This window comes from Ambystoma mexicanum, chromosome 11, assembly GCF_040938575.1.
Source record: "Ambystoma mexicanum isolate Mex_15411 chromosome 11, UKY_AmexF1_1, whole genome shotgun sequence".
NCBI classification, from domain to species: domain Eukaryota; kingdom Metazoa; phylum Chordata; class Amphibia; order Caudata; family Ambystomatidae; genus Ambystoma; species Ambystoma mexicanum.
The window spans coordinates 1308849748-1308921836 of NC_090934.1; positions in this window are offsets into that span (position 1 = coordinate 1308849748).

Genomic DNA, 72089 nt, shown 5'->3' on the forward strand with positions numbered 1-72089 from the left:
GACCAAGCATAATTATGAGATTCTAAATACTTTTCAAAAACATTGGCATATTTTACTATTTGAGGAAGATCTCAGAAAATATCTCACAGAGAAGCCAGACTTTGTTTTCACAAGAACACCCACCCTTAAAATGAAATTAAGTCCAAGCTTCATGCAAAACAGGAAACATCAATTACAAACAGGAATACTAACCGGTTTACCAGTTAAAGGTTTTTTCAAATGTATGAACTGTTCAATGTGCCAGCACGCCTTGAATAATGCCCAAACCTTCAACATTAATGAAAAACAAATATTGTTGAAAAAAGATATGATTAATTGTTGCACAAAATGTGTGGTGTATATATAATCATATGTGCCTGTAACAAGCTGTATGTAGGTTCAACCAATCTAGAACGTAGATTCAGGATCGGGGAGAATTTGTATATTTCAACTACATCAGAAAGACGATCACCATTGCAGGAACTCTGGGCTCAAGAACATCAGATGGACAATTAAGAACTAACTATGTTTTTTTGGTATCAAACATATCCCAAACGTCGACAGACAGGGATATTGTGACTTGATCTTATGACAAGAAGAGGCCAAATTAATGTGCAGTCTGAGAAGCGCGATACATGTTGTTCTCAACAAAGAAAATGAAATGCAAGTCTTTCCCTGATCAACATGACATTTGGACATTAGAGAGTCTAGCACGTTTGCATCAAGTGGACAGATGGTGCGGGCCAGGAGCACAGGAGGCATCTTTCTTTGTCTCTCTATTTGGGCCTTTGTTTTATCAAATATGGAATGACAGAATGGAGTTTTCTGATTCTGCCAATTTATTACAACACCAGGAACTCTGCCTCTAAAAGGATTTGAAGTATGTATGTATATCTTTTAGGATGACTGGGGAGGGGATCTTTTGGATTGCATCAAAAGGTGATAATAAGAAGAGTCTGTACACTGTCCTTCTGTATGAGGCTCTGGGCGGCACATACCCAGTGGGGGAGGTTTAGTTTGCATTAGCCATTTCAAGTTTCAGAAGGGTATCAACATAAATTGGCCAATATTATTCATATATGCTAATAAGAATACCTCAAAGATTTTGTAGTTTGATGGCAATCGATGCACCTAGAGGAAATAAATAACCCCTGGTAGGTGACACTAGACAAGCAATATTATCTTAACAGTTGCTGCAATGCAACATTGCTACTGGATGGAATGACTATTTAAAGGATGAGTCAATGGACAGTTTTAAATGGCTCAAGCAATCATATACTGTTAACGGCAACTTTTGGTCATTATAGTTCCATTCCTCCCAAGTCAAAATACACCTCAGTTACCTTGATTAATCAAGGTGGGAACCAATTGGTCACATTCAGGCGTAGAGGGGAAAATCTTAACTCTAAATTGGAAGAGCTATTGTGTCGCTCCAGGGTACTAAATTATCTACATGACCCCAAATCCTTTGGTGACCTCCTTTGGGGGTACTGACAGGCCGTCACTAAAAGAGGTCCTGCAAGGAATATTGACCGCCATAGTTATGATTCAGATACTATGGAGGGTGAAAAAGCTTTACACAGGAACATTCAGAGGCTTGCAAGGGTGGGTCTAGAACTGGAGGTATTCCATCATGAAAAGAGGTATTTATCTAATAATACAGAAATTGGTAGAGGAACAAAAAGTTTGAGAGAAGCCACTTGGACTGATCGTTTAAGTTAAAAGCAGTGACAAAAGGCAATCCGCATAATTTTTTAGGTTTTATTTTTTAGGTTTTAGGTATTATTGACCAACACCCACAACAGCAAGCTTCAGTGCAGTTGAATTGTATCATGGAATTGACTTGGACAAAATATTTCACTGGGATCCTTGAGGAAAGGAACCCCTATGGTGGTGGCATGACCTCCAAAGTGAAGTGGGAACTCGATTTTGGGGAAAACAAGGTCAAAGGACAAATACTTAGCTCATCAAGATCAAGGGCGGCAGGGCCAAATGGCTTTACTAATGACATGTTATGAAATGTAGTAGGCCTTTGGACCTCCAGCCTCTTTCATTTGTTTAATAACATCATAAAAACACGACAATGCCCAGAGTCATGGAGTTCAGCAATAATAATCCCCATTTATAAGAAAGGTGATCGAGGAAACCCTGCTAACTATCACCCTATTGCTCTCATGGACATAGACAGTCAATTTTGTGCACGTCTCATCTTAAAAGATTTGGAGAAATAGGCAGATCGGGCTCACATCATGCCAAAGTTCCAGACCGGCTCCAGAAGGGACTATCTATGACATTAAACAGCCGGCATCTCCATGGGGCATGGATAGATCTCTCTAGCGCTTTTGATACCATCAACCAAAGGAAATTATGGTGCAAACTAAAAGAATAGGGAATCCCCACAGGTCTCCTGGCCATTCAAATTAATCTACATAATAAAACAGAGATCAAGGTAAGACTGGACCTTGAAGGTCATCTGTCATCACCAATTGCCACTGCTAAAGGTCTAAGACAGGGATGCATTGTGACTCCCTGTCTCTTTAACCTTTTCTTGGCCGATCTTTGGAAGAAACTGGCACCACATTTACTTGCAGCTCCAACAATAGGCAATCTGAAGGTAAATTGCATGGCGTACGCAGATGATGTGGTCTTGCTGGATCGCACTCCAATTGGCCTCCTACGTCTGATTATGGCCTTTGAAAACTGTGCACGTTCGAATGATCTCATCATAAACCCAACTTAAACCTTCATTATGACCTTTAATCACTCAAAGAAGAAAGGAACATGCTGTGTCAAATGGAAGATGGCCAACCAGACCCTACCGGTCGTAAGGGTTTTCAAATATTTGGGATTTATGATACAATCAACACCATCCGTGATAGCGTTAGAGGGTGACATAGGAAAAAAGGTAACCCAACTTGTTTGTCAGATGAAAACAATTCTCTCTACATATCGTAGATTCACTCTTCTCCCACTTATTAAGTTCTATAAGCGCAAGGTGGTTCCTATTCTAATGTATGGAATTGAAATAGAGAAATCAGCCCTCAAGAGTAACTGGGTTCGATTTGGAAACAAGTACTCAATTTTCCGGGATCATTACCTATGGCTAGGCTACCGTATGAACTAGCCCTACAATCCCTAAATCTCACCCAGAATGTAGAAGGATCATGTTATACAGATCAATCATAGGTCCCAAAACAAATGTAAAAAGCACAAACGTGATCTTACATGAACTGAAACATGATGCAACAGCTATACTAATGCAATGTCAGTCCACAGAAAAAGAACTGATGGACAATCCATTGAAGTAAAAAAAAAAAAATGGGTCAAAATGATTGGATTGCTACTAGGGCATCCTTTATAAACATAAAATGCTTTGAGAATTTCTCAGTGAATGACAAACCTCTCGGTTTTGTGTTACCATTTCTAAGAAGGTTCCCGAACCCTAGATGCAGGGCGAACTCCCTAAGGTTTCACGTTAATCTATATATCACAAGACATCTACTGAAATCAGAAATAAGGGTAGACCGATGGATAGCATCTGTAATTTATGTGAAGCGTGTGTGCAACAAAACATGAAACATCTATTCATATCATGTTTAGGGCTCCACAAGCAAAGGATTCATCACTTCTCACGTTTTGTACACAACATTGACAGGTTGCACATGAATTAATTTTGGAATCGAATGCAGGGAAAGAAATTTTCCTATCTTTGGAAGTTCTTAGATTCTTGGAGAATGTTGAGCCAGCAATCAAGATCTGAGGGCCACTTAAAATCGAGGATTGAGTTGGGATATTCAGTTTTAGCTTATCCGGCTGGTTCGAGTGCCTATTTCCCTGTCTTTTCCTTTTCCTTTTTCTTTCTAATTTTCCTTTTTTTTTTCTTTAAAAAATGATTGACGTACCGTGAATGTATATTTTAATTATTTCAAGACTGACTTCATTAAGTGATTGCATTAATTGTGTCTTCTCTTTTTTAATGTTGCCTGTTTTTTGTAATGTTTCCTTTGTCTGTGTATTGTGAAACTTGTATTGTTGACTAACCATAAATAAATAAAAACACATTTTAAAAAGAAAGGCATGAAAAATAGTTGGGTGATAGTATACTTATACACTAATTTGGATACCTCACGCATTTTCCATTTTTTCATTAGCATCCCAGGTGAGACTTCAACAACAATATTGCCACAAGAAAGTGTGGGGATTTTGTATCGCAAGTCATCACGGGATATATATTCTCCACATGTATTTCGAGGCTAACCCACTTTTGGGTAAAAGAGAGGGATAGGATCACCATCCAACTCTCATCTCTTTCCAAATATGTGTTATGGCGCATGAACCCCTTTCGTTAACTTTTTTATTTTGAGGTAAGGAGCGTCAAAGATATTTACAAAAACATTCATATGGCGTTAGACTTTGCAATCCCAATGCAACGATTTGTCATTTAACCATTTAACCTTTTTGTTTGGATTAATAAAGGTCACAGATATAAGCATCCATACGATGCTGGACTTGCAATTCCACTTTTAACCTAATGCGAGGCACTTTATTAACTATGGATGCAGATGTCTTCACGTACTAGTGACATCATTACGTGGTCCCGAGGATCACTGTAACAATATAAATAGTCTTTCAAAATGGCGGCAGCGATCCACCACGTGGAACGCCGCCCCATTTTGAAAGATTAGTGACTTCATTTCTGCACTTGCAGGTAAGCTTAGAGGGCAATACTTTAGAATGAGGGCATACATTATGAATCCTTGGATTCAAAGGAAGAACTTATTAACATTACAGGTTCGAATGGAAGCAGATCTAAATGGACAATAGGATAACAAGCTCACAGCCTGAATGGAACACTATTTCCTAAACAGCAGTGACACTTGCAGGTAAGCACAAATGCCAATGGAACTGAAAGTAACATCTTTAAGCTGACGTGAACACTGTACTAATATTACAGGTTCAGAGGGAAGCAGATTTGAACTTCAATAGAGGATTACGGGCAAGAAAGGAGCAGTCGTGTAAATTGGCAAGGTACATCCGTTTGTACGCTGGCACGTAAGCCTGCTGACCAATAAAATAGAAAGAGCATGTAATGAACAATTCTGGGGCTAATATGAACACTGTATTGACATCCCAGGTTCTAATGGAAGCAATCCCATTTTGAAAAGAAGCGCACCAGCAGCAAGCATTTAAGGCAAATGTTATTGGGTGAATAACCATTGGTCTGTTAATTCACTCACTTACACCAATATCTATGGGTGAGGTTTGGGAGATAAACGTGGAGAACGGTTCTCATGGAAGTACTTCCAATCTGTAAATGCCGGGAGTGAGGAATATGTTAAAATGGGGTGCAAGTCCAGACTTTGGAAAATGGAAAGATTGCAAATAGACAGGACCTCCAATTCAGATGATCTACCCCAAATGGGGGTACCGTCCATAGACATTCTAACATTAAAATCGCACCAGTTCCTATATTTTTTAGCAATCGAAATGCTGCAGCATGGTTTCATTAGCACATTGCCATGACTTTACTGAAGACAACCATTTGAGCATGTTCAATCAGGAACATTGACGATGTAGATTGATTGTTTTGAAATGTCATGAAGCGGCACACAACGGCTGCGCAAATTATGAGGTAGAACATGGCATATAAACTCTCTCATTTGTCATGTTCTCTCTCTTTTTGTTTTCTTGTTTCTCTTGTGCACATTTTTAGGTGCTCTATGTGAAAAGGACTTACTTATACACATAATGGGCCTCATTGCGTCTATGGCGGTAAGGCAACAACGGCATCGGTAGTGCTACCGGCGCCTTTGTTACCATGCCGCTACATTACGAGTTCTGCTCGCGGGTGCCACTCTGAACGCCTGGTCAGACCAGGCATGCAGAGCGGCACCCGCGAGCAGAACAGGATGGTAGCAACAGTACCGTTATGAACGGTACCGCTGCTATCATCCTCCCCATTCCCATTGAGCCCTAGAGGGGCTCAAATGGGAATGGGGATGTACTGGCACCGGGTCCCGCGAAAGGGAAATTACCGGGCCCTCCAAGGTCAGAATAGCCTGGTAATTCCCCTTTCGTGGGACCTGGAGCCGGAGCCGAGTTTGGGGGTAGCCATGCCCTTATTAAGGGCATGGCTACCTCCAATCTCGTAATGAGGCCCAATGTATCTTAAATGTATTGTTTGAGGCTTGACACTTTTGAACAGGGATAGGATTGCTTTGGCCTGAATGAAGCCAATGTTTGGCGAAATATTTTTCCACATGCACCAATGGGTTGAGGCACCCAGGGGAACATGGCCATCTGCCGTTAATTATATGATGCGCTTGAAATGGCATACTGATTCTTTCAGACCTTTGTAATAATCCAAACTGAGCGCACCAACAATGGAGGAATTTTTCGGCTCATGCTCCTTCTCCGATCTTTACTTCCCCGTGCCAGAGCCAGATGATAGATTTTCCATGGACTCAGGATGTCTGACGACCAACTTGTTGGCTGGTGAACCTGGATCCAAGGAGCTTTGTTTCCATAAGCTGCAGATATTCTCTCTGTTTTGGTATGAGTGATAATTCACTATGCTGAAGTACCTCCTCCAGAGGCTGCCAGTTGCCTAATTCCCCTGTTTGCCTTGCTGTGATGATGCAGTGGTGGAAGACGGCCTCTGTGACAGAGATGTATGGGTCATCTGATCCATTCTGAGGATTCAGCTTTCCTTAAGGCTCCTTACCATGCCCTTCTATAGGCTGGGTCTCACCTCCCACTTGTGTCACTTTACCTGCAGTATGACCCTGGTAAAGGGGGGACTTGGCAGGCTTGCTGCTATATTTTCAGCATTCGTTAAGCCTTGTTAGTGACTGCAACCTTGGTCTCCCGGGGAGGGAGATTTTGCTTTGTGTCATGACCCATAGAACACACCCCTTCTGGACTTCCTGGTCCTTATCGCGGCGGGGCATGTATTCATTACTACTCCCAACATGGCCGTGTCACATGACTCGCCTCGCACCGGCCTTACGTCGAACACAGCACGTTCCATAAATATGCCACGCCCCCATGGGCCCACGCATGTCAACACGATCAACAGGTAGTGACTAGACGTGTGTTTGCTGCTCGACGAATTCTCTATTTCCTAGTTCCTGGTCCCTAATTCCTCTCCTTCCACCCTTCCCTTCCAAATTGCTCCTGGAAACCTCGCATATTAGCGACTGTTACCTCCTTCCTGAACATACTGTACCCGCGAGTATCCTGGAACTCTGAACGCACGCTGGAGTCGGACGAGACTTGTGCGAGCCTATACAAGACCCGATCCGCCCGCAAGAAGAATCTTCCCGTGGAACTGAGCAAGAAGCGATCTCAGGTAAGACGGGGGTAGATTTATGACACTTTGTGGTGGTGTGGGTCCTATGCCAGTGCTGGTGAGGACTGTAGGAGGTGGACCCCACCCCATCTTCAGAACTACTTATGCTACCCATGCCTCTGTCTGACCGTGCTTTGCCTGTGCTTCCCCCTAGCCCCTCTATGAAGCAAGTCACAAAATAATAAGTAAGACAAGCCTGGGGGAATAAATATAGAGTAAAGCAATAGAAGGCTACCTCAGTGATGGAGCAATGCATGGGTGTGGATTTAGCAAACCAGACAAGCAAGGAAACTTATTGAGAACAACTGCTTTGTATCATACAAAAACATTGAATGCAAACACTGCGAATCACAAAACATGGGATATTTTTGACCGAATTTTTGCAAATTTCATCGCAAATACAGATGGGGGTTCGGGTTAGGGTATTAAGGTGGAAGGATATGGGGAGGCTGCGGGGGTAACATCCCACACTTATTTTTTATGAAATGTGTTAAACATCGAAAATAAGTTTGATGTTTTCGGATTTACAGTGATTTCTTTGATATATTCACATATATCCAACTGCTGCACGCAACTCCACGGTAATGCAATTGCCGGCCCGACAGTTTGACGACCACTGCCCTAAATGGACCAATGTGACTCCTCTTGTGACAGAACACCTATGTTTAACTGGACCTTGTCTCTAGGAACTTCTACCTCCTCAAAGGAGTGTAGTGGATTAAATATGTGGGCTCCGAGCAAGTTGTTAATGGGAGCCACATGGCAGGGAGGGGAATGACTGGGTAACCTTTGGTGCTGATGTGCAGAACAATAAATAATGTTAAGTAAGACACTGAAGAAAGGTAGGAATTTGGCAAATATATATCATTTACAAATGCTATTACTACACCATTGCAGGTGGACAGGCATACCTAATCACCCCACTATAGTAAGTTGACCCTTAACGGTACCTGCCAGCATGCTAATGTTGGGTTTGCAATTTGGTGTGTGGTTAGCTTTGTCCATTGCTTGTGCATGCGTGTCCCCGACTTCACTGCATGGTTTCTGTAGCCTGAGCAGTAAGATACTGGACTCATTGTTGAGGTTCAACCAAACACTTTACTAATATCAGTACCATAGGCTGCAGTTAATGCCCACCTAGTCTTTTAATGCAAATACTAATGTGTGGGTCAGCATTACTGAAATATGCGTGTCCAATTCCACTTCTCCCACTTGTATCAGGATTCTGTTTTTAAAAGTCTTTGGGCCTCATTACAAGTTTGCCGGTCTGGAAACAAGGGTGCCGGTAAGCTCACCAACACCCTTGTTACCAGACCGGCAAACTACGAGTTTGCCTGATGAGGTTGCTGCACCCGACAGGTCTGACCCTCCCGGGCGCAGCGGCCACGGTAGGCAGACTCTTCATGGAAGCTCTGGCACTGTTAGCAACGGTGCCAGCGCTGCCGAGTCCCCACTACCATAGAGTCCTACTGGACACTATGGGAATGGGGACTAACATTTTCCCAGCACCCGACTTCCCGGGCCGCCAGACTTGTAATGTTTCGGTGGCCCCAGGAAGTTAGGCGCTGCTAAATATTATGAGTCTGGCGGTAACCCACCAGTAGCACCGGCATGTTTACCGCTGGACTCGTAATGAGGCCCTTTGTCTCCTCTGCGGCACCCTACTCTAAAACTAAAAACTCCAAATGATGTCAAACTGTAATCCAACTTACTCTTAAATAGTCTTGAGCCGATCCTCTGCTAATCTAATAAACCAAAGTACCAAGAGTTAAGAACTTTCCAAACAAGTCTTGTAGAAAGGCTCACTGAGCCTTTACTGAGTGTGGCTGTTTCTCAGGCCGCTCTGTTCTCAGCCCTCTCTCAAATCTCTGGGAACGTTCTTCAGTCCTGTGTGATTCCTTTTCAATGTCTTTCTCCGGAGATCCCTGTCTGGACCTGGGTTTCACAGTTCACACTTGCCTTCCCTTATCACGCTGTCTTGGAATATCTGCTGTTATAATAAAGACTTATATGAAACCCAGTTGGACACCCTCAATAGAACCTTCTTATTTAGGTGTAGTTCTCTGCTTGAGTCCCTCCAAGATCACCTTCAGCTGCCAGCAGGTAGTGAGAGGTAGTTCCCAACCCACCTTCTCCAGGTCACTATCAGGACGACAGCATTCTATGGACCCCCTGTCACAGGCCTGCCTCTACCTCTGAGTCACAGGCATGGGAGGGTATGACTTCTCGCCCTCAAGGTCTCTTCCTAGTGAAGCTTTGGGTTCTGCTTCGGGCTTCCAGCCTTTGCCAGGACCCCAACTGAAGCACTTCCTCAGTCTTGAAATTAAAAACTAACCCAACTGCTCAGAGGCCTAGACCAGCCTTCTTGTCACTCGACTAAGGCATCGCCACAGTAGCTCCCTATGCTAAGAGAGTTGGACCTTTCTTTGAAGTGTTTCACCACCACAGCTCCCTCTTCTGCGTTCCTCCTGTTTAGCCTGGAGATCCGAACATCTAGCCCTTTCTCTTTCAGGTTTCCCTATCTGTAGGCAGGGCGGCAATGAGGATGTGTTTCTTCCAAGTGTCCCACATTCACTGGTCTTTCCTCAGCCTTTTTATGGTTGCAGGATGAGCACCTTCTGTTATATCTCATAGCTTTTTTATAGTTTACCTTGACTAATAACATTCTACATCAACGTTCTATACGAAGAGTAGAGATTGGTATCTTGGAATGGTGGAACACAAAATGAAGGACACGTTCAGTTGGAGTTGTGATCTAGCTAGAGGAAGGTTGCACTGCAGTTGCCTTCTACCTGAAGTCTAAATAAAGAAGTGCAGTAACCTTTTTGGAGTAGAATCACTTTATTATACCTCCCCTCCACATTCTCACCTGATTGGTATATTCCTAGCTTGCTTTAATGAATGATTCAGATTGGAGAATTAGAGAACTTGAATGCTTACCTCTTTCTACTCAGAACAGAGTTTCATAAATCAGCATGAGTATCGGCGTCATATAGATTATTCTTAGAACAGCACTGTCCTGCAGCCCACAAACTATGTCTTCCTGCCGAGCTGGGACTAACAGAGTAGTGTTCAGGAGCGGGTCCTTCGCGCTTCTCTCCTCTCTGCTTGGTGAAGCTCCAGTTGAGAGTCATAAGTGGCTTGTGCAGACCACTACTCTGGGGTCTTGTGTTTTCTCTCACCTGCATAGTTCCAGGGTTCAAAAGCACTGCAAGTTCATGGTATAATCTATATTTGTCTATTTCTCCCTGCAGCAGGAAGTTTGTCACAAACCTGGGTTTTTGATGGGTCTCCTTGAGAGACGTAGAGGACCTATGGTTTCCCGCCTCAGCCACCCTCGGGAAGGAGCATTAAGTAAAAGCCAGTGCACCCCATGCAGAGCGGCCCACTTCTCTCATAAGATAAGTCAGATCTTGTAACTTCACCACAAATGCCAGAGGACAGTTTTAAGGGAGTCTCGGGCTGATTGACATCAATTTGAAGTCCCTAAATGTAGGCTCTGCCATAGCTTAGCGTGACCCTGACATAGGGCCTCATTACACGGTAGGCGGTATGGATTTAACGTTACCGGTAATGGAATACCGGTAATTTTAAATCCCCATGCGAATTACGACCCGGCTCACCGCTATTAGCGGCACCGCTAAGTATGGTGCCACTAATAGCGGGCAGTCCGCGTGCGCGCGACCCACCATCCCATAAATTACGCCATGCCGCTATTAGCACAGCATCACAAGGCGAGCGGACATGCCAATAGCGGCATGGTAAAGCCCCTAAAACCCCTTACCGCCATGGCGCAAATACCGGCATCTCGAACCACACGCTAAGAGAACTGAGCACTGTTCCCACCTGCCACAGGTGGACACAATCAGCACAGGTGGAGGCAATGGAGACTGTGGCAGCTCAAAAGGAGCACACCACACCCCTTCCCACACCAAGATGGTTCCAATACTAGCAGCATTACATGGGCTGGAGGACATGATTGCAGCGCAGATGCAACAACAACATGCAGCCCAAAGGAGACGCAGGAGGAGGAGGACGAGGGCAAGACAGGCACAGCAAGCACCACCACGGCACCTAATCATACCACAGAGGCACCCACCAATACCCAGGATCAGAGCCAGTCCATTTAACCTAACCCCTGAGCAGATACACACCCTGTACCGTCTGCACCGGGATACCATCACCAGCATCTTGGACATGATACACGACGACATTGTGAGCCTCATAGACATCAGAACTGCCATCCCCCCTCTACTCAAGGTGGTGACTGTGCTCCACTTCCTGGCCACAAGCACCTACCAGCATACAGTGGGCCAGATGCATGGCATCTCCCAACCAGTATTCTCACGCACGCTGAACCAGGTACTTGATGCCCTCCTGAAGCATGCATCTGAACACATATTCATACCACGGACTGCCCAGGAGATTGCAAACACAAAAGTTGGCTTCTATTTACTGGCAGGCATCCCAAGTTGCATTGGGGCCATCGACTGTACACATGTTGAATTGGTGGTCCCACATAGCAATGAAGTGGTCTACGGAAACAGGAAGCAATTCTACTCCATCAATGTCCAAATGGTATGTGACGCCAACAAGATAATCACACATTGCTGTGCCGATTTCCCGGATCAACCCATGATTCCATGGTCCTGCGGAACTCAACTATCCCACGCTACATGGAGCGACAAACCGCACAACATTTGTGGCTACTTGGTGAGTAGCAGGCACATGGAAGTGTGATTGGGGGGGGAGAGATACATACTCCAAATGGGTGTGATGGGTGGGGAGGTACATACTCCAACTGAGTGTGATGGGGGGGAGAGAGATACATACTCCAACTGGGTGTGATGGGGGGGAAGAGATACATACTCCAACTGGGTGTAGCTTGTCGTCTGTCTGCAAAATGCACAAAAATGAACCGACGTGCAAGTATGAGCTACACAACACAGATAACATTTCAGGTCTAGTAACATCAAACACCCATCCACATACACATTGCACAACATTCCATGCCACAAAATACACAGATTTCATACGTGCCATCAAGATAGTCATCCGGAATCAGTCCAGCACAACATCAATAATGCAATGTGCCCTATGATGCATGCAAAGGGATCAGCCCTAGCCATAGACATAGCATTTCACCACGCACCTTTACCACCACTGAAGTGATGCCTCACTGCATGGCAACATCTATGTTGGAATGGCAGTACAACAGCAGTGAGGAACCAGATCTGCCTGGGCCCAGGGACACCTAAGACCTCGCCTCACCCAGGACATGTCAATTACTGTTGGAGGCATTAATGGGGCATGTCTACTTGCATGGTCGAGCTCACCCTTGAACATTGCTGTCACACAGACCATCTGCATGTATGCTGTTGACTGTGTACTTGAATCACAATGCAATGTCAATTTGTGTGATATGAACAGGCCGCTCTTGAGGTGAACAGTAACAGGACCCCTTTCGTTCCCCCATACAGGTGATGTAGGCTATCCCCTGAAGAGCTGGCTCCTCACACCTGTACGGAACCCACAGAACAGGCACGAAGAGGAATACAATCGTGCACATACCCGTAGCCGCATCGTGATCGAGCAGACTTTTGGTCTTTTGAAGTCACGGTTTCGGTGCATTAGCAGGTCTGGTGGCGCTCTCCTGTATGGCCATGAGAAGGTGGCCAAGATCACCATGGCATGTGTCATGCTGCACAATATGTGTATCAGATGGAATGTGCCACTGCCCCCTGACGTTGAAATAGAAGCACCTGATGAGGATGATGATGGTGATGAGGACGGAGGTGAAGGGGATGCAGGTCTTGCAAGAGGGGATGGGCCGGAGGGACGTGCTGTGAGACAGCATCTGATCAACCAAATATTCTGAGGAACATGTTTCAGTACTGTCACATGGATATGGGTAGTAATGCACTGGTGTATGTTTAGAAGCACGCAATGGACCCTGTTGCCAATAAAGTACACAAACTCAATGAAGATGTCCAAGCCTGTGTTTTGATCAGACACCAGTGTATTAATCCCACCAACCTTCCACCCACCCCCCACAACAGACCCATGACACCCTTCCACCCACCCCCCACAACAGACCCATAACACCCTTCCACCCACCCCCCACAACAGACCCATAACACCCTTCCACCCACCCGCCACAACAGACCCATAACACCCTTCCACCCACCCCCCACAACAGACCCATGACACCCTTCCACCCACCCCCCACAACAGTTCCTCATGTGTCTGCCATGTTTGCGTTGGCCTGTGCGCGCAGAAGAATCACCATTAACCCCCTATTGGCCATTATCTGCAGCAGCATTTGGAGGATGGGCAGACATGCGCCTGGTGGTGCGTGTTGAGCGGCGGAGGGGGCTTGTCTGCGTTGAACCGGCGGATGACGACGTGGCAGACTGTCCTGGTGGCGTGAAGTGGCGGTCCATTGTGTCAGCTATTCGAGTGAGGACCTCCCTAAGTCTGGCTATCTCCTCCCACAGCCTGTCAGTACAGGCCTCCATCCTCTCACTGGAGTGCCTTGCCGTCTCCACAATATCCTCCCTGAGATGGGCAGCCTCCTCAACATGCTGGCCAACCAGCACAGTTAGTTCCTGTTGACGCTGCCGGATGGTGGCCAGCTCGAGGGCAGTGCTGGGTGATGGTGTAGTGGCTGCTGTGCCCTCAGATGCATCCATGACAGCAGGTGAAGCCACCATGGGGGACATTATGGCTGGAATGTTGTCCTCACCAGTAACATCAGACCCAGGTGTCTGGAATGGTGCTGGCTCAGGGGTACTAGGGGGGCTTGGGGTGTGCATCTGCATTGTGCCAACTGTTGTGTCCTCAAGATCAGATAGGGGGGCAGTGGAGGCTGCCTCTCCTGCGGAGCTTGGCGCAGCTGATGGTGGGCCCTCGGTGGCTGGTATTGGTGGTTGTGGGTTCACCTCCGGTGGTGGGGCTGTAGTTGGTGGTGTGTCTACTTAAATCCTGGCAGTGGCACTCCTCTGATGCTTCACACTCATCATGTGGAACCTTCCCCCCTTGCCCCTAGATGTCGTGGGGGTGTCCTCAGAGTCCTGTGCCCTTGGTCTCTTACTTGTAGGCGGTGCCTGGGATGCATTTGCGGCATCCTCACCGTCTGTATGTGAGCCTGTCAGGGACAAGAAGGGGGATGGCATTGGTTACGTTTCTATGTACTTCATGCAGGATACATCAACAATGCAGTTGTGGCCATTGGGACTTAATAGTTGTGGATGCAGGTGATGTGTCAGTTTAGTGCCTCATCCATGCATGGTTGTGTTTGGCACTTGTCTCTGGTGATGTGTGCATGTGTGTGTGTTTGGGTCTGACACTGACATGGGCAGGGATGGATGCATGTGTGGATGTGTGTCCATGCATGAGAAGATTCTGGGCTCACATTTGGGGGGAACAGTACATTCACATAGCATCCTGTCATGTGTACACTCACCTCCATCCGAAGTGGTTCCCACGCCTTGCTCCATAGTGCCTACTCCCTCAATGGATTCCACTGTGATTAGGTTTGCACAGGTCTCCTCCCATTCCTTTAGTCTGATGGGTGAACCGGCTCCACCTGCAGTAGCCATTCGGTGGTTTTCGGCAAGGATGCCCCTCACCCACAGTCTGAGGTCATCCCACCTTTTCCTGCACTCACGCACCATGCGGGTGCTGGTGCCCACTGCACTGACTTTCACCGCAACTTATTCCCAGATGGCCTTTTTTTTAAGTAGTGTCGCCCGCTGCTTGTCGTTGGCATAGACAACCTCAGCATTGTCAGCCAGGGTCTGGGTCAGCATGTTCAACTCCTCTGAGGTAAATCTTTCTTTGCGCTGCCTGTCGGTGCTTTTTTTAAATGCCTTGGGAATGTTGAAGGTGTCCCGGATGATTTGCAACTGCAACCTACTCCAAACAGGTCCAGGGGGCAGTGGATGGCAATGGATTGTGTTTTTAAAGATGGCCGCTGTGCTCTTTCCCGTTCCTGTGCGATGACGCTATTTCGGTTCCGCAATTTAACGGTCACCGCTAATTGGGGTGACCACTTTTTGCATGCAGCATGTGGGCGGAGGTGCAATCTGCACTTTCGTCGAGGGTGGTAAGTGACTTTTTTGGGTCTTTAACGGCATGGCGGTAGGGTCTTTATCGGCATGGCGCTATGCTCGTGTCCGCATACTCGTAATGGTACGCTATTAGCGCCCTCTTGCGAGGGCAGACAAGTTAAGAGCGCCATGCCGGTAATTTGAGGTTTTTACTGCACTCCGTGTAATGAGGCCCATGGTGGGAAAGAGGCTAACATTGCAAAGTATAACCAAATAAGGCTTATTGTTATGTTCTACTAGTGTGTGTTCCAGAACACATGTGGTTCTGGAACACGAGGGCTGTTAGGAAAAAGCTCTGTACAGCTGGCAGAAGTGCCTGCTGCTCTCTGCGCTCTCATAGTTAATAAATAACCTATGTTCCTCACCTGCCTCATGGTGTCATCCCTCAACATATTACTGGCAACGAGGATGGACCACACAACGGGGCAGAGGAGAGTGTAGAGACCCCTCCAAACAGCAGTGGGCACCCAAGAAAGTACCCTCCTCCAAACTCCAGGTGAGCGGGAGAGGGTGTGGTGCTTGTTTCCACCGTGTACCTGCGGCAGAAGAAGAAGAAAAATATTGCTCACTGCTCACAAGGTCAAGGAAAGGCCAAGGAAATTTTGAGTGACTGTGCTGTGGCAACTAAGGTGATTCCCTCAATACAGTGCAAAAGGAAAACAAAATAAAGATTAAACAAGAGAGTAGGAACAGAATGAACCATGGCCACAGCATCTATACCACCCCCTCCCCCATTTTTATCTGAACCTGGAACACAGCCGATAAGGTGGGAAAGGTGTAAGAAAATGTTTGAGACATACATTGTGGCATTGGGTGGGGACAAGTTTAATCCCTCCAGGGAACAGGCCTTATTGCTACATAATTAGAGCCTCTAGGGCAGCATCATGTTTAATGGCCTGCCAGAACCGCAGGGTGAAGGAGCAGACCACCCGGATGACTTTACCCTGGCAGTGAGGAAAATTGAAGTACATTCTGAAACAAAGAACAATGGGACTTTTGAGAAGCACACATATTTTCACAGAATGCAAGATCCAATGGAGCCAGTGGAAGGTATGTTGCTGTGATGAGGACGCTGAGCCACACCTGTGAGTTTGGTGCATTGATGCATTCTCTCATTAGAGATCAACTGGTAAGGTGTGCCAATAATGCCAGGGTGCAAGAAAAGTTGTTGTCAAAAGACTTGACCCAAGAGCAGGCTGTGGAATTTACCTGGAGCATTGAGCAGACAACCCATTACAAGAAGGAGATGAAAATAGAAAAACACGGCCAAGAAGTGTGTGCAGTAAGTCAGAGGAGAAACCCTTGGGCGGGAAAGGAACCTAAATGCTTCAGGTGTGGTAATCCAAGACATGGAGGGACCAGTTTTTTTGTAAAGCAAAGTATGCAGAGTGCATCAGATGCAAGCGCAAGGGTCACTTTGCACGCATGTGTAAGGAGAACATCATCAATGCTGAGGAGTACAGACAACCCCAGTGTGAGCAAGAATTGCACCCATTTCTGAGGGCGGTGAGACTAAACTTTGCAATCAATTTGAGATTTCAGCTGTGTCTGGAGGCATGGAGCCCCTGTAGACACATTCTGCATTGATGGTTCAGACCTCTCAATGAAGGTGGACAGTGCTTCCTCTTGGACTATAATTTCGAAGGATCCGTTCACAGGAACGTTGTCAAGGGAAGTACAAGAGTTGGTACCTCCCCACATCCAGCCGTGTGGCTATGGTGAGACAGAGATTACACTGGCGGGGACATTTCAGGGGGTCATTGGCTACAAGGGCAGGGAATGCACTGTGGATATCCTGGTGGCGAAGAAGGGATTATCCTTGCTGGGATGGGAGGAGCAGAGGAACCTAGGAGTTTGCATCCAAGCTAGTGCATCTGTCCCAGTGACGATAGCAGAGGTGGATGATAGATGGGCCTTGGAATTTCCAATGGTGTTTACGGAAAGTCTAGGAAAGCTAAAGGTCTTTGAACACTGTATCAAGATGGGGGACCAGACTATCTTCAACTTTATCTCACTAAATGCTCTCCCTCCAGACCGCTACGTTCCTCTGGCACCAACTCTTTGTGCGTAAAGCGTTTTGCTAAACCGAGGCCAGGAGGTCAATCGATTTCCTCAGCTGGCTCTGTACTATGGAAGAGTCTCCCCCACCCTCTGCACCTTGAGCAGGACTTTCTTAAATTCCAGAAGCTCCTCAAGACTTTTCTCTTTACCTCCTCCTTCCCATCTTCTCTCCTCTGCTAATCTCACAGTTGCTGTGATTGGTATCTCAGGCCCCTGAACTCTCACACCCAATTGCCCAAGCTTTCGTCTACCCTCAGCACTTCTTTGGAACTCCCTACACCCTGGAGGCTCGCACTTACACCCAACATGGCTACAAGCTGTGTAGCACTTACCACACCATGCACTTCATCTGTTGCTCACCCACGTGCACGGACACTCCAGCACCCACCCCCTCTGCCCTCTTCCTTGCTGCACTTGCACGATCTGAATACTCACAAGCAGTGGTCGAAGTGGGCAGGAGCGGTCTGGAGCTGTGCTCCTCTACTTCTTTTACTTTCGTTTTACAGTTCCTATACTTTTATTTTAAAAAGAAACTGTTCCGGAATTGTTTCATTTTAAAATAAAAGTGTAGGAAGAAGTTGAAACTTGCACTTTTAGTGCACTGCACTGAACGTTCCCCTAAACAGCAGATGCATGTGTTTTGGAGTTTGTATGGTGCATGGGAGAGGAGGTGGCGATGGAGTTTGTGTGGAGTGGTGCAGGTCAGTAGGGAACATAGTCCCACTACTTCTTTTCGTACACTTTGACCACTGCTCACAAGGCATATTAGGTTCATCTTTTTCTTTTCCACTCCACGGTTTTTGTGTATTTATGTGTATCACTCTCTTGTTCCCTCCCTTTGCCCTGTGGGTTATTTGAAACTGTATAAGCACCTAAAAAGCAAACAATAAATAAATAAAACAAATGCACAGCCAGTGGTGCATAAGGTGTGGCCTGTTCCTGACGACATGAAGGAGCTACTACATGGGGAACTTCACAGACTCTTGCAAAGAGGAGTGATAGAACAGGTGCATGTGAGGGATTGGTTGTCCCTGGTGGTCCTAGAAGCAAAAAGCAATGGGAAGATCTGTTTACGTTTCGATTTGAGAGGCCTGAACAATAACATTTTAGTGGAGAGACATCCATTGCTGGTTATATCAGAGGTTCTGGCTGTGTTGGGTGAATCGAGTTGGTTCACAGCTATGGGCTCGTCTGCTGCTTACCACCAGGTGCCATTGTCAGAAGAGTGTCAGGATGTTACAGTGTTCGTCACCACAGAAGGAAGCTTCATGTACCTTAGAATGCCTTTTGGATTGGCTTCAGCTGTGGCTGTCTTTCAACGTGTTATGGAAAAGGTTTTGGAGCATGTTAATAATGTGATTGTTTTTCAGGATGAGATTTAAATTTTTGCTGATTGTATCGAGGAACATGACAAGGTGTTGAGGAGTGTTCTGAAGAGGTTGTGTGAGGCTGATTTAATAGTGCAGCGCAGTAAGTGCAAGATTGGGGTACAGTATCTTGGGCACAGGAATTCAGCTCAAGAAATATCCCCCAAGCACAGTTTGGTAGAAGCAATAAGTAAGGCCCCAGCACAGCAGGATAAGGATCAGTTGAGATTGTTTATGGGCATGGCAGAGTTTTATCACAAGTTTGTTCATAATTTTGCCCTCATCTCAACTCTGTTAAGAGCGTAGCGCGGGTTACATTTGTTTCGCCAGATGAATGTATGTAAGCCTTCCAGGAGATTAAGAGAGTGATCTCTAATGCACCTTCTTTACGGGGGTTTGTGATTGGACAAACAACATTGCTGACTGTGGACGCCAGCTTATTCGGTCTGGGAGCATCTTTGTCGCAACGGGACAGTGGGAAGGAAGAGCATGGGATAGCCTTTGAGTCTAGGCCATTGAGGGTCACAGTAAACAATTATTCAGTTGTGGAGAGAGAAGCTTTGGCAGCGTTTGGGGCCATTATGCATTTTAAGTTCTTCCTGTGGGACCAACGGTTTAAATTAAAAACAGATCACAGACCTTTGGTACAGATGTTGACTTGTGGAAGCTATTTCAAGGGTTCGCTCAGAATATCTTAATGGGTATTAGGATTGTAGAATTATGATTTTCATACATGCTATGTTCACGGTAAGGAGAATGTGGTGACAGATTGTCTCCCTCGCCTAGTGGTGGATTGTGGAAATGAGGGTGAAAAGATGGAAGTAAAGGAGGAAGAAATTATTGTGGCCAGTATTGAGCATGGCGCATTGAATGAAGAAAAATTGAGTTTGGTGGAACGAGATGATGTAGTGCTTAGCAAGGTGGCGGAGTGGACGGTGAAAGGGTGGCCCCGCAGGAATGATGTGGACAGGAAATGTGATTGTTTTATGAAGTGAGGGATGAAATGGCTTTGGTTGAAGGGAAACTCAGGAGGGGTCACAAGGTGATCCCCCCTGAAGGTATTAGGGACAAACTGATAAAAATTGCTCACCAAGGGCTTGTGGTGTCAATAGCACCAAGAGGGTGCTGAGATAGAGTTGCTGGTGGCCAGCAATGGATGGTGGAGTAGATATAAAAATAAGGAATTGTAGAAGCTGTTTAGCAAGTGACAAGAGTAGAGTAGTGCGCAAGACACCACTCCGGCCTGTGCAGGTGCCCAGGGAGCCTTGGCAAAAGGTTGCAGTGGACATAATGGAACACATTCAAGGGCGGCATGAAGGTTTCAAGTTAGATTCTGTTTTAGTGGATTATCACTCGAAGTGGATAGAGTGGAAGGGGGCAAGGGAAGCAACCACGCTGGAGATAGTGGCATTTTTTTAGGATATTTTGTTTGTGAGGTGTTTCCCACGGAAATTTTAAATGATAATGGTGTGCAATTCTGTTTAGAAACAATGAATACATTCTTGCTGCAGTTTGGGATTAAGCACACGTGCACAGCCTTGTACCATCCCAGGGACAATGGGCTGGTGGAGCGTGCCAACAGCTTCCTTAAGGGTGGCATTCAGCTGGCTATGGGGTCAGGTTTGTTGTGGAGTGCAGTTTTAAAACACTTTGTATGGAGTTACTGTATCACACCCCACTCAGTTACTAAGGTGTCCCCTTTTGTTTCATTGAAGGGACGCCAGCCAGGGACAAAACTGTGTCCGGGATGGATGAGGTTGGCGTGCAGTGTGAGTGTAGACCGAGAAGAGGTGGTGAGAATGGTGAAAGAGGCTCAGTGTCAGTATAAGGGCATGCGCAATGAGAATTTCAAGGTTAAGGAACGTGAGTCACTGGTTGGGGATTGGGTTTTGATTAAGAATCCCAGGTATGGTCTAAAATGCTTAGCAAATTCTTGGGGCCATAAAGGATTGCAGCAGTGAGGAACAGTGTGGTAATGGTTGATGGAGGATAAGTGTGGTTGTAGAATAGATGGGCTTTATTTGAGGAGGGGTCGGTTCCCCCTAAGGACTGTGGTGACTGAGTTGTGGTCAGTGAGGGTGGCAGTGAAGTGAGAAGTGCAGATGAGGGAAGTTCAGTGCCGGATGAGGGAAGGTCACTGCTGGATGGAGGTCATGTGAGTGGGAGAGTTAAAAGGTTTCCCACCAAACTTAAGGATTTTGTTTGTGTTTAATTATTCAGTTATTTGGTTTTTCTTTTAGCGCCAGTTTTTTCATTCACTGGTTGTCTATACTATATGCATTGTGTGTTGTTTTTTCAAATGTTGTTGTTCCCCAATTTGCTGTTGTTCTTTCGTAAGGGGAAAGATGTGCTATGTTCTACTAATGTTGTGTTCCAGAACACATTTGGTTCTGGAATATGTGGGCCATTAGCAGAGAGCTTTGTACAGCTGGCAGAGGTGTCTGCTGCTCTCTGCGCTCTCATACTTAATAAATAACCTATGTTCCTCACCTGCCTCACGGTGTCGTCCCTCAACATATTATATATCAATCTAGAGCAATACGTGCCTCCATTCCGATGTTCATCTGTATATTTGTTAATGTGTATTGTATGATGACTCGCTGCACTACGCCTATTAAGTAGATTAACTATGTGCATTACAATGTTCATGTCCCTGGTTTCTGGGTCCCATAACCAATCCTCATCAACTGTCCACTTAGCACCCGATACCCTCAATTTACTGTACCGGTCCCTCACTGTGGGAATGCCTTAGTCTCCTGTACTGTTTCCTATGTATGTAATTTCTGGTTGAAATTACAACCTAAACAGTGAGTTTGGCTGGACAGATAGCACAGCAAGATGAGCTCTCGTTCTGACATCTGTGTGCAGCCTTCTAATACAGGTACGAATCCCGGCTGGGCCAACACAGCCTTTCATCCTTCCGAGGTCGATAAATTGAGTACCATGCAGTGGGATAATGATATCAACTGTTATTTTAGTGCTTAGATGCCTGAGTGTCTGTAGCACTACATAAAACTAGGTATAATTATTATTATCCAATTAATACAATTATACAAAAGATTAGATTTGAAATGATAATGGGGGTGATTCGCAGGCCTGGTGTTTCATCTATTTGTCAAAATGGGAATGTAGCAGATGCTCAATAAACCTATAAATCATTGTCGAGTTGGCCCTATCAAGTATCCTGACCACTGTTTGCAAGATGTAGGATTAAACCTTGCCTGTATTACAGTAAACACATGCTTGCATCATTCAAGTCCTGCTGCATGACTTCTCAGATTGGCTCTTAATATTGACAGGCCCAAGTGATTTAACTCTCACGGTGTCCTATGGTAAGGGACTTTGGTCCCCAGCCAGGTGCTTTGCTTGCACAACTGAAGTGTCATTCTATATTGTCTGGACTGGTAGAAAGTCACATTTTTGGAGCTGCGGGGTGGGGCAAGGGGACCCATGGAGGCTGGGTGCCCCATGCTCTGTGTGATGTAAGGCCCCCATGCTCCACAGCCCATCATCTGCCATGGGAATAATACCTTCATACCCAAGCATAGGGAACCCAGCACAGAGAGATAGGGACCCTGCGATAGGTAGCAACCTGGAAAAGAGAATAGAAATTTGCTAATAATTAATTTAGAAAAGACTAAAGTAATGACATGTAATACGACCACAAAAAACAACTGTAGAAACTGCAAATGGACCATTCAAGGGACGCAGCTGGAATGCATTCAAGAATATACATATCTGGGTGTTGCTATCACTGGCACTACGAATATAGCGCAGATGACAAACTGGAAGACAAAGTTAAGTACAAAGATCTCTCTATCACATATAATCCAGGCGAAATTTGGCAAAATTTCCATTATTCCGATTCTAACTTTCTTTAGACAAAAAACTATACCAATCTTATTGTATGGATCAGAAAGCCTGCCAGTTATATCTGAACTGATATGGGGACAATTTGAAGCTAAATTCTGGAGACATACCCTTGGCCTTGCAGGCTGTACTCCAATTGCGCTTATTCGTAATGAGCTTGGTTTAATATCGCTATATGCTGGATATTTGTGCCAAATAATAAGCATGTTTCAGAAGTGCCTATTAGCATATGATTCAGATATGCTATTGGGGACTTTAGCTCACTATCTTCTGCAATCTAGAGATGCTTTTCTGGAAAATTGGCATCACGAAGTAATAAATGCTCTGGCCTATGCAGATGCTTCAATCGAGGTACTGCTACAATATCCGATATGTGTAAAAACAAAGTTATTCCAATGGGATTGGGCAAGAAATAAATCAACTTGCCAGCAGTACCAGGGCTTCGATGGAAGCGTCTTTACGCATAAGAAATATAGTCTCTCAGAACCGTATATGATCAAATCCCCATCTATGCACCATAGAGTAGACGTCCTGAGAATAAGATTGAATTTATGGCCAACACAAGAAGTTTTAGCAAAACGTAAAATTATTCTACCACAAGAAAACTTTTGCTAACTATGTAAAACTGAAGGACATTTTGAATCATTGAGACATGGGGCCTCATTACACGGATGGCGGTAGGGATTTACCGGTACTGGTAAAATACCGGTACCGGTAAATCCCTACCGCCTTACTAAGAGGTCCCTTAGCGGGTTGGTGCTTTAACGCCTGCTTTTTGCAGGCGTTAAAAACCAACCCACTAAGGGACCTCGGAGCTAATTACGGCACCGCAAAATTGCGGTGCCGTAATTAGCGCCTTCCCCATTCCCATAGAGCCCTACGGGGCAGAAATGGGAATGGGGAAGGGCAATGGCGGAAGGGGGATTTACCGCCCCTCCAACCTTGGAATGGGGCGGTAAATCCCCTTTCCGCCAAGGCGGTACCGGTATTTTACCGGCATGAGCCATGGCGCTAATAGCGCCATGGCTCACCGCCTACCGTGTAATGAGGCCCATGTTCTGGTAGAATGTAAAGCTCTATGCAAAGAAAGACTACTCTATCTAAAAACTCCACTAAAATAATATGGCGATCTAACTACAGATACTTTGTGGATGATGATTATGACCTCATCACGACTTTGGCGGTAACCCTTAAATCCGGCGGTAGCGCTATTACCGCCGGATTTAAGGGTCTGCCAAATCAGGACTTCGGCGGATTTCGCCCCAGCTCTGAGCTGGGAGGAAATCCGCCGAAAATTTGCGCTATTACCACCGGCGGGAAATCCACCGGCGGTAAGAGCGCGAATTTTACCCATTGAGTCCAATCGGGAATGGGGCATTCCCGAATGGGCTCAATGGGGAATGGGGATTTACTTTACCGCTGAACTCGTGATCCGGCGCTATTGGCGCCGGGGAGTTCGGCGGTAGGGCTAATACCGCCGGCGGTAATACCACCGGCATTACCGCCCACGCTGTGATGAGGCCCTATGTCGGGACTGTCCCCACCTTTAAGAATTGGTACTATTCGATTTTTAAGAAGCATACCAGTGTTAAATATCCATAAGGAGGGTAATGAAATGAAGTGAATTGGCAAACCCACAGCGATGGTGTATAAGTTTTATTTTTTACTTATTTTAAGATAAGTGTCAAAAATTGTAACAAATTGTATAATGTTAATGTTGGATTTGTATGTTGGAATTTCATTCTATTTTAAAAATGTTGATTTTTTTCCTTTTACCTTACCCTGTTTTTTTATGACAGTGTTATGTGAATTATAAAAAAAATTGTAAAGATGACTAGTTTCAGCTAAAACAATCAAAAAAAAGAAGTTTCTTATTGTTTTATTGAGCACCCCAAGTGTATTTGGGAGAGGGCACACTTAAGAAAAGAAGGTTACCCCATGCCGATGAGTGAGATTTGTAAAATGTCTGACCCTCCTGTCATTAACAGCTCTAGGGGTTCCCTAAACGAATGAGAAGGCTATCAGGAAGGTGCCCACCCTATTACCCACCCCCCAGCTTAAAGTCACAACAATCCCAAAGCCTAATTGCTCCCCAAGGTCCACAAGAATCACCATAGACACCATGCCATGAAATACCAAAAATGCAATTGACAGCAAGTGAATTTAAAGTATTGTTTTTCAACAGACTTGTAAAGAAAAAATTCAATGGGCCTCATTACAAGTTTGCTGGTCCGGGAACTACGGTAATGATAATGATAATGATGTGTTATTTATATAGCACCTTAATCCAAAGCCCTTTACAGAGCACATATTTACATACAATATCACCCAACTGAAATTGGTACGTAAGCTTGCCGGTACCGTAGTTCCCGGACCGGCAAACTACGACTTGTGCTTACGGGTGCCTTTCTGACCGCCAGGTCTGAGCTGGCGGGCAGAACGGCACCCGCGAGCGCAGCATGTGGGATGCACCGGTACCATTTTGAATGGTGCCGGTGCATCCGACCTCCCCATTCCCATTTAGCCCTATGGGGCTCAAATGGAAATGTGGAGTAATGGATTCTGGCACCTGGCAATGAGTACATGCAGGGTCCGCCAAGGGTGTAAGGGCCCTGTATGTCCCCATTGCCAGAGGCTGGGAAAAAATGCACGTTCGGCGGCAGCCTGCCCGTTTTACTGGCATGGCTACCGGCGAACTTGTAATGAGGCCCACTGTATGACAGCCGGACCAAGACGTCCTTCCTTCTACAATAACCAACTGTTCAACACTGATTTGATGATATAAAAAGCATGCATTACTTCCCTTCTGTGATTGGCCGTGCTGCATGGAGTCAGCAAGTGGGTCATGAAGAATTCTGCCTTGGCCAGCAGCATACTACAGAGAAAGTAAGCAACTGCAGCAGCTGCCGGTGAGGAATGGAGAGCAAGATGGCAGGTGGTCACTTTGACGTCTTGTTCCACAGCAGGAGGCATCTGTGGAAACCAACTCTCATCCTTGAGGGGGTCATCCCATGCATCAATACTGGGGAGAGCTTGATACTCGTGGATTCAAGAGGTAGACCTGGGAAGGTATAAGAACCAGCCACACACAAGCTAGTTGTTGTGTGTGTTGTTGGAGGAACACAAGACATGGGTGCCCAAGCAGGCTCCAGTGAGCAGAACAAGCAGAAGAAAGCTGGAGAAAGCAACACAAGTGGGGAGGATTAGGGTGCAAGAGAATCAGGGAGGTGGAAGAAGAGGTGACGCAGAGCTGGCAAGGAAAAAAAGCGACATAAGTGATGCAGAGCTGGAGTAGTATGAAAAGAGTGAAGGAGGTAGAATAGACCTGGAAAAGAAAGAACAAGAGAGGTGGAATAGACCTGGAAGGGAGGGGGGTACAAAAGATATAGAACAGACTTGGAACAGGGTAACGAGATCCGAAGAGGAGGACTGGAACTGAAGTGAGCAGAAAAGAATATAAATGTAGAACAAACCTAAAAAGGAAGATAGTGAAAATCGGGGCTTTTAGAGTCATGGGGACAAGTGAAGAAAAATAAGAAAAGGGGAAGTGGAAAAGCCTGGACGATAAGAAGTCAAGATCGCAGAGGTGAGAAAAAGACGAGGAGGCTTGGCAGGTTGGGGACAGAGGGCCCTATCAAATGGGGTATTGAGTAGGTGAAGAAGGTAGAAAGTGACATAGACATTGGGTGAACCTGTGACAGTAGGAGGGGCAGAAGGGGGTGCTGCAGAAGGAGCCCTTGCCCATCTTGTACTGTTTACTGTGTCAGATTCAAGCACCAGTATTCCAAGGCATGCACCCATTGTTCCCTGGACCCAGTGAGATGTGGCAAAGTGTGACACAGGCATGGAAAATTGGGGAGGAACAATTAGAGAGACCTCTTCATCCTGATAACAATAACAACAATGCAATAACCATACTAGCCAAAACAGAATTGAAGGAAGAATTGAAGGGGGCACTATAAACCCCACAGACTGTAATTGAGGGCTGGGAGCATAGCCCATGGGCAACGCTTTTGTCTTATAACCAAGACAACGCAGAACAAAAGAAGGTAAAAATCATGGTCCCATGCTTAGAGACTGGTCTCCGGTATTAAGCGCATTATAAAAGATGAATTCATTAATTGACAATGGGCCTCATTACAGGTATGGAGGTAATCATGCCGCTTTTATTGGCATGGCTACCCCCCAACCGAAAATAGAGAATTACCGGGCCATGCCGACTTTAGTGGCCCCGCTAATTCCCATTCTCGGGAACCGGACCCGGTACATCCCCATTCCCATTTGAGCCCCTAAAGGGCTCAATGGAAATGGGGAGGATGCTAGCAATGGGCCAGTTAATGACGGGCCCGTTGTTAGCATCCTGGTCTGCTAGCGGGTCCCGCTAAGGACACCTGGTCTGGCCAAACATCCTTAGCGGGACCCGCTGCAGACTTCGTAATGAGGTGGCCCGGAATGAACGGTGCCGGTCCCTTACCGGCATCGTTCATTCCGTGGCCGCACTCATTGTGATGAGGCCCAATGTGTTTGTTCACAAGGAAGCAAAGCCCGGGGAAGTGATGGATGTACTGATGGGCCCTGCAGGGTTCGAAATAACCAAGAATTGGGAGCTATTTAGCTTCTGGTTATAGCCTAGGGGAGCATGATTAGCTTGAAACCAACAGCTACCAGGATTTATTTTTGAACCCCCAGGCAAATGTTACCATATAAATATAGCTATGTGATATTAAATGTGTAGGTTTGGATTGTGCATAGAAGAGAATAAAGGACATGCCTAAGGGACAATTAAAGCATATTGTCTATTATATAATAGATAAAAAGTACAATTTTGCATTTTGAGCACAAGCTACGTTTGTTACATTCTATGTACTAGCTCCGGTTGCCTTAGGGATGATGACCGATACCCAAGAGCTGCTTTTTGTTCCTGGTCAACAAATCCTAATTTGAAACCCTCCTCTGGACCTCATGAAAGCTGAATTGTTCCCTTTCAATTGAATTAAACGGTTTACCTATCCAGCAAGGCCCTGGGCCTATGCATGGCGTAAAAATAAACCTGTTTAAACCTTGTTCTTGAGTCCTGAGTTGTCTCTTGATCCCCGGACCTAACAGGGTACTAAGAGCCACCTGTTGAGATCAGTTGAATGCATTACGGTCAGATCATGTGTGGTGAACACTTGTTCCGCAAAAAGTATTGCTTTTGTGGTGTATTTTGCATTCTTGGTTCATCTTATCATTTGGCAATCCGTTCTCACCTTTTAAGGGTATATCGCGGTACTGCTATCTTTGGCTTTTTGGATAAATTCTCTGTGTATCTCTAAATTCTATCATTCGATCAGCACCACTTCTTTTGCCCGTTACACGCACACATGAATACAGACATGGCTGACCTCAATACAGCAAGTACTGTATAGCAGAATGTATAGGGGAAGACTGCGTAGCCATGTACATGGCATCCCTACTTCATTTATTTGGAGCAGGACTAGTTGTCACAACTCTTCGTTCTTATGAGAACATTGTGCGTCAACGCTAAAAAAAAGAAAATACCCTGAAATAACGACCTCACTGCGTAGCTAGCAAAATGTAAAACCATTACAATTAGATATAACATAACTTAATAATACCAGATGTATTTTCTAGAGTGCACATTCACCCCAGAGGGGTACCTTGGCGCTATTGAGAGATAACAGATGTTCCCAACTTAATGGAATTCATTTTTTCGACCCCAGACGGATGATCGTAGACCTGTTATTCTGCTATTGCTTAATCCATTTTGTCTGTATTACTTGAAGTATGGAAAACCCACATGGCATAAGTTCCGAAACACAACTTTTGAGTTTGTGTACATTGATTATTTTTAAGTCTGAACTGCAAAATAATGAAGACTCAGCAGTTTCGTTTAATTAAAAACCTAACTCAAATGTCTATTCATCTTCAGCCAGGCGGCTTGGTCAACTGAGTAAATATGACGGTGTCATTTAGTGTCGTTCTTTAGTACTTAATTGCACCAAACTAATTGTCAGATCATCTATCAAGAGGCCAGAACATAGTCATAATTTCGATGTTCAATTTCCATTCATTTCCCGATGACACCCATTATTTCGCCTACTCCCTTTGCCCACTTTTGCTGATGCTCTGAATTCTGAACTCTCAATGCGTCTGCCTATACTGCGGTCTACGGTATCTCTGCACCATTCACAACTGGATTCCAAATGCATTTAAAAAGTAGCATGCATATAAAATTATTACCACCTCTCTAAATACATTATTTAATCTCTTTCATTCAATCACATCCCTATACTGCACAGAACCCTATAATGATACAAACAGTGGAACGCTGAGGAGCGGCGGATGGAACATTTTCAATTAATCATAACCCCTCCCCCACCCGACAATTGGTCTTGGGGCTTTCAATTGCATCGTTTTCCAGCATGGTGTACAATTAAAGGGTTAGGAAACATAAGCTAATATGTCTTTTCTTGGTCCACCCCCAAGAGGAGCAGTCCAGTCCAAAATGCTAGGTTACAACTGTTGTGTATGAGATCACCGGAAACCAGAGCTATCTTTGGGCGGTTTTGGGCTCCATCAGTGAGATGCAGCTTAGGACTCTAGACACGGCAGGTGCAGGATTAGGTATGGTCATACTTGTGTCACTTGAGGTGACTTAGCAATGAAGAATAAACATGAACAATTACAGCACCTCTATCTCAATGCACATCACACATTATCTTGCCTTGTATCACAACCCTATATAACACACTACAATGGAATGCATGAAACAAGGTTCACAACTTTTAGAATATTTTAACTATTATTTGTTCGATAAAAGTATTGTCCTAGAAAGTAGGTTTGTATTTGATTAATTGATCATGTTACAATAACATTATAATAATAATGCCCTTTCTTCTCATTACATGAATACTCAGGTAGTTAATTAGCAGTTCAATAACTCAGCTAAATCCAGTTGCCCCTTATGTTTCTGACTTGTCCTTTACATTACATTACATTACATGTTATTTATATAGCACACTATAGGCCCGCAGGCATGAAGGCGCAAACAGAAGGACAAGGCACACAACAGATGTGTCAACCTGTAACACAGCTTACTCCTCTAAAGACCAATTTAGAATTAACAAAAGATCTGGCTGAAAAGAACTATGTGTTACCCCCTAGGGCTAATCTCATGTGAAAATAAAGGTTTTAAGATCTTCCTTGAAATGTGTTTGCACAGATGATCTGGTAGTTGGTTCCACAAACTAGGCGCTTTAAAGCAAAAGCCCCGTTCTCAGCCTTGGATGTTCTTGGTCTGAGTTGCTCCAGAAGATTTTGAGATACAGACCTTAACGATCTGGTATTTACTGTATCTTTAATGTAGCACTGAAGATACAGAGGCATGATTTGCATTCTACACTTAAAGGTTATCACCAGCGTTCTGAATATAATTCTTGACTCCACTGGAAGCCAATAAAGTGCTCGCCTGGCTTCCGATACATGTTTGCCCCTTGATAGCCCCACTACCACTCTAACTGCCCAGTTCTGAACCACTTGTAGCCTCTGTAAAACCTGCTTGCCGGTACCTAGTAGAAGGCTACAGCAGTAGTCCAACTTGGCCCCTATTATCGCTCTCGCAATGGTTTCTGCACTTTTCTGCTTATCACATTCTCCTTCTTTTCAATGTTCATCTTCTTTTTACTGGTCAGTAGTCTCTAGGTCTTGTCTTGGTCTTGATGGAAACATACATGTTGTTTAATTATCCCAAAATATCTTTTTTTTCTGAAAGATTCATGATTTTGTGTTTGGAAGCGACAACATTCCCTTGACATCAATGTCCATATATACTCACCCCAATCTAGCCTGACATAGCAACATCTTAATTTAATGTATATTTATATAAATTCACTTTATGCATCAAGTTTTTGTCTGCTTCTTTCAGACCATGCTGGGTGGTGACTGGATGATTGCAACATATCTAAGAGAATCTAGGATTGTTACAGATGTGGATCTGAGTTTGAAGGCTCAGAAGACCACATCTATTAAATCCTCTTTTTATCAACTCTCTCTTTGTTGACTCATTCTCTTTTGCATTTGGGAAATAACACGATGTTACAATGGCAGCAACCCCCATTTTCTCATTCGACTTTTAAGATCTTCTCTTGCCTTGCTTGACAAATTAGTCATTTTCAGTGCATTGAAAATGTGACAGATCTATTTATTACCAGATCAAAAATAGTGACATTTGTGAGCACCTTTCCTTAGTCAATGCCAAAAAGTGAGTTTAGCAAGTTAAATTGGATATTGATTTATGTCCATAGAGTTGACCCAGTGAACCAAATTGTGATTTGTGCAACATTTGCATGGCCTACCTAAATATAAGTAAATGCCTTGTGATTTATACTGCACTCCGTTTCCGTTAGCATGGTGCTTAACGGGAGTAAGTGAGCGCCGCACCGAAGGAACGCTGACAGTTTGAGGACGCTGCAAGATAAAACAGTGCCCAGTTATTGTAGTTGGGTTAGCTACAATTGGGACATATGAAGCCACCAACTTAAATGAGGAACGACAACCCACAACCCAGTGATATGTAGAGAACACCATCAGCCCTGGGAATGTTTCCAAAGATGCCCCAAGAAGGCTGAAAAAGTGCAATAAGTAGAAGAAGACGAGAACTCTTGAGAACTAAGATTTTCAAACAGTAACAAAGCAGAAACCAATTAATGGAATATTGGTGACCTGGACATCCATTTGGTGTATTCACTTGATGAGAGGAACAAAGGAAGGGACTAAGTGTGGATCCCCCATTGGTCCCAAGAAGAAAACAGACGACTGTATATCACAATTGAATGTGGTTCTTTTACCCCTGATGTATTTCCGATGAAATTATTATCAATGCTAAAGGAAAGAAACATGTTGGGAGCATGGTTGAATGCAGTGTGAATGAGTGGAATGAGTTGAGTGAGCACTGATAGGTTAAAGTGGTATGGACTAAGGTGGACCGTCTCATTTGGAGAGGGTTTCAAATTATTGATCCATGGTGTGAATTCATTTAATATGAAAATCATAAATATTGAGATATGAAGTGATCACAGAATATTGTTATAATATAGTGTTATGATGTAAAAATGTATTGTCTGTTTTAGATTGATGTATGCACAATTCAGATAGAATAAGAGTGTATGCACTGTTTTTTAAGAATCTATGTTTTAGAGCGAAACTAATAAAAAGATATTTTTGATATATAATAAAGATTATGTGATGATTCTATGTAAAAAAAACATATACAAGTGAATAGACACGAATGGTACAAGGGAAACAGGTGACCCTGTGAATATATTGTATAGTACCATAGTTTAGAGGGCTGTTCACACGTGGTCTAGAGAAATATTTCCTCTAGTCTTTCGGATGTCAAAAAAGGCTTAACAAGAGCAACCCATGTCTGTAGTATTGTTGTAAACCCTGCAGGCTGCAGGCCCGCCAATGTATCTTGCCTACTTCTCAAAAGAATGGTTGGGATTGTCAACCAGACGGGCAAATAACATTGTATTGAAGCCCGAAGTGCTAATCATGCAGGCTTGTTTGCATGAATCTCTAAAAGATCTTGAGGGAGGTTGACACTGGCATGGATTTTATAGGTACCTATGTGTGCATGTAGTGCAAGGTGGACTAATCCACTTGACTGCGGATGCACACATGCTGTGGCTTTACGCTGGCAACGCATCTCAGAAAGCATGGCATGTTTTATAAAACGTTCACAATAAGTCAATTTGATGCAAGAGATCTGTGGTGGATTCATCCGTGATATGCAAGCAGTGATGTGTTGTGGTTTGCCATCTGACATCAAATATACATTTCAAAATGAGTTGAATATTTGCTATGAGAGTGTTGTGAGTGTTTGACTAATCGCTTCAGCAGCGGGAGTTAGCTGTAGAAAAGGTTCAGTGAAACACAGTATTTAACCAGGTTCATGTGTACAGTGCCAATGGGCAGCTGGACTTACCTGAGATTTATGTAAAGAACATGAATAGAACACTTAAAAAAGTCCAAAAACTTAAAGAACACCAACAGGAAAAATTGTAAACTAATCGTAAAGAAGAGTATATTCTCTGCTTATTAAATATCACATCAAGCTTGAATGCATTTTCAGTGATTACTCTTGTTAAAGAGGAGCATCATTATGGCGGTTCCTATTGAAATACAGAAAGCTAAGAAATACTGCCATGGATAGGCGGTGGCCATCTTAAAGTTCCTGAAATAATGCAGAGCATAGTAGACCACATATACAGCATTACCATTTCATATGAAACGAGCAGATAACTAAATAAGAAAGTAATTGACGAAACTGGAACAGTTGGATTTCAAATAGAATTGTATAACAACATAGAAAACGGACTCCTAGCCGGCTACATTGCAGGATGCTCATCATCTTAAGCTGCCTAAAGGCGGATTTCACAGTGCTCGTATGGTCATTGGATCTATCTACAGCAAACAACATTTCACATAAAGAATCTGAGCCAAGATGGCACATCATTTATTTTAATTTTTCCGATGTGTACTAACCGGTTCAATTATAAATTAACGAGGAGTAAGTAGGCAGGTGACCTGCTGAAAAGTCGCAGCTATTCTGAGCTACCGGACCCCATTCTCCTTTCTTTGAAAGACAGAAACTCTTTTTGAAGATTTTGCATCCAGAGGCCATGTGCAATGCTGGGGTGCTGACGAGGCCCAGAAAGAAAGAGTAACATCTTGTTAACTGATTTATTTCTTTTTATTTTCTTTAGTCGACTTTATTTAATTTTTATACCAAGAATTATATTGAAACATTCAATTGAGAGCAAACAAAAACAACAATGAACATAACATATTCCTTAAAAGGTAAATAACATTCAATTCACTTCTCATCAAAGATCCCACCCCCACACTCCAAATTCAAACACTTGACATCACAAACAACAACCTATACAGAACGAAACAAAACATCAACCCTCACCCAATCCCTATAGCCAAGAACTAACTCTACTCCTTATCCAAATAAATCATTAAAAGATTCCCATTTCTCACAGTACTCAATCTCTCGATGAAGTCGAGATGCTCGAGACCTCTCATACCTCAAAAGTGTACGCATGTCTATTAATCAGCTATCAGTATGCCGTTTTATCCTTGATTTCCACACTTTCATAATATATTTTATAGCCACTGTTAACTGTTTTAAATTGCCATAATCCTGGGAAGAAAGGGCCCTTGAATTACGCAGCAGAAAATTGCAGCCAGGTGAAGTTGGCTGGTTATACTAATAATCAGCATGACAGATAACTCCCTTTTGCAATGTGATTAATCTGTTGGTGTAACAGTGCGAGTGGTACTGCAGTGATTAAGTGCTGGATGTGTCCCCGTCACACAGAGGAGAGGTTGTAGGGTGTTCTAGGTCTGGAAAAGATCTGAGGCTACCCTAATGTTGGGACTGTCGGGAATAGCAGTTCCAGGGGCTAGCTAGCCTTTTTGTTGTACCCCATGTGCTTCTATCCGGGGCTACAACAAAAGAAAACAGGGCTATATCCCCCTCAGCCCCCTAGCAAAGCCTCTGAGTGGCGACTTCTGTTCCTACTGTTCAGGAGTGGTCAGTAGTGTTTGTCTTCCTGACTGAGGCAGTGCATGTTGAAGGCAGAGTGTATCGCTCACTTCTCCTCTTAACTGCACGAATGCTCTTTGTCCCTGACACAAGGCTGGGCCCTCCATTGAGGCAGCACAGAGAGGTGGCATAGTGCAGATAAGAAAGGGAAGAGGACGGAACTTGTGGCATCAAAGGAAGTCGCACTGGAGACATTGAGCAGCTTATGGCTGTGTTTGTGCACACTTTAAGGGTTGTAACCAGAGCAGGCCTTAGGTTAATTTCACTAAGAGATGGACACCAACCTCCCACCATTAACACTGGGTGCAGAGCCTTCCAGACATCATTGAACTCAAGGAGGTACATTTGCAGAGTGAATGAGGAAGTGACTCAGCTGCCTTCTAGAAGTTCCACTCTAAGGCAAATAACCACTGAGATTAATAAACAATGCTCTCAAACTTTGCCAACAGTGAAGTAGATGGGACAATCATTGGAAAAAGTCATTCAGGGAAACAGGTCAGTGGAAAAGAGAATTGAGTTTCTGGAGAATGTGGTTCAAGCTGAAAGAAGTAAGAGAGCTTGGGCTTTTCCCTAGAGCTGAAGGAAGCAATCTGATCCATTTCACATCAACTTTGCTTCCCTACTTACTAGTACTGGAATCGGACGAGGAGGCATTTTTTTTCTTCCGATAAATACTGTTGACCAAAAGACAAATTCACTAGAGGTCAAACAAGATAGAATGCTTATTTTCCCAGACCTGGCAGATGCAATGGAGAGGAAGAGGAAACAGCTGAATGCCCTTATAAGGTGTTTCCTCAGTCAAGGAGCGAGAGCGGGCTTGGTCATGGTGGACAAGCTTCGAGTAAAAGGAGAAAGACTACATGTTCTTGAATGCTGGAAAATCTAATGAACCTCTTAAGCCTATTCTAGAGAAGGCTATGAAAGAAGTGAAGAAGTGGGAAAGGGCTGAGGAGATGCGATTGGGGCACCAGTTGTATTAATCTTACTACTATGGTTGTCCATTTTTTACCTTTATGATTTGCTGAAGTTAGTACTGTTGTTTTTAGATTTCAGTTGTTTCAGTTCTTGGCAGGGTCCACGGGTGGCAGCCTCACCAGGTTGTTTTGGCAATACCAATAAGAACCTCCTCTGGTATAACATTAGACACAAATGAGGGACGAAGGGTAAGAAATTACTATGCGTTCATATTGCCAATGGTAGGAGTTACGCATTTGACTACAAAAGGGACAATGCATAACATATCCGCTTTGTTTGTTTTCAAGGTAGGGAATAGTTGTGCAACGGGACTCCAATAAGTTCCATAGAAGTTGACTTAGCACTTGCCTGGCTGCAATAGCTCATGCGATAAAACAGTAATTTGATCCTGTATAGCTAAAATAGGTCCTCCTTTACGTTAATGAGATCCCCCATGAGAGCCTCAAAAAATTACAATGAAGAAGTCAAAGGGGTTTTCTAAACACAATGATAGAGTTTTACAGTTAGAGGGCATTGTCCTTACCATGTTATTGTATTTCCTGTAATATAAAATGCAATGAAGATAAAATATTTATAAAAATACAATCAGCCATAGATCCTAAAATGTCAACAATCAGAGAAATACACACACAAAACATTTACATGCAAGCACAGCAAATTTGGATGCTCGTAATAACATGTCTAATCACCTGTTAAGCAAAGGGCAATAGAGTGGTCCTTCCAACTCGCTGGATGTTCGCTAGTATGCAATGCACACTCACAAAAAAGTGACTGAGATCAATGCTGATCTTCCATTCAACAAGAAACAAAGCAGTTCTAGAACAATGATTATAGCTGAAACTGTTTACATCGACAGTAGTTACCATACTAAGTATGTCAATCATTGGATACACAGATCAATGCATGCATGTATTATTCAATAGTTCTTAAAGAAGGCAATGCAAATTCGTTCCCTCCATGCTGGAAAACAGTTTGCACTCTATCTGTCCAATACCTTTCCCTCTCTAATAATAACACCCGCACATGTCCTCCTCTGGATGGCGAAGGAAGGGACTTCAGAATCTGCGATTGAAACGGGCCTGTCTAATGGGGTGCGATAGTGAATTAAAATGCCTTAAATCTTATGATTTTTCATAATGACAACATATGTGTGACGTCTGTCCATGCAAACAGGCTTTGGGTTTCAGGTGAATTGTCCATGTGTAATAACCCTCGTAGTTAATATATGTGTAGTCTGATGGGTCACAAGGAGCAACTGACAGGGTAATTCATAGAATTTCGCAGAAAAGTGTCGCAAGCGGCTGGCGCAGAGTGTCTGCGTGCGATTGTCTGCGCCAGGCACGTGCGCTAAAACCGATTTCCGCGCACAGCGTATTCATGGATTTTAGGCTCCCAAACCAGCCGTGGCGCAGAGTATCGCAGCGACCCTGCAGCAGCTCCAGTAACGCCCCCAAGAACGCCCTCGCGCAAGGAAAAGCCATCAAAATCGCTAAATCATCGCAAAGGGCTGCGCTAACCCTGGACCAGTTTACAGGGCTGCCAAACAAGGAACGCAAAGCGGGTAACGTTCATATCAGGGGTACGCGGGAAGTTTTACACGCGATTAGCCAGGGTACGTGTATTACAGGGGTACGCGGGAAGTTTAACACGCGATTGGCCAGGGTACGTGTATTAGAGGGGTACGCGTGAAGTTTTACACGCGATTAGCCAGGGCACGTGTATTACAGGGGTACGCGGGAATTATCACACGCGATTTGGCTGGGTAGGTGTATTACAGGGGTACACGGGAAGTTTTACACGCGATTTGGCTGGGTACGTGTATTACAGGGGTGCGCTGGAATTATCACACGCGATTTGGCCAGGTACGTGTATTACAGGGGTGCGCAGGAATTATCACACGCGATTTGGCTGGGTACGTGTATTACAGGGGTGCGTGGGAAGTTACACACGCGATTAGGCTGGGTGGGTCCTCACAGGTGTTCCCTGTACACCCTCCACGGCCCCTGCAGGCAGCCCACAAAACAGGGGAGTACCCTGCACACCTGCTCATGTCCCCCTGCACCCCCACCCCCCAGCCACCAGGGGCACCCTCCATCAGGCCCCCACCCATGTCTACCACCACCCCCACCCCCCAGCCACCAGGGGCAGCCTCCACCAGGCCCCCACCCATGTCTACCACCACCCCCGCCCCCCAGCCACCAGGGGCAGCCTCCACCAGGCCCCCACCCATGTCCCCCTGCACCCCCACCCCCCAGCCACCAGGGGCAGCCTCCACCAGGCCCCCACTCATGTCTCCCTGCACCCCCATCCCCCAGCCACCAGGGGCAGCCTCCACCAGGCCCCCACTCATGTCTACCACCCCACCCCCACCCCCCAGCAGTGCAGGGGCACCCTCCACCAGGCCCCCACTCATGTCTCCCACCACCCCCACCCCCCAGCCACCAGGGGCAGCCTACACCAGGCCCCCACTCATGTCTCCCACCACCCCACCCCCCAGCCACCAGGGGCAGCCTCCACCAGGCCCCCACTCATGTCTCCCTGCACCCCCATACCCCAGCCACCAGGGGCAGCATCCACCAGGCCCTCACTCATGTCTCCCACCACCCCCACCCCCCAGCAACCAGGGGCAGCCTCCACCAGGCCCCCACTCATGTCCCCTATCACCCCCACCCCCCAGCCACCAGGGGCAGCCTCCACCAGGCCCCCACTCATGTCTCCCACCACCCCACCCCCCAGCAGTGCAGGGGCACCCTCCACCAGGCCCCCACTCATGTCCCCTATCACCCCCACCCCCCAGCCACCAGGGGCACCCTCCACCAGGCCCCCACCCATGTCTACCACCACCCCCACCCCCCAGCCACCAGGGGAAGCCTCCACCAGGCCCCCACTCATGTCCCCTATCACCCCCACCCCCCAGCACTGTGGGGCACCTGCCAGCAGGCCCCAACCCATGTCACCCACCACCCCCACCCCCCAGCAGTGCAGGGGCAGCCTCCACCAGGCCCCCACTCATGTCTCCCACCACCCCCACCCCCCAGCCACCAGGGGCAGCCTCCACCAGGCCCCCTCTCATGTCTCCCACCACCCCACCCCCCAGCCACCAGGGGCAGCCTCCACCAGGCCCCCACTCATGTCTCCCTGCACCCCCATACCCCAGCCACCAGGGGCAGCCTCCACCAGACCCCCACTCATGTCCCCCTGCATCCCCACCCCCCAGCCACCAGGGGCAGCCTCCACCAGGCCCCCACCAGTGTCTCCCACCACCCCCACCCCCCAGCAGTGCAGGGGCAGCCTCCACCAGGCCCCCACTCATGTCCCCTATCACCCCCAACCCCCAGCCACCAGGGGCAGCCTCCACCAGGCCCCCACTCATGTCTCCCACCACCCCCACCCCCCAGCAGTGCAGGGGCAGCCTCCACCAGGCCCCCACTCATGTCCCCTATCACCCCCAACCCCCAGCAGTGCAGGGGCAACCTCCACCAGGCCCCCACTCATGTCCCCTATCACCCCCACCCCCCAGCCACCAGGGGCACCCTCCACCAGGCCCCCACCCATGTCTCCCACCACCCCCACCCCCCAGCAGTGCAGGGGCAGCCTCCACCAGGCCCCCACTCATGTCTCCCACCACCCCCACCCCCAGCCACCAGGCGCAGCCTCCACCAGGCCCCCACTCATCTCTCCCACCACCCCCACCCCCCCAGCCACCAGGGGCAGCCTCCACCAGGCCCCCACCCATGTCTACCACCACCCCCACCCCCCAGTCACCAGGGGAAGCCTCCACCAGGCCCCCACCCATGTCTACCACCCCTCCCACCCCCCAGCAGTGCAGGGGCACCCTCCACCAGGCCCCCACTCATGTCTACCACCACCCCCACCCCCCAGCCAACAGGGGCAGCCTCCACCAGGCCCCCACTCATGTCTCCCACCACCCCCACCCCCCAGCAGTGCAGGGGCACCCTCCACCAGGCCCCCACTCATGTCCCCTATCACCCCACCCCCCAGCAGTGCAGGGGCACCCTCCACCAGGCCCCCACTCATGTCCCCTATCACCCCCACCCCCCAGCCACCAGGGGAAGCCTCCACCAGGCGCCCACCCATGTCCCCCTGCACCCCCACCCCCCAGCCACCAGGGGAAGCCTCCACCAGGCCCCCACCCATGTCTACCACCCTTCCCACCCCCCAGCAGTGCAGGGGCACCCTCCACCAGGCCCCCACTCATGTCTCCCAGCGTGCTACGTGTATTTCAGGGGTGCGCGGGAGGTCCCACTCGCGAATAGCCTGGGCGCGTGTATTTCAGGGGTGCGCGGGAAGTTCCACACGCGAATAGCCTGGGCGCATGCATTTCAGGGGTGCGCGGGAAGTTTTACACGCGACTTCAGCAGGGTACGTGTATTTCAGGTATGCGCGGGAATTCTCACACGCGATTTGGCTTGGTACGTGTATTACAGGGGTGCATGGGAAGTTACACACGCGATTAGGCTGGGTGGGTCCTCACAGGTGTTCCCTGTACACCCTCCACGGCCCCTGCAGGCAGCCCACAAAACAGGGGACTACCCTGCACACCTGCTCATGTCACCCACCACCCCCACCCCCCACCATCCAGGGGCACCCTCCACCAGGCCCCCACTCATGCCCGACTCATGTCTCCCACCACCCCCACCCCCCAGCACTGTGGGGCACCTGCCAGCAGGCCCCAACCCATGTCACCCACCACCCCCACCCCCCAGCAGTGCGGGGGCAGCCTCCACCAGGCCCCCACCCATGTCTCCCACCACCCCCACCCCCCAGCAGTGCAGGGGCAGCCCCCACCAGGCCCCCACTCATGTCCCCTATCACCCCCTCCCCCCCAGTCACCAGGGGCAGCCCCCACCAGGCCCCCACTCATGTCCCCTATCACCCCCACACCCCCAGTCACCAGGGGCAGCCCCCACCAGGCCCCCACTCATGTCCCCTATCACCCCCACCCCCCAGCAGTGCAGGGGCAGCAGGCAGTCAGGCAGCAGCAGGTGGGAGCGTGCTCGGGCTCTGGGGGGCAGTAGTTCGGCCTTCCGGGCAGGAGCGTGGTATTCCGTGTGCGTACGCGTGGCCAGCTTGGTACGGAGTGATTTTGCACGTGAAAATCCTGCACGTCAGCGTGAAAACTGAGGAAAGGCCCTCAACGCGTAAGCGCGTCTGTGACGTGACCCGCACAGGTGTTTCCCACACAGCACGTGATGACAGAGCACACGTGGAAAGACTGCACGTCAGAGTGTAATCGCGTGTGATTGGTGGAAATGGCCCTACACGCAGAAGTGACAAAGCGTGTGATTGGTGGAAATGGCCCTACACGCAGAAGTGACAAAGCGTGTGATTGGTGGAAATGGCCCTACACGCAGAAGTGACAAAGCGTGTAATTGGTGGAAATGGCCCTACACGCAGAAGTGACAAAGCATGTAATAGGTGGAAATGGCCCTAGCGCGTACACGCCGCGTAAGTGACGCTGGACGTGTGGGCCTGTATAAAAGGTACGTGTAGAACACGTTTTCCTTGTACGTGCTTTTCGTGGAGAGCGAGTGGGTGAATTCTGTACTTCTTGTCGTTTCACACGCGATTTACTTCACAGCGTTTCAAGTTCGTATTCCCTGTTACCTCTGACAGCTTTTTCTCTTTTTTCTCTTTTACTGGTTTACCTGGGCCTGTTCCCTCAAACAGTGTTCCCTTCTACTGTTGTCCTGTCTCCTCAGACAGCGGACAAATCTTCTTTTGGCGGGGGTGTTGCCAACCAAACGTGCTCCTTTTACACGCTCGTTTACCAGGCAGACGGTGAGTCACGCACGTATCTAACATCTGTGCTTGCCCCGTGTGTAGCCTACCCCTTCAGAGGTCATTCTAGGCTGCGTGTGACACGCATACGTTCATTCTTGTGTTTCTGGGTGCCACAGCGTAGTGCAGGTTTTTCTTTCTGCACACGTGGTCTAGGAGGGGTTGCGTGCACGTCATCTCCCTTTTTTGGGCCTCCTGTGCGTTGCGTGACCCGTCATCTTTCCCCAGGGGTTACATTCAGCCTTGCTAGAGCACTAGGGTACAATTACCATCTGGTACCCAACCCCTTTGACCCCCAATTGCCCAGGACAATAGTCTACATCCACTCCCATACGCACATTAACATCAGTGCCATGGCTGGGAGGCGAGGATTCCGTAAGGGTGGCAAAGGTGGAAGAGCCACAAGTGGTGGCCGTGGTGGATCCGGTAGGGGACGTGGTCGTAACTTGCAGGGTGAGCCTGTCCCCCCATGTGTGGAGGACCAGTCACGGGCACCCATAATCCCCCCCTCCCCCCCTCCCATTGAGGCTGATGTGGCTGACACCATCCATGCTCAGCCCTTGTTGGACCAGCCCATTGTGGCACCAGACCTGGCTGACTCCATGGCTGACTTCCAGGTCAGCAGGGCTACGACACGTGCGCTGGTGCACGTTGATGCCATCATGCCATGTGGATCTGGGGCAGCAAGGTCATCTGCTGCACCAAGGAGGCAGGGCGGAGAGGCTGCAGGGGCAGCTGCGGCTCCATCCACCCCAGCCCTCACACACCCAGCCAGGACAGTGTCGGTCCTAGTCCATGCTGCTGACAGTCCCCCTGACACCATCACACTAGAGCCAATGCCTGCACCAACTCCCATGCTGAGTGTGCAATCCCACACTCCTGATACAGAGTCCACCAGGGCTCCTGCCCCTAGTGTCCAGAGCGGCGCAGGACACTCAGGATCACCACCACCTTCCAAGCGGAAGAGGAAGAGTGCTCGTCCGGCACAGGCTGATGCCCCAGACACGGCTACACAGTCCGGCCCATCCAGGAAGCCCAGCTTCACGGATGACGAACTGAATCACTTGTCGAGTATGTGTCCGGACATGACAACGAGATGGTCATTGTTGCAGGATCCAAGACCACACCTGCACAACGCCAGGCACACTGGCAGACCGTTGCGGACATCGTAAGTGCCCTTGGAATCGTGAGGCGCACAGCCAATGATTGCTATAAGCGCTGGAATGACCTAAAGCGCAGGGCAAAGAGTAAGCTGGCCTCAAGTCATGCCGCAACTCTAGTGACTGGAGGTGGGTCTCCAGTAGTAGACATGGAACTCACTCCACATGAGTCAGTCGCTGGGACCTACGTCACGGAGGAACAGATCCAAGGCGTGGGAGATCTGGCTGATTACGAGGCATTGTCCGGTGAGTGGACATGCATGTGTGTGTCATCCATGTGCATGGTGTGTGTGTGAGGGCTTCTGTTCGGGTGCCAGGTGAGAGTGTGTGCGCCTGAGTCGTATGGGTCAGCCATGTGCTTCATGCAATCCTTCCTGCGCAGCTGCATTTGGCCATAGCAGTATCCCTTCTGCCAACAGTAGACATCTAGCCCAACTGCACGCCAGTTGCCCTTGAAGTGTCACCTTGCCACAACATATTTGCTTCTTTTTCACTGTTCATTCAGTCAGTTTGTTTGCATTCCACCACTTTCACTAGGCATGTCGCTGTCCACTAGTCACATGTCTGACATGGGTATGGTAAAGTGGAGTGACTTTGTTACCTGGATATCATTTGTACACACATGTCCCTGTGCAATTGGACCATTTCAGACTGGCAGCTCCAGGTGAAAAATCTGACCTGTTAGAATTAGAAAAGCAATTACATGCGGGAACTGGACTGAATGAATAGGTGCTGCCCTCCTCTCCATCTTCATTCAATAGCAATGGTACATGCCATCTGTGTGATGGCATGTGTGTTTCACCTGCCAATCACAGGCCAATGTGTGATGCCACTGCCAGGCAGCATGCAGAAAATGTGTTCATCTTCCATCTTGGTGTCATCAGTGTGTGCCATTTGCCTGCACTTCATACGCAGTGAGGGTGCATGCATGGGAGGGTTTTAGTCATGTGGGACATGTGTCAATCAAGTACTGGTTCTCTTGCTTCTCAGCCCTCAATGTGTGCCATGGTGCTAATGCCTGTTTCCATTTCTTTGTTTTCATGTCTTTGCAGGGGAAGACGCACCTGATACTGCTGGGGTTGTGGAGATGGTGCAGACCCAGGAGGGGTCCGAGGGCCGACCAACCACCAGTGAGGGACGTGGTGTGGTGGTGGGGGAGAACCCACAAGTGCTGCAGGTCGTGCTCTCAAGGGGTGTCTCTGGCTGCACCTCCCCCGAGCTGTACTCAGGTGTTGATTCGGATGAGACCTACGTGCCGTCGCAGGTGAGTGTTCCAGGGAGGGATTCTGTTCTGTCTCACCCACCTGCACCAAGGTCAGAACCCTCCATGGGGATGTCAGTGTTGGCAGCTACGCCTTCGGTGGTTACGGATGCAGGGTCACACTCCGCGACATCTGATCCTGTTCCTGGGCCAGCAGATCAGAGGGGGAATGCAGTCCTGCAGCCTCAGGCAGTGCCGGCACAGCAAGGCGCAGTTCGCCTTGCCCCAGACAGGTGTGGTGCCCGCCGACGTGGTGGCCGTACGCCACCCGGCAATACCGCATGGGAGCAATCCATTTACGGTATGGCAACCCAACAGGCTGCATCATCCGAGATGATGGCTCAGGCCATGGATAGGGTGGCCACTTCCATTGTCCCCCAGAAAGGCTGATGGAGCGACTAGAGCAGGCAACCGACTCCATCTGCCAGTCACACAGGGAGGACATGTTGGGGTCCAACAGGGACATGCGGGCGGCACTGGCGACTCTGCAGGAGGCCATCTCCATTGAGTCCCAGGGCCACAGGGAAGCCCTGAGGCAGGAGCTCCTTCACCTCAGGACGGCTCTTGTTGAGCTTGAGGCTTCAACACACCAAAGGACAGAACAGCAGCTGGAGCGTCTCACCCGTATGCTCTCAGCTGAGATGCAGGCAACGAGGGCGGAGGTCCGGGCATCCCGTGAGTTGTTGCATGGGGACCTCTGCACACTCATCCTCCAGAACCAGACCTACCACACCCGCATGCTTGCAGCCATGGAGGAGCAGACTAGGGCCTTGCGTGGGCTTCCTCCCATAGTGCAACCACCTCCGGATGCAGCTGCACAGGGTGATAATAGCGACAGCAGTGATACTCCCACAATAGGGTAGCCGTGTGGGCCATGAGCCCATGGAGGTGTTTTATCTTCCCAGGATCCACGCAGGTGGGTTCTGGTGTGCATCCTGTCCTCGGACCTCCTGGGTGGCCTCCCCAACCCCCCCGGGCCCATCAATGGCCATTTTTCATTGTTTCTTATTTTTATTATTATTTTGATTTCTTTTATTCCCAATTTTTTTGGGATGATCTGTTGGCTTCCGTGGTTCCTGTGGGCATACGCTGCATTGTGGCTGGGCACATGCAGGCTTGTAATGTATTTGGTTCAGATGCTTGGGTTTGAATCACACACACCCCTCCTGCTTCCCGTTTCCATGGGCTTGCAAAGGGTGTGCCCAAGTGACAGTGAATTACACAGTGACGTTGGACTCCCATGAGCTGTGTGGGCAGTCTGTAGTCAATACTGTGTATACATTCCTAGTGCATATTGCTGTTGTGTTGTACACTGCATGTTGCATTGATGTGTAACTCTTCTTCTGTGTCTACCTCCCAATTTGCAGGTCCCTTCCTCATGTCCACACAAGGACCTCTAGTCTGGAGATGGGGTCCATGTTGGCAGCAGTGCACCTACAACTCTACATGGCGACAACACTGCACAGTTGGTAGTGGTGGGAGTGCAGGCATTTCCAGGTGGTGAGACTACTAATATGTAACATTTGTGATGTCATGTTAATAGTACTACGTGCTCAAGTATGTTGTTGGTCCGGCATTGCTGTGAGCATTTCAGGTGTTGCAGGTTTCTAATAGTGCCACTGTACATAGTGAGACTGATGTCATGTTGTGGGGATTACTTTGTTTACCTGCAATTAGCATGACATGGCACGGTGTGTCGTGTGGCGGTGCTGGGGTTGGGTTGGCTGACATGGCACTGTCCTCTTGTTGCATTTTGCAAGTGGGTATTCATTTTAGCTGCTTCAATGTGTAACTTCACAAAACTGCATTGGTGGTGTCTGTGTGGGTAGGGATGCACACATTGTGACACTTCCAGGTGAACAATCTCAGGCTGACATGGTATTCCGGGTTCATTCTCCAGACATTCAGGATCAGTGTCAGGTTGAGTCATCATTGATTGTCAGATGGAATGTGCCAGGGCAGTGTGCACTCCACAGGGGTGTGATTTCTATGTGAAGTAATTAGCCACTAGCTGTGTACGGGCTGCCTCCCCCCGTGCCCTTTCCCCTCCCATGCGCAGCGGCTGTGCATGTGGTTGGGGATGTGGGGCCACCACCATGTCCACGGCCAGGCCCCGGCGTGTTGCAACGTTGTGCAGGACACATGCTGCCACTATGATCCTGCACACTACTGGGGGAGCGTATAACAGCTGCCCGCCAGAACGGTCAAGGGAGCGAAAGCGTGACTTTAGCACTCCGAATGTGCGCTCCACTATGCCCCTGGTTGTAATGTGGGCTGTGTTATATCTTACCTGGGGTGGCGTGGTGGGGTTCCGAATTGGCGTCATCATGTGGGGGCTGAGAGGGTAGGCACTGTCCCCTGTGGAGGTGGTGATTGGTATCATTGGTGGGGTTGTGACCTTGCTCAGTATCCAACATGCATGCATGTGCAGTGGCATACATACTCACCAAGCAGCCATGTATCGCCATGCCGCCCAGCTTCTAGGTCCCGGCTTAGGGTGGACATTCGGTAAATGAAGCTGTCGTGGGTGGAGCCGGGATAGTTGGCATATACTGAGGTGATGATTCCCTTGGCATTACATGCTACCTGCACGTTGATGGAATGCCAGTGCTTGCGGTTCCTATAGATGTGCTCAGATGCCCTGGGGGGACGTAGAGCCACATGGGTGCAGTCGATGGCACCTAGCACTTTGGGGAATCGTGCCACAGCGTAAAAATCCAGGGCGGCAGCATGCCTTTCTGCAGGTGTTCTGGGCAGGTATATGTGCCTGCGGACTGATGGGCGTGCAGTGATGATGTTCAAGACCTGGTGTAGGCAGCGTGACTGGGTGGCCTGTGACACCCCACCCACTATGGCACTTGTCCGCTGAAATGATCCAGTGGCTAAGAAGTGCAGTACATTGAGGACCTTCTCCAGGGGGCTGAGTGCTTTGGAGCACAGGGTGGGTGATGTGAGGTCATCCTCCCACTCACTCACCAGGTCCAGTATAATGTGTGGTGGAAACCTGTACCTCCCATACACCTGGTCATCAGGCATCCCGAAAAGGCTGGTTCTGGGTGTGAATATTCTGGCCCTGACTATCCTCCTCCTCCTCCTTTGGTAGCCCACTGCCACTGCTGCTAGGAACGGTATGTTCATCCTGGCGTCTGAGCTTGTTATTGTTAAAGTCCGCAAATTTATGCTTTGCGCGTGTTCTAGGCGAGCGTGTGACCCGCGCACCCCTGGAATCCAGTTCCCAGTCCAATAGCGTGTGGAAATTCACACGCACCACGGGATACAGCGTGTGACCCGCGCACCCCTGGAATCCAGTTCCCAGTCCAATAGCGTGTGGAAATTCACACGCACCACGGGATACAGGTTCGCTGACGTACTTGCGTGTGTAAGTGCCCGCGCACCCATTAAATACACGTACATAGGCCAATCGCGTGTACGCGCACTTTTGTCCAATTACACGCGATGACACTCTGACGTGCAGTATCTCCACGTGTGTCCCGTCATCACGTGCTGAGTGGGGAACACCCGTGCGGGTCACGTCACAGACGCGCTTACGCGCTGAGGGACTCTGGTCCAATAGAATCGCGTATGCGTGCTGACGCGCTTACGCGCTAAGGGCCTTTCCTCGGATTTCACGCTGACGTGCAGGATTTTCACGTGCCAAATCACTCCGTATCAAGCTGGCCACGCGAAAACACACGGAAGACCACGCTCCTGCCCAGAAGGCCGAGTTACTGCCCCCCAGTGCCCCGAGCAGCCTCCCACGTGCCATCTGCTGCTGCCTGCCTGCCTGCCTGCCTGCTGCCACCGTGCCCTGCCATTTGGTGCCTGCACATCAGCCATCTGCAGGGGTCCAGTTGCTGTGTCCACCCCTGCTGGAACTGAAGACTCCCGACTGGGATTACATCGCTCCACAGCCCAGCTCCAGGACCCAGTTGCCCACCCACACCTGCCTCTGGGGTTGCCATGTCGGGCACTTCCACATCTGGCACCAGTGGCAACCCCAGGCCAGAGGGGCAGAGGGGCACCAGCTTCACTGTCACCGAAGTTGGTGTCCTGGTGGAGCATGTCCTGGGGCAGTATGATGCCCTCTTTGGATCGTCCCGCGCCAGCAAGGAAGGACGGCAGAGGATCTGGGCCGACTGTGTGGTTGCCATCAACGCGGAGGGGGTGGCAACCCGCGACGTCCTGAAGATCAAGAAGCGCTGGGAGGACTTGAGGTCCAGGACCCTTGTGAAGGCCCGGCGCCTCGTGGAGGGGGGCCGGGGCCGCATGAGTTCCATCCAGATGAGGGTCCTGGAACGCATACGCCCAGCGCTCCACGCCCAGATCCTTGAGAGGGAGGCCCGTCTGGAGTTGAGCGGTAAGTGTCCATGCATTACTGTGTGAGACAGGGCATGTTGCGGTGTGCTGGTTCTATGATACTTGCCTGTATGTGTGCCATAGGCCATGTATGCATGTATGTGTGCAGGGACATCATGGTAATGCATGTGCGACCAGTGATGTGTGATGCACATGGTTGTTGCATGTGTTGAAATGCCGCATGGGGAGCCCTATGCAGATTTTGAACATGAGAGCATGCCAGTCTCTGTACCTGGACATGGGTGGGGGTGAGGGATGGGTGCTGATGCCAGGTACATATATGGTAGCCATGTCTGTGTGCCTGACCTGCGTGTCTGTGACTTGTGCATGCCATGGATGCATGACACATGTGTGTGACAATGCACAGATTCAGTAAAGCAGCCAAATTACCCTTGTATCCGCTGTGTTTGGTGTGTTTGGGGCCAGATGGATGTGACTGAGGTGAAGTGTGTGCATGTGATAGGCATGAGCCATGATGCATGTGAGTTACATATCATTGAATGTTTCAAGAGTCCATTGGACATGCATGGAAATGTCCATGGCATGCACCATGCCTGTTACTGTGTGTGTTTTGCCTGGACTGACCCATGTGTTGTGGAGGGACATGATGGAAGTGTACTTTGACAGTGGTGCTCATCTGCTATTGCTTCCTGTCTAGGGGACCATTGTACAGTGCCTGATGCTTGTGTTCTTTGTCTCCCTCTACGCAGCGGCTAGTGAAGAAGAGGGCGGAGACAGCGCTGTGGAGCAAGGCGGCGGGGATGCCCCCACGGCTGCAGCGGAAGGGGTGGGTGAGCCCCCACAGGGGCCTGCTACGGTGGGAGACGGTGAGGAGCCATCCAGGTTGGTGGTTTGCACAGAGGAGGAGGAGGCCGCCACTGGGGCACACATGGGGCCTGGTGGGGGCATCCCTGCTGGTGCAAGTGGTGCAGTCCAGGGCCAGGGGCAGGAGGCAGCACAGGTCACCGTGGAGGGGCCTGTGCATGTCGCTGTCCCTGACCCTGTGAGTGCACCACCATGCACCAGCAGGGATGCCCCGTCCCAGGCCTGTCCGCAGGTAGAGGGGATGTCCATGTCACCTGACTCCCCTCCACCTGCGGACGTGGGAACCCCTGGCCGTGCGGAGAAGGTCCTGATTGGGGTCGCGATGCGCACGGCTGTGATTCGTGATGCCGTGCGTGCTTCCCGGGAGGAGCACGCACGTCATCACGAAGTGCACCGTGCCGACGTGGCCCAATTGGGATCGGCCATGTTCGGGGGTTTCCTGCATGTGTTGGCCAATGTGGCGGCCCTCTCCTCCTCTGTGCAGGCTATCCACCAGTCGTTCTCCTTGCCGTCTTCCAGCCCAGATGCCACCAGGGCCCCCTGTGGACCTGCCCCGACCAATGCAGCCAGCTCGGTGGGGATCCCATCCCTGCCACAGTCGGGAGTCAGAGATCCAGCAGGGGTGGACACCACAGCAACTGGACCCCAGCAGATGGAGGATGTGACGGCATCATCGGGCAGGGCACGTGCACGACGGCGTCTGTGGTTTCCATCAGCCTGGATGCCGTCGTGCTGGCACAGGCAGTTGCGTCGGAGGCATCAGCAGGCTCAACGTGGTAGGCATCATGGCTCGGGGCCATCAACATCAGGGGTGCAGGCATCGGCCGGAGGGCAGGAGAACCCTGGAATGGGAGTGGCTTCCGTGTGGGAGCGGTTGTGCCAGCGGATAGGTGCGGAGCGGCAGCGGGCAGAGGAGGAACGGCTCACGATGGTCAGGGCGGAGGACTCCATGCGGAGGGCGCTGAGGCGGGCTGAGTGCCTCGAGGGTCTTCGCAGGGAGTTTGAGCTTGACACTGCGTTATCCCTGCGGGACCTCGGGGCCAGGGAACATGCCCGCCTCCAAGCCATTGACCAGGAGTTCGATGATGCCCTGGCCCATGACAACAACCAGTGAGCCGTCCGAATAGCCCGCTGCCTTTGTATATAGTTGTATAGTTAGGGTTAGGTTTCCTTTGTTTTTTTGATTTTTTTTTGGTTGCGATTGGACAATGCACCACTTTTTTGTATATAGTTCAGTTTTTAGTTAGTAGTCATAGTTTGGTTTAATTTGGTTGGGCTCATGGACCCAGGATGATCTTCTTCATGGTTCTTCATTGGCTTATTTTAATTTTTCAGATTATTTTCTTGGACATTCATCTTGTTTTGTTTGATTTGCTTTGTATTTTTTCTTATTTCATTTCCATTCTACTTGCTGTTCAATACATATTTTTTTTGATTCTTCAATGTGTCGTATCATCTCATTGCTTTCAGGCATGTCATGTTGGGTGTTTTGTCATTCACTTGCAGCCATTGTGTGTGACAGACATGTGTTCAATTGCGTTATTTGAATTGGGGGTGTAACATGTAATTGCCTTTGATATGTGGGTGGGTGTGATAGTTGGTTGGGCCTTTTGGCAGGGGAGGATGGGCATTACGGACATGATTGGGGAATGTTGGGACCCAGGTGCAGGGGGGCATGGATTGGACATGGGTGGGGGCCTGCTGGCAGGTGCCCCACAGTGCTGGGGGGGTGGGGGTGGTGGGAGACATGGGTGGGGGCCTGGTGGAGGCTGCCCCTGGTGGCTGGGGGGTGGGGGTGGTGGGTGACATGAGTGGGGGCCTGGTGGAGGCTGCCCCTGCACTGCTGGGGTGTGGGGGTGGTGGGTGACATGAGTGGGGGCCTGGTGGAGGGTGCCCCTGGTGGCTGGGGTGTGGGGGTGGTGGGAGACATGAGTGGGGGCCTGGTGGAGGGTGCCCCTGGTGGCTGGGGGGTGGGGGTGGTGGGAGACATGAGTGGGGGCCTGGTGGAGGGTGCCCCTGGTGGCTGGGGTGTGGAGGTGGTGGGAGACATGAGTGGGGGCCTGGTGGAGGGTGACCCTGGTGGCTGGGGGGTGGGGGTGGTGGGAGACATGAGTGGGGGCCTCGTGGAGGGTGACCCCGCACTGCTGGGGTGTAGGGGTGGTGGGAGACATGAGTGGGTGCCTGGTGGAGGGTGCCCCTGGTGGCTGGGGTGTGGGGGTGGTGGGAGACATGAGTGGGGGCCTGGTGGAGGGTGACCCTGGTGGCTGGGGGGTGGGGGTGGTGGGAGACATGAGTGGGGGCCTGGTGGAGGGTGCCCCTGGTGGCTGGGGTGTGGGGGTGGTGGGAGACATGAGTGGGGGCCTGGTGGAGGGTGACCCTGGTGGCTGGGGGGTGGGGGTGGTGGGAGACATGAGTGGGGGCCTCTTGGAGGGTGACCCTGCACTGCTGGGGTGTGGGGGTGGTGGGAGACATGAGTGGGGGCCTGGTGGAGGGTGACCCTGGTGGCTGGGGTGTGGGGGTGGTGGGAGACATGAGTGGGGGCCTGGTGGAGGGTGACCCTGGTGGCTGGGGGGTGGGGGTGGTGGGAGACATGAGTGGGGGCCTGGTGGAGGGTGACCCTGCACTGCTGGGGGGTGGGGGTGGTGGGAGACATGAGTGGGGGCCTGGTGGAGGGTGACCCTGGTGGCTGGGGGGTGGGGGTGGTGGGAGACATGAGTGGGGGCCTGGTGGAGGGTGACCCTGCACTGCTGGGGTTTGGGGGTGGTGGGAGACATGAGTGGGGGCCTGGTGGAGGGTGCCCCTGGTGGCTGGGGGGTGGGGGTGGTGGGTGACATGAGTGGGGGCCTGGTGGAGGCTGCCCCTGCACTGCTGGGGTTTGGGGGTGGTGGGAGACATGAGTGGGGGCCTGGTGGAGGGTGCCCCTGGTGGCTGGGGGGTGGGGGTGGTGGGAGACATGAGTGGGGGCCTGGTGGAGGGTGACCCTGCACTGCTGGGGTTTGGGGGTGGTGGGAGACATGAGTGGGGGCCTGGTGGAGGGTGCCCCTGGTGGCTGGGGGGTGGGGGTGGTAGGTGACATGAGTGGGGGCCTGGTGGAGGCTGCCCCTGCTGGCTGGGGGGTGGGGGTGGTGGGTGACATGAGTGGGGGCCTGGTGGAGGGTGCCCCTGGTGGCTGGGGGGTGGGGGTAGTGGGTGACATGAGTGGGGGCCTGGTGGAGGGTGCCCCTGGTGGCTGGGGGGTGGGGGTGGTGGGAGACATGAGTGGGGGCCTGGTGGAGGGTGACCCTGCACTGCTGGGGTGTGGGGGTGGTGGGTGACATGAGTGGGGGCCTGGTGGAGGGTGCCCCTGGTGGCTGGGGTGTGGGGGTGGTGGGAGACATGAGTGGGGGCCTGGTGGAGGGTGACCCTGGTGGCTGGGGGGTGGGGGTGGTGGGAGACATGAGTGGGGGCCTGGTGGAGGGTGACCCTGCACTGCTGGGGTGTGGGGGTGGTGGGAGACATGAGTGGGGCCTGGTGGAGGGTGCCCCTGGTGGCTGGGGGGTGGGGGTGGTGGGAGACATGAGTGGGGGCCTGGTGGAGGGTGACCCTGCACTGCTGGGGTTTGGGGTGGTGGAAGACATGAGTGGGGGCCTGGTGGAGGGTGCCCCTGGTGGCTGGGGGTGGGGGTGGGGGTGGTGGGTGACATGAGTGGGGGCCTGGTGGAGGCTGCCCCTGCACTGCTGGGCTTTGGGGGTGGTGGGAGACATGAGTGGGGGCCTGGTGGAGGGTGCCCCTGGTGGCTGGGGGGTGGGGGTGGTGGGTGACATGAGTGGGGGCCTGGTGGAGGCTGCCCCTGGTGGCTGGGGGGTGGGGGTGGTGGGAGACATGAGTGGGGGCCTGGTGGAGGGTGACCCTGGTGGCTGGGGGGTGGGGGTGGTGGGAGACATGAGTTGGACATGGGTGGGGGCCTGCTGGCAGGTGCCCCACAGTGCTGGGGGGTGGGGGTGGTGGGGGACATGAGTTGGACATGGGTGGGGGCCTGCTGGCAGGTGCCCCACAGTGCTGGGGGGTGGGGGTGCAAGGGGACATGAGTTGGTGTTCATTAGTTCAAGGAGACATGTGCCTTTGCTGGGGGGCATGCCCATGGTGGGTGGGCTGCCTGCGGGACATGACCAGGGATGCAGGGTAGTCCCCTGTGGTGTGGGCTGCCTGCAGGGGCCGTGGAGGGTGTACAGGGTACACCTGGGAGGACCCACACTGTCAAATCACATGTGGAACTTCCCGCGCACCCCTGAAATACACGCGCCCAGGCTATTCGCGTGTGGAACTTCCCGCGCACCCCTGAAATACACGCGCCCAGGCTATTCGCGTGTGGAACTTCCCGCGCACCCCTGAAATACACGCGCCCAGGCTATTCGCGTGTGGAACTTCCCGCGCACCCCTGAAATACACGCGCCCAGGCTATTCGCGTGTGGAACTTCCCGCGCACCCCTGAAATACACGCGCTCCCAGGCTATTCGCGTGTGGAACTTCCTGCGCACCCCTGAAATACACGCGCCCAGGCTATTCGCGTGTGGAACTTCCCGCGCACCCCTGAAATACACGCGCCCAGGCTATTCGCGTGTGGAACTTCCCGCGCACCCCTGAAATACACGCGCCCAGGCTATTCGCGTGTGGAACTTCACGCGCACCCCTGGAATACACGCGCCCCCAGGCTATTCGCGTGTGGAACTTCCCGCGCACCCCTGAAATACACGCGCCCAGGCCCGATCGCGTGAGGAACTTCACGCGAACCCCTGTAATACACGTAGCCCGCTACCCCAGGCCCGATCGCGTGAGGAACTTCACGCGAACCCCTGTAATACACGTAGCCCGCTCCCCCAGGCCCGATCGCGTGTGAAACTTCACGCGAACCCCTGAAATACACGTAGCCCGCTCCCCCAGGCCCGATCGCATGAATAACTTCACACAAACCCCTGTGATGCACGTACCCTGCTGAAATCGCGTGTTAGACTTCCCGCGCACCCCGGTATACACGCACACGTATTTTTTGTCAGCGGGTGTCCGTGTTTGTGGGTACCCCTTTGCACGTCATTTTTCCTGGAGGGCCACAGTATGGGACATTCATCATGGCAGTATATAGGTGCTATTTGTTGGCGCACCTTTTGGCGCACATTTCTTACAGCCGCAGAGACGCTACCGCCTGCTTTCTTGTGGCGGTCGTGTTTGTGCCTGTGCGCTGGTTTGAGCGTGCGCTTTTTTGCCCTATTCTATTCCATGAATACGTGTTGTAGGCGAGCGTGTGGGCGTTCCGCGCACTTGTGCCCTGTACTTCCCCCGTGACGCCCACGTTTTGGCAAGTTGTTCCCCATTCCGAGTGTTACGCCCGTGTTCCGCCTACTTTTGTTGCGTGCGCCGCGCTATGTGCCAATTTCGCTGTGGCCTGTGCGATTTTCGCTGTGACCTGGCGCACGCTGTTAGATGGCCTGTGCGCCAACGTGCGCCGCGCACTTTTTTATCGCACATCCGCTGGTTTTCTCGCGCACGGCCTTCCATGAATCGACGTGCGCTGCTTTTCGTGCGATTTTCGCAATTGCACTGCGATTTTCGCTATTCCACTGCGATTCGCACGTTTTTGCCCACTTGCGCCGCGCTAATTATTCCATGAATCGGCCTGTAAGCCTTTCTAGCAGCATATCTTGTGTGCACGTTGATGTGACAGCACTGAAATTTCATGGCTGCAACCTCTTAAAAATCCATATTGGCAAAATTCTGGAAGCTACTCTACAGGCAAAATAACCAGTTGTTTGAAAAGTCTCCCACTCTGGATGCTCTACAACCTCATTTTGGTTCACTGCACCTTTAACAGAGGAGATATACCCATCTGATCTTGTCCACAAGGTCTGTCCAGAACCGAAATGCTAAGCAATTTTCCTCTGAATAAGAGTAGCATCAACAAACTCAGGCATTTGTTTACACCTTGTTGGAGCATCATCATTGAGGTGAAATGAAGCTGTGTCTCTGGGCACAGAGAGTAAGGTGTCCTCATCTGGATTACCCCACTAATTTAGGGTGCAACCCCTAGTTTTCTGAATTTTCTAAATTGAAGGTGAACATCTAATGCACAAAGCCAAATTACCTGTTCTCAGAGATGGTTCTCACTCAGGAGGGTCTACAACTACGTTTAGATCACTGTACTTTTCACAGTGTAAAAATATCCATTTGCGTATCAGTCTTTAATAACCAAATCACCCTAAATCCCAACCCCTTTATTTCTGGAGATAGAGCAGCATGTGTACAAATTCAGGGAAAGTAATTAATGTAATGATATGAAAAAAGTGTACTAAACCAAACATTAGTATTGGACTTGCCGACATGTTTCAGCTCCCTAAACAAGTATTCTGGAGCATTCATCAAGGTTTATTTCTCGTGGGAGAGTGTGAGGAATTCGACCATCTGCATGGGAAAAGTGTGCTTGCCTGGGCTTGTTTGTTTGTTTAAGAAGGAATGATGGGGCCATTCACGCGCACATTTTTCACGCTCACCGCACAGCAGAAAAAAAAAACATGTACTCTGGGAGGACACAGTTTACCAGTGCCACCCTCACCTGTCTTGTGTAGCTGACACCTGACAGCTGTGCATACTTCAAAAGCCTTTGGCCATGGTAAGCCTAATTAGAATTTCAAGGTCCCATGGATTTGCGTCTCCATTGTGAAACCTTGCTGGTGGTGGCGAATACTGAAGAATGTAAATAAGCAGGCCTAAGGGAAGGCCTGGGTGCAGGGAGTGACAATGGAGACCAAACGCCAGTCACCTCTTTGTAATGCAATGTGTCAATTTGGTACTAACACCCCTCCTTAGTATGAAAGGGCAGTAAATGTCCTGTTTAGAACCACTCTTTTCAGAGCAGGGAAGTATGTGAATTGTAGGAGACAAAAGTCTGCCTGCTACCCCCTACTTCAAAGGGGGGCCATGTTGTGATCAAGTGCAGCATAAGGCTCAGTTAATTAGGGAGACACTTTGATGTACAGCAGACAGGAAGATGGATGGGACTTAGAATCCTTCCCCTGTCTGTTGACAAGCGCCTGGTTCTGACCTGAAGCATCACTGAAGATTGTTGATGGGAACCAAGTTTTGGTTCATTAAGGTGGGCCGAGCCTACACCAATTGTTTGGGCCCATTTGGCTTTAAAATAGGGCTGAGCCCCTCACTGAGATCATCTGAAGACTTCGCAAGGAGCAAGAAGAAGGACTCATTTGGACCCGAGCAGAAGGTACAGTCTACCTTACATCTTCCATCAGTGAAGGAAGGTCAAGTGTTTCAAAAGGGAAGCAAGATCCCTCCCCTAAACATATCCCGGGGAACAGAGGGAGATACCGGACTCAGACGACCCGCCCAACAGTGCCAGAACTGGTACCCAGTTAACACACAGCGTGCCCTGCTAGGTTCTGACAGCAAGATTCCTCGGAGGGAAGTGCCAGGTAGTCTCTGGACAAAGGACAAGGCCGTTGCCTGCTAACACCCTCTTGAGCTTTGGGCCGTCCACCTTGAAAGGACACAAGCCCTGCGAAGAAGCTAACAAAAGCATCATCCAGCATTCATCTTTTTACGGACAATTTCGAGGCAGTCGAGTTCTCTAAATGCATTCAGCTGCCCTGCTGACTGTTGTCACCCGGCAGTCACCAGAGCCGTACGAGATGCCTCGACCAGCATTCCATATCCGCCAACCAGCACAAAGACAACGATTCTTGGCCCTGAGCCGCTGCGCTGGACAGCCTGAAGACGTCCGTCCAGCCTCACTTGCCGAACTGCTTGCCGCCTGGTACCTGCAGCTGTCTCCCACCACTAACTCTGTCTCAAGGGATGCAAAGTGCCCTGGAACCGCCTCAACGCTTTCTAGCACCAAGAACATCTTCAGCACCAGGTACATTGTGGTTCTGCCCCCCTTCGTCCTGCCCCAAAGACCCCTAGAGACAGTTACAACTCTTTGCCCCCTTGGTACTGAAACCAATAACCTTGAACTGTAGGAGTGATTACTTTACCAACTACCCTCCTGTGAGTATCCAGAGTGCATACCTTTCTTTTGTGAAACTGTCTGTCCTCTGTGTTCCTTTACAGTGTGGGTTGTAATTGTAGTGTCCTAGAACTGTCTGTTATGGTAATAATGAAGTAGATATTTTATATAACCTTGACTGGACACTTTTATCATTGGGTAATAATTGTATTTTCGCTGTTGCAACTAACCAACGATCCACGACCTTGCAGAGATAAGCCTGACCTTCCGTCCACGTTACCAAAATGGACAAGGAGGTTTTTTAATTTACTTGTATTCCAATCTGTTCAGATCCCTTCTGGTGTACTAGAGGTGTGGAGTTGATTGATGGTTCAGAAACTGTTATTCATCTCTGGATCACTGGAGCTACGGGAGTTGATTTGTCACAAATAGTTGCAGCATATGAGGCACGTACAGGCATGATCACTTTGCACTTTGCCATATTATAGAAATGTTGCACTGGTGCATTTAGTGCTATTGTGCATGCTTGTGCGAAAATGGATTGAAATCACAGGTATTTTGCACTGGGACCATCTTGCCTATGAGAGAAAATGCTGTGAGAAACAGCACCTTCAACATTGCACATTTGTTGCGCTAAGTTCTAATGACAACCTCTTACGGTTTTAAAATCGATGCAATGCTGCATTTCTTTTCTTGTGGGCAATGAAGGTGATAATGGCAAAGTAGGAGTGCATTTTCAGTCATTTCTTCTGCAACACAAATATAATCACATAGAGAATAGAAGTGATTGGGCTATTCATGTCAAATATTTAAATGCATCCTATTCTGCGCCTCTGCTTCATAAATGTCAACACAAGTCTGTTGTGCAAATTAATAAGGATGATGTGTGTGGCCTCAAATAACAACTATTCAGATGGAAATAACATCATAAATAAAAATAAAAATGACAGAAAATGTATTGAGAGTCCAATCTTGACCTTCTCGATAAACTGGGGCTATTATATTGGCCGGGCTGCTCGATCCGCAGCAGTGAGTGCCATTGATTGCCTGCAAAGCCTATGGGGTTTGATGTAAAAATGAGCATGAAATATGCATGAGCAGATATTTGTGAAGCAGTCAAACGCCAAGCTTGTTTATTTGTTCCACTCTCTCCATATTCATTGTTAAATTAATGCATTTATTCTTCAGCAGCTCGAATGCTTTACTCGACCATTGAAAAGTGCAGCCAGAAATAGTGTGGCAAAAATTACTCTGGGAGAATTTACAGGGACGCCAATCTCACCTGAATATTAAAACCTCCTCACAATCTTATGCAACAAAGTTAACAAAGTCTGTTGTTAGTGTGGAAGGTTTTGTACAGAGACTGAATGAACTATGGTTTCATAATGTATTATCTGTTTTCCATCGACTAAGGAGAATATAGTGTTTTGTGTAAAGAGGTGCACTATGGGTGCAATATGGGTGCAATAATCAAGTCGACAGGGACTAATTAGCTTCTGCAGAAAAAAGTCTTAAATTAAACACTATGAACCCAATTGAAACATATTTTGCGAGGAATAAGTCTGGCCTATTTCTAAGGAAAAGTACTAATTTATGGATTAGTAAATGACGACTAATTCATAATTTGACCTGAGGCCTATTCGTGATATAATATACTACTGGGGTATTTCTGTATATTTATGTCAAATATGAAGTGCTACGCAAATAACGCATCTGTAGCTTGGTACAAGCGCTACGCAAATAACGCATCTGTAGCTTAGCACCAGTTCTGCAGTATGCCATTGTTTCATCCCTAGGGATTTTTACGAAGTATTTTTGCAATCGAAAAAACTCTTCAAAATATTTGGAGGGTGGGTTAAGGGGTTACATGGGGTGGGTAGGGAGTTGGGGTAGGGTTTACAATATAGCAAAGTGGGGTTGGGCCCCCCCCAAATATAAAAACAAATGTTTCGAAGAGTATTTTTTCTGAAAAATATGCATTGAAAAAGAAAGTGGTTGAACCAGATCTACACGAGTGGCCATTTTAAGGGGTGTGTCTTGTAGGGTAACAGGCAGCCAATGAAAATAGTGGTGAACACCCACCAAAGACATCACTTACTTTGGAATTCACAAACATTTGCAAGTGGATTTCCCCCACGAAAAGGAAAATCAAACAATTTCACAGTCACTAATGATGTGGTAACACAATTGCACTAATCTCTACAAAACAATTAGATTAGATATCCTATTACAATTCACACAATCTTTAATGTCAACACAGAAAAAGAGCAATTTAGAAAGAGATAACGCAAACGGTTAAGCACTCCCCCCGCAACACGCACCCCCAAACATCAGCTAAATTGATACCTTTCAATGGAAGGCAGTGGCAAGGAGTAGGAATAGAGAGAGAAAATCGGATTTGGGGTAAAGCCCACCACCCCAAAATGGGAAACCAGCAAAAAAAGTGAAAACCCGTTTTTTGAGCAAAACGGCAGAATGGGATCTTGATTATTACTCTCAACTGCTAGGAGACAGAATGAAAGGAAATTTGTGTTGCTTACAATTGAGGAGATAGGGAAGCTTAGAGACTAATAATTAGCACACCAGGGCAACAATAGAAATAAAGTAGGAAAATCGGTTTTGGGAGGAAACAAATGCAAAAAGTGAAAATACATTGACCAATGGAAATTCGTTTTACACGGGATCTACAATGACAGCCAGCTCAAAGTAAGGGTTTAGCTCAGAAGAGGAAAAATCGGTTTTCACTGACAAGGACCGAGACACATAACAGATAGACTTGTAGGCAAAAGGGATTGCTCTCAATGGAACTACGGTTTGGGGTTTTAATAGGACAGATGCAAATAGGGATTAGTTGGGTAATGCACACAATACATGGACAAACTTGGTTTTCAGTTACAAGGAGACTAAGGGCCTCATTACGGGTTTGGCGGTAGTCATGCCGCTATTGGCGGCATGGCTGCCTCCAAAACCGGGTCCGGGTTCCCTGAATGGGGATTTACCGGGCCATTCCATGTTCAAAGGGCTCGGTAATTCCTCCCTCAGGGAACCCGGGCCTGTACCTTCCCCATTCCCATTCGAGCCCCCATAGGGCTCAATGGGGATGGGAGAGGGAGTTAACAACGGGCCGATTATGATCGGCCCATTGTTAGCTCCCTGGTCCCCTCCTGGGACCCAGTAACAACACCTGGTTTTACCAGGCATCCTTACCGGGTCCCGCGAGCGGACCTTGTAATCAGGCGGAATGGGAATAACGGGTCCGCACCCATTTGCGGACCCCGTTAACCCATTCCGCCTGACTTGTAATGAGGCCCTAAGTCTTTTGAGACAACAATTTAATTACTATAATAATTAAAGAAAGACACCAGGGACAAGGTGGTTAATTTCGTATTTTAACCATCTGGTACCGTGAATTTCAATGTGGGAATTAATTGGTTTACTTGAAAATATGCTAAGGATTTACACAGACACTGAGAGGTTTTTAAAGGGAATGTGCTAACATGCACAGGCTAAATACAGATTCTTCTATGGGAAGGTGACTGAATTACAATAGCAATGTGGGGTTTTCAATGAGGGAATTATTGGGCGCAATGCTACAAAAGAAAGGGCTTATGCAATTTAGGGCTGGAGTTATTTGCTACTTACAAAGTAAGCCTTGGTTTGGGATTCTGGAGAGCCAGCTGGATCTCAGCACACTCTGGACAGCTAGGCAAGGCGTCTGGTCACTGAACTCTGCCTTGGTTTGGGATTCTGGAAAGCCAGCTGGATCTCAGGACTCTCTGGACAGCTAGCAAAGGGGTCTGGTCACACACGCACACTCATACACGCACACACAGACACAAAAAAGCCCCACATTCACTTACCCGACACTACCACACCTGTCCGCCCCTGCGTGCACTCGTGTGCATTGCAGGGGCGTTACAGCTTCGATTTAGAAAGGCTACTCAGTTTCATAGCGGTGAAGTGAGTAAGAGCTGATTAACGACTTGGGAGGTGTTTATTTGAGATTGAAAGAGGTGGCGGAGGAGGCTGTAGTAAAGGAAATTAAGCTGCTAGAGGGAAAAGGTAAGGGGTGGAATCGATGGGGAAATATTATGGGAAGGGAGGTGTGAGAAGGAGACAGTTTGAGAAAGTCGAGGAGGATATGTAAAGGAGGCATCTATAGGAGGTTTAGAAGAAATGCCAGGGGATGGTGTGGAGAACCATCAGAGCGAAAGTTGGGGACTGTGTTCAAGAGGCAATTGAAGTTACAAGCGTGTAGCAAACATTGAGGAGGAATTGTAGGAGAAACAGGAGGGAGAGGAAAACACATGCAGTGCAGGAGAGATCCATGTGGCACTAGATTAATGCCACTCATTTAGATTGAATGGGAAGAGGGGGTCCTTGGAGAAGAGAACAGCACTCTGTGATGGAGTTTCTGAGGAATTACAAGGGAAGTCTCTATGGAGACTCTGGCTATTTGTTTTATTGAACCTCTGGGGGTTTCTCAGCCCTATTCAGCCACAACTTGCACCTCGGTCCTGGTGCATGTGGGGCCTCACAAATCCAGGTAAAGCAGCCGATGGCCAGAGCTGCCACCCCAAGGAGGAGCTGCAAGAGAGCAGAGTCGTCCAACCAAGCAGATAAGAAAGAAATGTGGGTACGCTTTAAGAACCAGACCTGTGAGTGACCCTGAATTGATAATTATGCCTGGGAACGGGAACCAGTTTGAGACTCATCAACTAAAATTACTTACATTTTTTAACAAGAAGATGCCATCTTGATAGTGCTTAAGTTTGGTTGCATTGTTTTAATTTGGTTAAATATTGTGCATATCCGCAACAGACCTTTAGTATAGCATATCCTTTTGTGTCTGTGTCTTGTTGGTTCTACTTGGCTTCTTGATATATGGGGTAAGAAGTGGAATATTTTTTCCTTGATCTGGAAGGTGCCACTAGACCACCAGTCCCACTGTTGAAGGTTGTGAGTAATCTAGGAATGCATTACAGCTAAGTACAGGTTGGCAGTGAAGCATGGCTTAGAGGGCACTGAATAATTAAGCTTCTGGTCTTCATTCACTGTGTTGACATGTTTATTGTAAACGAAGGATAGCAGGTGGCCCAGTTGGTTTTTGAAGTTTTTCAAGCCATATAAGTTACAGAATTACAGGACAGTGTGAGAGGGGAGAACGAATTTGTGTCCTCCCACCCAAAGTTGGCCTCACGCCTAATAATAGGACAGGTAGGCACCTTGCGACCTTCCATAATTCGCTACAAGCATAAAGCAGTTAAATGTCACTTAGATCTGTCTTTGAACAAACAATTTTAGTAGAGGTAGGTAAGCCGGGGTAACCAGTGACCCTATATGTTGCTAAAAAGAGGCTTGATATTCCATGCTGTGAATAATGTTGAGGGGGATGGTCAGACACACTTACAGCTCTTGTTACCACCTACCTTTAGAAAAAACTGTTTCAAACTGGTACATCCACACCTAACCACACACCACCATTTTATCACAAAGAAACAGGGCCTGGTTCTTAGATGGTTTGTGTGGCCCGGGATATGCCAACAATCTTAAAATTTGTGCTGAATGTGCTATTTCAGAAAAGACCTCATGGGTGGGCGCAGGACTGCCCTCCCTTATATCCTTTGCCTATTATTGACCTACCATTCTCAAGACTATGCATGGATATTATGGGACCACTAAGCCCCTCCAAAATAGGGAACATACACCTTTTCGCTATTGTGATATGATACCAGTTAACCTGAATCAGTTCCCCAGAGAAACAATACCACATGATAATCTGCTGTACCCTTCTGCATATCAATTATGCCATCAGATGCATAGAATGCAGAATCCATGTAGCCCCAGAACCCGTAGAAGTCGTTTGCTCAGGACTTCAGAATAGGAGCTTCAAGCATACAGATGTACCATCTATAACCTCCTGCAAAACTGCTATACGTAACTCTGCAACTTAATAAAGTATGTTCCTTGTGTACCCACTGGCATCCTGAGTGTTCACTTACCTGAAGTCCCAGGATGTTGACTTTGCATGTTGCAGAATCAAACACTTAATTCCTTGTTTTCTGGGGTGGGTTTCCCAAAAGAAATCGTCATGGAACAGGGGTTGCTGTCCATGTCCAATTTGATGGCTTATCTTCAGATACTGTTACACCTAGATACTCTCTGCACATCCATCTATCGATCACAAACAGATGGCACAGTTGAGAGATGTAACCCGACTCTGAAGAATTTCTTGTGGAAGTTAGTTGATGGGGCACAAAGAACAAGGACTTAGTTCCACAGAACCTGTTGGCTGTTAGGACGTTGGCACAAACTGCCCCAAACATTAGGTTAAAGTTAAAATGTTTGGGACTGTCGATAAACATCCCCCCCAGTAATGCCGCTACTGTGCCATTTCATGAGTTTAATCTCGGCTGATCTCCATGCTTCAGTGCTACTATGAGCATGTCATCAGATCTGACTGTGGAGTTCATAGCCATTCATGCCTGTGCCACTGGATGTATTCTGTATCTTTCTTACGGTATTGCCAGATTTGTGAATGCTCATGGTGTAGTGAGCCCTTCCACTACATCAGTAAAAGTGCTTGATGGACACCATGATGGCACCTGCAAATCCCCAGTGATGGATTCATACTCGACTCCTGACTGCCGATGCCCACAGCCCCTCCCTCATACACCTGTTCTATGCGCCCTGCTCATGGACGGCCTCATTGCTTTTTGCCAGTGCGTTCTGCTTTGCTTGCACTCATCCTTTTGATGAGCACACCTTTTTGGTTCCATTAAGACAATGACCATGTCATCAGCGAGTGTCATACTTAAAGCGTGCTACAGTGCCCAGAAAAATCCATCAGTGCTACCATGTGGCAGGAAGAGCTGGCAATGTGTTAACACTTATCTAGAGCCCACTAGCATCATGCAGAAGGCTTTGGTAATTAATTTGTTAGGCTGCTTACTTCCAAATAAGGAGCTGTCATGAGACCCTAGTTCAAATCCAACCTCAGACCCTTTTTTGTTTCCTCTCATCAAACTGAGGAACATTTTAATAAAATAACTAAACAAAATGGCTACTGTTCTTAATATTATAATGCTGTCGTAGACAAAACAATGTGGCATTGGAGCAGTAATTATCATTGAAGCTTGGTTGGCCAATGGCTTCTGTGCACTCATTATAATCTCGCCATGTATCAGAAATGAGTTCCGCTATTCCTTCAAGGAAACATATTTGTTCAAATAATAATGACAGTTTATAACACCTTTTTCACATTTATTTTCTTGAATTTTGGGTTGGGTTTTGGGTCTGGGCAACTCCACCACCGCTTGCTTTGCACATTAGACTTCTGGATATTCTATTGATGTGTTGTTATTGAAATATGTGCTCCACCTTTTTTCATTTCTACCTTTAAAGTATGGGTTTTGGTGGCTTTTGACTCAGGGCATTCCAATGATGTGGAGATGTTACTCTCCTGTAGAGTACGGACTATGACCTCTTCCAATGTGATCCCACCTTGCATCTTTTCACAGCAATGATTAAGTCTGCTGAAGATGGAGAATTTTCAATATATCCCAATTACAGTGATTTGCCCCTGTACTTATGATGGTACTCAATGAAACAGTTGAATTGCAGACTTACTGCGAGGGGAGTGTAGGTAAAGAAAAAGCTCTTGGCTTCAGCTGTTGGGTGGTATTACTAAAGTCAGCATTCAGTCAGGTGTGTGTGAATGGGTAGTGTAAGGCGAGCATTACATTGTAGATGCGGCTCAAAAGCAGTTTTAAAGAAGCTGCTGCTGGTGGTGTTGGGGAGTGAGCGGAGATGTTTTCACAGGCACCCCACTACCCACCTGCCTCGGCTCAACACTTTGCCCATGACCTCTATCTCAGTGTTCCCTGCCTTCCACACCTTCAACATCTCATATCAAGGCCAGTGCTCCTCACACTGTGCCCCCTAATCAACGCTGATGTCTTAATTGATGAATCATACTATACATAATCATTCAGTGGAGGATGGCGTTCTGGTGTTTTGTCAATACATTTACTGTAAATAATGATAAAGGCTGCATCTCAACATGCCTGGAAATGTGTAATAGATAGTACCCGGACATTCAAGACAGAATATCCGCATTTTAAATACCACATAGCAGATGCAGTCTGTAACTAGGCATATTGTGATTTAAATATGCACTTGTCACATGATGCCAACACCCCTGCAAATGAGGCTGTTTGGGCATGTGAGCTGTGCATTGCACACAGTGGCTATATCTGGATATACACGTCTTCAACTGGCATTTAATATCAACACCCAGAGATGGTAGATTGTATTCATGATATCATGAGGCTACCTGATATAAGAAGCTAGACCTGCCAATACGGTATTTTAAGTTGCAGTTGACATACAATGCAAGAGTTGGAATAATCACACCTGTATCATTTTTGTATAGTTGCTCTGGAGGAAATTTGCTAACATCTTTGAACTTCTATCCTGAGGAAATTGATTTGAGACTGCTGGGGTGTGGGTTTCCTGTGCCACTGTTTGTATGCAATTGAGCTGCATTGCAAAGTCTTGAATTGTACTACTTGCGGGGGGCAAAACAACGATATCACAATAAAATAATAACAATACAAGAAGCTGAGCTTTTGAGGCCGAATATATGTCCTAAAATGGCTAATATGTACATATATTAGAGTATGGTGGTTGCCGCACTATAGATAAGGTGAGTATCGAGATACATAGAAAACCCAAAAAATGAATTGCTAATAACAGTTGGCTCGCCTGATGGATTTGGCTGAAATTTTGCAAACAAAAGGTTTGTCACGGGGGCCACCCAGACCAGATACACATTTTGCGAAAGATCCAAAAATGTTGCTCCAGTGCACAGCCAAAACCTCTGGATGGAATTGGATCAGGTATGAAACAACTTGGGCACGAAGCGTTGACTCGATTTCAAGGAGGTGTTTGGGTTATTCCATCCAGTAGTTGTTAAAATATTTGATGGAGAAGTGGATGCCCCTCTCTCCCAAAAATATAGCTATATCTCCCATAGTGCTTTGCAGCAGAGAGGGTCAGAGGCTTTTCAGAAATGAAATATCTGCAATTTTTTTACCCAAAATTCGATTGCTAGTAACTTTTGACTTGCTCGCTGGATTTTGATGAAATCTTTCAAAACAAAAAGTTTGTCAAGAGCCCCACTAATTTGCAAATTCTCGGAACAAAATGTTATAAAAAGTTATTAAAAAAATAAATCACCACAGTTTCACAGTTTTCAGCCCATTCATTTTCCCACAGAGAAAAGTGCAGTGTTTGAACATCCTTAGAGAGAAAACCGATGGGCAGATTTGACCAAATAAGACAAAACATGGGCACAAAATGTGGACTTACATTTCTTGAATGGCTTGCAGTAAATGTATCCAGTAGTTTTTGTAAATATTCAACAGAGACATGGGGGGTGTGCCCCTGTTCCTTAAAACCTTTATAAATATATCGCCTTGTTGCTTTGCAGCAGAGAGGCTGAGGGGATTTTCAGAAATGAAAAAAACACCTTTTTGCTCAATGCAAGTGATTCCTGTGATAATACGGCTAGACACCGCAAATGTAAGAATGCAAAATACCATCAGGAGGAGAAAAAAGGATTCCATCAAACTGTGGAATAAACTCCTCATGGCCTTACAGAGTCTTAGAAGGCTTTTGAGCCTATTTCTAAAGTCAAGAATGTTATGTTTGTTTAGCCACTATGGGAACACTGATTGTTTTGAACTACAGTGCTTACATCGCCTGACGGTAGCGCTATATAAATACCAATAACAATATCATCAGGCTAGAAGTTGGGCATGGAAAAGAAGACACCTTGTGAAGTTGGAGATTTGGCAGTGGGTTGGGGCGCCAGATATGGGTAGAACCTTTTTGGTTTATCAGGGAAAGTCTGTGGGAAGATTACAAGATTACAGCGACAATGCCTCAAGAGGCGCTCATAAAAAAATCTCCGTCACACAAAGAGATTAATTATAAGGGGTAATGATAGAGGGTTAGGGAAGGAAAACAATTGAGTGGAATGAGGGGACCTGGAAAAAAGAAGGGGGACACATGATGAGTGCCTGTGAGGACATGGACGGCTCTAATTCTGAGCAATTTTTCTCATTATGCTGGGAATCGGCAAAATGCTACACTACCGCAGGAATGTATAATATTGTAAATGATTACTGTGAAAATATTGAGGGAATAAGGAGTTAAAAAAAGGTTTAACATCTTCAGCACCTACATCTACTGGGCAGACGGCAATGAGCAGTTGGTAACAAGGTAATGCTTTGACATGGCCAGTGGCCATGGCTTGTGTGCCCAAAAGAAAGATAGTGGTGCAACACGCACAGAGACCATGGCTGAAGGCCATAGCTAGTGAGACCTCAAGAAGCTATGCTACATGTTTGGCCATTGCCACAGGCCATGGCTAGTGGGCCCAAAATAAAGCTATTGGTGGAACATGTGGGCTGGCCACCGCCGAAGGCCCTGTGGAAACTAAGATATTGAAAATCCCTCGAAATTCATTGAAAAACTATGTTTTGAGGAGATCAGAATTAATGCAATGAAACCCCTGAAATTCATCACTTGCACTTCAATCAAATCCACCTCAGAGAACACTTGAATCAAACAGTTATAGGGGGTAATGGCCAGGAGAGGGCCAGGGAGTAAAGAATCTATTGTGGGGAGTAGAGGGAACAAGGAAAAAGGAGGGGGGCACTTGCTGAGCGCCAGTGAGGACATGGAAGATTTTGGGGTTTTCAAGCATTATCGAGGGGATACCAGTGAAATACTGCAGGCATAGGTAGTTCAACGCTGCTGTATGTATAGATCGTTGGAATTTTGGTTCCATATCTTAAAATCGCGGCAAAATTGGCTGTGAATATAAAATATTGCGGCAAAAATGCAGTTGTTTTTCCACCACAATCTTGTAAAGGATGCGGGGAACACCCCTGCAACCCCCAGACCCATTATACCATTTAAGGGGAGTGGGGGACACCCCTGCAACCCCTTCTCCCCTTAAATGGTGTAATGAAGTACACCTTTACCGGGTCAAACCACAGCATTTTTGCCGTGATTTGTTTTACCAGTGACATTTTTGCCGCGATTTTATTACATCTCCTTGGCAGAGGGTAATGGATCTCTGTGCATAAGGGCATGGCTAGAGGGCCCCTAAGAAACCTATTGGTGCACATGTCCAGAGGGACTGTTAAAGGACATGACTAGTGGGCCTCAATGAAAACTATTGGTAAAACATGTACAGTGTCCATGGCCAAAGGACATGGCTATAGGGCCCCAAAGAAACCTATTTGTGCAACATGTAAACTGACCTCGGCCGAAGGCCATGACTAGTGGTCCCCAAAGAAACTATAGTGTAACAAAACCATTGAAATTCAGGGAAAAGACTTCAGTTGGGAGAGAGTTGAGGTGATCAGATTTAACGGGCAATATACATAGCAGCAAAACCTTTAAAATAAAGTGAAAAAACCTTGCTGAAGAGAGGGTTAGGGTAATCAGATTTAATGCAACAAAACCCCTGAAATTCAGTAATTGTCATTTGAGTAAGTCCACCTTAATTATGCACCCCCTCTTGTGCAGCGTATGACCACAATGATGACATCACAGATGACATGATTGTTAAGTGTAATATGCTGTTGTGTCTAGCTCCTTTGCGAATACCTATGTTTCCCTCCTCGTTCTGTAAGCACTAGTCCTATTTGTCGGGAGTATGTATTAAGTTATTCTGCCTTTTTATAGCCTTTCTAGGTCCCAATTTGATCAGCAGGGTCTGTGGGCTTCGCTGACACTCCAGGTGGTGTTTCTCACCCTTGCGAGTCTTGTATTTAAGTTACCTTGTACAATACCAGCAAGCCTGTTAGCTCACAGATCCTGTCATTGCTTGTCCTGAATGTGGGCTTAGCGCTGAGAGCACCCGTAACATCATTTGTGGGTGAGAAGAGCTTGCAGATATTCTTTGTAACCATAAGTGCTTACCCCGCATCTCTTTTCATATATTCGCAACACGTTCCACTCACACATCCTGGGGTTAGTGGGCATGCTCCTTGGTTCCTGAATGCATGCTGTTTGATACACTTTGTTTGCTGTGTGATCATGTGCATATTTCCTTGGCCGTATCCACAGCCCTTATTCTCCCCCATGCCAATATCACACTCATATCGATTGCACAACAGTACTTCAAGTGCACTAAACCACAGAATGCAAGCTGATAACACTACAAAACTCAAATAAGCAATAAAAAGTACAGTCATACAAATTGGCTTTGTCCATACCTGTTCGTGTTGGCTTACATACGGTATTGACCGAAACGGTAGTATCTAAAAGGTGGTGGGCCTCATTACTGCCCGTACGATATGTGTTAACGCGTTCCGCTAATGGATGCGGACCCCTTAACACCATTCCGCACGATTACGAGGTCCCCTCGCAGGATCCGGTAAGGACGCCTGGCAAAACCAGGCGTCGTTACCGAGTCCCGCGAGGGGACCAGGGAGCTAACAACGGGCCGGTCGTAATCGGCCCGTTGTTTGCTCCCTCTCCCATTCCCATTGAGCCCCATGGGGCCTCAAATGGAAATGGGGAAGGTCCGGGCCCGGGTTTCCTGAGGGAGGAATTACCGGGCCCTCCGAACTCGGAATGGCCCGGTAATTCCCCATTCAGGGAACCCGGTAAAGGAGCCCGGTATATACTGTGTTGCTGCATTCGGCATATGTATATAATACCTAATCAGAAAATACGGAGGTAGGTGAGCAGAGGTTGCAGGTGTGTCCCCGCACTCTTACTTTGGTATTTCTGGTATCACGCCGTGAAACATTTATGATATGGCATTTATAATGCGCCAATACACATCATATCATATATCATTTTTGGATTCGGGGGCAACAACGGTGTCCCCCGCATACAAAAAACAAAGATGGGGACAAAAAAGAAAAGTTCGAATTGCCAAATGCAGCAGAGTGGGCTCGGCATTTTGCTATTCGAGCTTTTCGTCTACAATATTTTAACATACATCCCTTTCCAATACGCTTTACTTAGCCAGCTGTTATCAGGGAATTCATGGCAGCAAAAGCACTGTGAAGCATTTCAATCGGAACCATGAAGCGCTAAACGATATCCATAGGCAGAAAATTAAAACTCAACTCATAAGTGATGGCGGGCATGCATTTTGCAGTGCTTTAAAAAAATTGACTTTCTGTAGTATAAGAGAGAAACTATTTCTGCGCAGGCCACCCCTTCTGTAGAACATTGTCTCCCTAAAACAGTCGCCATTTTCTCTACAATATACTGTGAATTCCTCATCAAAGGTAACTGCAATGAATGATTTGCCTTGTATTTTACACAGTATTAAAATCCCTGATCCTTCATTTTCATTTGTGCCTATTTTTGATCACTTTAAATAATATGTTGGACTGCATTGCAGAAACTTTAACAGATTGTTGCTCAATGTAAGAAAGGCCATGTACCAGCCCTGGGCCATAATGTGAAAGGTCTTCACACAAACCACTTACCTCGGCGTTCAAAGGGAAAGTCATTCCATCAGTTGTACAGATTTGGTCTCCCTCCCGGTATATATGCCTAAGGTATCTTGGCATGAAGTTTTGGTGACTTCATTAGGTATACTGAGTAATAGAACTTAGTGCTTAGAGAGAAGCTCAGCTTCACCTCACTGATGATGCCCAACAAGGCTGAAACACGTGTATGGGGTTGCTGATGGTACTCTTGTTCAGAGAGGAATTGCCATAGCATTTCGGTGCTGGACTGCCCTTGTGGGCGGGACAAAGACTGATATGTAAATGGATATTTCCCATCTGTGAAGGTACAGTGAGCAAAAAGCAATGGCTGCAAACTCTCAATGTGGTTAATAACCACTGAACAGGTTATCATGCCTTGTTCTTTCGAGAGAGGGGCGCCTGCTACCCTTTTTTGTAATACTGAGTAATAGAAGGCAAGATAATGGGCCTCATTACGATTCTGGCTGCCACCAAAATGGGGTCCGGGTTCCCAGAATGGGGAATTGCCGGGCCATTCTGAGTTCGGAGGGCCCGGTAATTTCTCCCTCCAGGAACCCGGGCCCGGACCTTCCCCATTCCCATTTCAGCCCCCGATTACGACCGGCCCGTTGTTAGCTCCCTCTTCCCCCCGTGGGACCCGCTCTGCACGTCTGGTGAAACCAGACGTGCAGAGCGGGTCCCGCGAGGGGACCTCCTAATGTGGCGGAATGGTGTTAACGGGTCTGCATCCTTTTGTGGCACCAGTTAACCCATTCCGCCACTCTTGTAATGAGGCCCAATGTCTAATGAAAGCATTAAATAAAAAGATCTGAAGATTACCCAAGCTGGTTTAGATAGGATGGAAACATTGAAATACCTCGAAACGAAAAGCTCTGAGAAGCATTTTGTGAAATGCTGTGTTTAAGAGAAGCAACACATCATCTAACCATAATGCCCTGCTCTGTGAGACTTAGATTTTTCAGCGCTGGAAGTTCTTGGGAGTTGGTGGACATGATAACAGAGAACCCGGTGCCACTTAATTACAGTATGACTACCCTTAATTCATGAAAGAGAAAAATATTTGGAGCACAGTACATCATTTTCTGAATAAGGAGGATTTCTGGGAGATTTGCCTGAAAGGAGTATCCAGGTCACTCTTGCTAGCGGTATTGATCTTATGGAAATTTGGTCGAGATGGAAATGCAGCAGGCATGAATTTCACTTGTATTGAACCATAGAACACCCATTCATATACAGAAAAATATGTTAAATTAAGTTAAATGAGGATTTCGATATTTCAACAGTGATAATGTCTGGGTTACATTTATATAATTCAATTGTGAATGAGAGCAATGTATTTAATTTCTTGTACACTCTATAATATTGAAACTTTAAAAGAAAAACAAGTAACGCTTGGGAATACTTTAGGCTTCACCTATTGTTATTGAGAAAATGTTTGCAATTAGTTCATCTGAGTGGGACAGAGAAATACAACCTTTACATATCAATGGTGCACAACCGTGCATTGTATTCAATCTTCAACAAGTACATCTCCATCCTCTTCAGTGGAATTGATTCAGAAATAAACAAAGAACATTTATTGTCTCACTATGAAATGGCATGAGTTTTCTTTCTACTCAACAAGTTCTTCCATAAAGCCCAGAGCTGTCTCACTCAGATCTGCCGACCCCGTGCACATGTCATCCCCAGAGGACCCGGGACTAATTTGGTTGCAACCTTTTGCATGGTTGAGCTCAGACCCAGAGCTGATCTGTTGGACTGTCCTCCCAATGAATTTAGAAACGTTATTAACAAAGCAAGGTTGACATTTTAAGCAATCAGTTCGCTCTGTT